The 72,089-nt window shown below is 36.6% G+C and overlaps 2 protein-coding genes across 2 annotated transcripts; one reads left to right on the forward strand and one right to left on the reverse strand.

Annotated features, from left to right (window-relative positions):
- Nucleotides 1-15,368: 15,368 nt before the first annotated feature.
- On the reverse strand, nucleotides 15,369-16,496 carry LOC149235389 (uncharacterized). The gene is made up of 3 exons (XM_089368532.1): nucleotides 16,233-16,496; nucleotides 15,904-16,154; nucleotides 15,369-15,814 (listed from the first exon to the last, which is right to left on the reverse strand). Exons 1-3 carry the CDS (start codon nucleotides 16,412-16,414, stop codon nucleotides 15,369-15,371), a joined length of 879 nt encoding a protein of 292 aa, XP_089224658.1. The 5' UTR covers nucleotides 16,415-16,496.
- A 3,963-nt stretch (nucleotides 16,497-20,459) lies between these two features.
- On the forward strand, nucleotides 20,460-22,916 carry LOC149235390 (Pmr5/Cas1p GDSL/SGNH-like acyl-esterase family protein). Its single transcript, XM_089372102.1, has one exon. The coding sequence runs from the start codon at nucleotides 20,843-20,845 to the stop codon at nucleotides 21,935-21,937; it is 1,095 nt and encodes a 364-aa protein (XP_089228228.1). The 5' UTR covers nucleotides 20,460-20,842; the 3' UTR covers nucleotides 21,938-22,916.
- The last annotated feature ends 49,173 nt before the right edge of the window (nucleotides 22,917-72,089 follow it).

The raw sequence follows: 72,089 nt of genomic DNA on the forward strand, positions 1-72,089 counted from the left end.
GAGCTCTCAAAATGGCTAAGTGTGGGACCAACATAGTAGGAGAAAGAAATGCATCCTAAGATGACTCAAACATTGATCGCACACATCACTACCATCAATACAAGCCAATGGAATGCACAAGGCTCATGGACAACAATCACACCATAAATCAATAACAAAGCGACACCTATTTCTAAGTGCGACAATTGAAACGACACATTACAACACTTAGAACATAAATTAAGATAGAAGTGACGATTGTGGACAAAATTTGTGCTAAGGTATAAGAATGTGTCTAGCGCATATTCTAATGATATGTAAGACCATCTAATGCAGAAGAGTGCACCAAAACTAACTTTGGTGATACACAAAGGTGTGACACATGCAGGAGTGAAAACAAAAAAAGCGACACTTGCGATAGGAGGAAAACATGAAGACGATACTTACAAAATGCGAACAACCTTGAAAGCGAAACATGCTAGAGAAAATATAACATGAAAAAAGGCACTTATTAAAGTGGAAACAAGCAAAAGAAATAGTTGTAAACATGAAAGCGACGCTTGTGAAGGCAAAAGTGCGCAAAAGCGACAGTTATGAAAATTCGCTGAACTAAAAGTACAATTGCAATCAAAATGAGGGAGAATGTCAATAAAAGTGTGCACCTACTATTGACATAAGTTGAACATTGAACTAGAAATGTCTTGTCGAATGGTGTTATGCTTGTTCGAGTTTGCATAAAGGAAGTGCACTCATAAACTCATCAGAGACTGAGCATGTATGCGCAAGTGACTTGACAATCTAAACTAGGATAAGACTTAAACACCCTACAAAACATCAAATGACCATGGAGTAACCATAATACGACATACCATAAGATCCTCAATAGGCTCCAAATTTCAAGTGTGAGAAAATTTTTGGAGGGTTTTGATAGCAACAATAACACCTCCTAATAAACAACATTTTCTTATAAAACTAATATGGATCTTCTCTATTAAAATATCATCATTAGTACATGAATTGAATAATTTTCCTAAAAGCAAGTATGAATGAAATAAAGTAAACAGTGACTAAGTAACCCTAAGGATTTCCTTCTTCTAATCTTGTTATGCTTTTAGAGTTCAATAATCAAAAGATGGACAAGTGGAACTATGGGGTTCTTCTTTTGCTCAAATTTCCTTGCAAACTAGTGTTCAATTCTATAATACCACGACCACTTTTGAGAGTGAATAAGCCTTAAGGTTAATTTCCCTATAAATAAGTTCAATGGGGACTACTTCAAAGGCCTCCTTAGCTTCCCTAATTCTGCATAACAATGGAGATAATGCTAGGGTGGATATTTGAGACTTGCCTTGGAACCAATCCACTTCCATTTTGGAGTCACCTGGCACCTGCAAACTCCTTAATCCCTTATCCAATGCACACTTAAGCAATATCAATAGAGAAAAAAACCCTGCTCTATTGTTTGTTCTTGTTCCTACACTGTATTTGATGTAAAAAGGGTGAGTGGAATTGATATATGAATTTAACATGTGAGAATCTTTGGTGGTGGTCCTTGGAATGGAAGTTAGCTTGTTCTCTAAAAATTCAAATCTTTACTTGGCTTGCATTGTCAAACCAAATCTTGACCTTAGACCATGTATACAAGTGAAGCTAGTAGGAACCAAACATATGCATTCTTTGTAAGTGGAAGGGGAGTTGGTGGATCATCTCTTTGTTTTGTGCTCTTTTGCATTGGTAGTGTGGCAGGAGATACTCTAATCTTTGAATTGTCTAGGTTGTTGGAATCAAGACAATTTGATGCTTTACCTTAATTCATGGTTGGAAGATCAACAATAATTCAAATAACTTCATTGCTATGTGATATGGGGACTTTGGCTCAACAAGAACCATGAAATCTTTGAACATAATGGAAAGATTCCCTTTATGGTAACACATAAATTCTAAACTGCTTTTGGAGAAAAGAAGAAAGCCATAACTCATAAGCCTACTGAGATTCTCAAAGAATCCATCTTTAACAAATTTGAAGCATGATGTTATTTTGATGGCACCCATTAGGAAGTTCCAGGTAGGTGTGGTGTTGGAGCAATCTCATATCACTCATTATGAGTTATCTTGTCATAATTACAAATTATAATAAAGGTGGCACATACCTCTACATTAATTAAATAATATTATGATATTGCAAAATACATTTTAATATTTTGAATGTTGAACATTCATCACCTATTAAAAAAAGGATGTTGTGTTGAAGTGATAACATATCACCTTTTAGCCTAAATAATTAACCCATACAAAATAAACGACGAGTATAAAACATAAGGGAATTAAAACTTAGTGAAAGCCATAACAAGAGTAAATATAAATATTGTAATATGAGAAGATAAACTTAACCATACATTAGACTTACACATACACTAAATTTTAACCATATCATCTACATTAATTTAAAAAATTATTTTATCAATACCATCTATATATATATATATATATATATATATGTAAATAAGATAGGTTATATTACTTCAAAAAAGAGATATTTACAATATGAGATGGATAGTGTGAGCTAAGTGCTCCAGCACTAGAGCCATACTTTCGTATCCCAAAGTGTACAAAACATGCATTCTTAGCCTCGACAGAACAAATTTTTACAATGGTTTTTACAAAAAGAAGTCTCCTTGATTAAGAGAAATTTTGCTTTTACAATTGGGGCATTCTGCAAAAGAGATCTTCCTTTGATGCTGAGAATAAGGAAGGAAGGAATTGTCGGATGAAAGAGAATTGCAGAAGATGGCCAAAAAGTCCCTTGAGCTACTGGGTGGAGTGTTGAGGGACATGAGAGTCTGGCGAGACTCCTTGATACCTTTATCTTGCGAGCCGCATATAGCTGACAACTTCCCGAGAGCTGGAATTAGGTTCATAGGTGACAATTAAAAAAGAGTGATGCCCAACGGTGCTAAGCAGTGATGTCCACAGGGTCATCGTCTAGGCTGATAGGTTGATCCTGAGTACTGCCAGCCTGTGCTTCAGTTGCTGCCAGATGACTTGAGGAGGCTCCAACTACTTCTTTTTTAATGCTAGGAGAGACCCCGTCGCTAACCATTTTCTTCTTAAGCAGAGCGTAGTGAGGTGAGTCTCTGGTAACGAATCGACAATGTGTATAGACTCTATGTACACAGTGAATTTGTCAGTAAGCTTGTCGATTTTGTTCTCCAGACCCTTGGAGTGTTCCGCCTATTCCTAGATAACAAGCTCCAAGATTGTTTTTAGCTGCCATGACAGATAAATATTTCGTCTGTAGAGGTTTTCCCTAGCCCTTATGGAGCTCAGGTCAGGGATCCACTTGAAATTAGATGCAACCTCCTTTGAGGAAACCCTACGCCAAAGGTTGCATGCCTGCGCTTCCAGGTTGGAGATCCTTTCTTGAGTCTCTGGGTTCACCGCAGTAGCATAATTTAAAGTTTCCCTTCTGGCCAAGGACCCAACTCTTGTAGTGGGCGACATAATGGGAGAGTTCCATCTAGAGGGATTGCGACCGTGACTGTGACCGCATTGGGGAGTCGGGTTGGCACCACACCTAAAGACCATGAAGGCGGGGGAGCTTAGAATAGGGAAATACAACAGAAGAGGGCCATGAAGAGCCAGAGCTATGGGATGCGTAAGATGGATGGGAAGAGAAGAGGGGAGGGGGTATTCATAGGGGCGGATGATCATGGAGGGGCGGGATAACAAATGGAGGAGAATAAATGCAGGTAGAAAGGGGTACGCAAGATTGATGAGGGAAGATGTAAAAATGATGGGTAAGAGGTTCGAAAGACAATGCCTAGGAGGGAATGCACATCTCCAATTCATGCTCACATCAAGTTGTGCCTTGGGATGACTACTTAGGGAAAAACTCATAATGATACACCTCTAGAAGAGTGATCGCTCTGATCATTAGCGTGAGAGGCGATTTCCTTATGGTTGAGAGGTCGTTGTGATGTTGTCCTTATCATTTATGATTTCGCAGTTCTGACGCAACGTACCTTGCTCCAGGTTTTTCCAAGTGAGTGAGTGTATTCTGAGGTTGCCAACAGTACCCTCATTTTCCAATCTGTCCACCAGGGAATTCCCTTTGCACCTAAAAGCCTGGAAGTGGAGCCCTTTGGCTTCGTCTATGTGTCGTTTGATCCGTAGAAGGATTTTATTTAGGCGCCAGTTATCAGAGACTCGCGAGGCAGCCGTGCCTTGCTGAGGTTTGCGACTGACTTGGGTGGCAAGCGTGGAGTCACCTTCAATAATCAACGACCAAAAACTTTGAACTTTGGAAATATCCAACCCATGCTCCAATGCATGTAGTTCTACAACATTGTTGGTGGTATTGCCTAAGTTTCCAGCATACATCCGGATTATTTTCCCCTGGGAATTTCTAAAGACTCCTCTTAAGCCTACCATGCTCGGATTTACCTCAGCCGCTTCATCATAATTTAATTTTAGAATTCCTTTCCCCGGAGGAGTTCATTGATTCACATCAAATTGAATACCAAGCCCCTTTGAAATGGATATATAAGAGGGGAGATGAAGGTCTAGGAGGGAAAGGATACGTTGATCAGTTTGACTTGGAGGGTCTCCAGGGATGGAGAATAGAAGATGAGACTGTTTCTATGATCATTTGCTTGATGAGGGTTAGGATGAATTCTTCCAGCCTGTGAATGCCCCTAAAGATTCTAGCATTCCTTTCTTTCCACAGAGCCCAACATAAGATGTCTGGGATTAAATTCTAAGCTTTGTTCACCATAGGATTGAGGGAGAAATAAGTTCTCCAATTCTCGATGGTGTTTAGGATAGAGGAGATATCCCTGTCCGAGTCATTGAAAACCATATTAACCAAACCCATAGATTATTAGAGTAGACACATTCATTCAACAAGTGGTTGGTAGTTTCTTCATTTTTTTCACAGAGGTTACATCTAGAGGGACTGATGAAACCTCTTTTTCTTAGGTTGTCCCATGTTAAAATTTTATTTTGCATGGTCATCCATAAGAATAGGGTGATTTTAGGCCATTGTTTTCTCTCCCATAGAGTTTTCCACTTACACTCAGGTTGGATTTGATCATGGAGAGCCATGTAACCATATGCCTCTTTGAGATTAAAGTGACCTGCTGCATTCTTTCCCCATATGATCTTGTCTACTTCTATTGCAAGTTGTATTTGTCTTTCTTGGAGTTCTCTCGATAGCTCTAGCCAATCCAATTGATTTGGTAGAGGTTCCCATTCTGATTCTTCCAGCCATTCCCTCCATTTGTCCCTGCCATTGCAAGGTTTCCAGTAGTGGGCAACTTTGTTCTTTCCCTTGTCTTTCATGGTATTATGAATTTGTCTGAACTGATCTCTATTTAAGTCTGACCTTTGCTGCCAGGCATCCTCCCAAAAAAGGGATTTTTCGCCATTGCCAATTTCCCAAAAACTGTGATTCTGGATGATTTCTCTGTTATCCCAAGCTTGGTTCCATATAGTCAAGCCTTTGATATTCCCATTGAGCCTGATGAGGTGCTCAATTGAATGGATTGGGATGCATTTCACTTTCTAGATGATTCCCTAGGGAGAGTTTTGGTTTTCAAGCCATCTCCACCAAGTCCTCCCCAGGGTTTTTCCCAAGATTTTCGGGTCCCTTAAGCCAAGTCCACCTGCATTTTTTGGTTTGCACAGCTTGTCCCAAGCCACCAGAGCCCATTTTTTCTTATTTTCGGTGCTCCCCTAGAGGAAATTTCTTTGGAGGTTCCTAATGATGTTGGAGATGGATTTGGGAGCAGTGAGAGCGGAAAACATGTACAGGGGAATTGCTTGCAAGAAAAACTTGACTAAGACCAACCGACCTGCTAAATTGAGGGCACGGAAGGTCCAGTTAGCTAGTTTTTTTCCCAGATTGGTAATAAGATCTTCCCAAATGGATCGAGCAAGGGGCTTGTCGGTTAAGGGGATTCCCAAGTATTTGGAAGGGAGGCAACATTTTTGAAATTCCATAATTCTGGCAATGTTCCTTTGAATAGCTAAGGGGGTGTTGAAGAAAAACAGTTTGGATTTTTCCACGTTTATAGAGGTACCTGAAGCTTCTGAAAAATCAGATAGGATGGCCTTGAAGGAAGAGGCTTCTTTGACCGTAGGGAGGCCCATTAACAAGGTATCATCAACAAATTGCTAATGAGTGGAGGGAGGAGCGGAGGCATGGAGCTTGAGAACTGAAAGGTTTTTTCTGAAAGAGGTGTCCGAAATCAATTTAATAAGGCCTTCAGCCATGATGACGAAAAGGAAAGGAGAAATGGGATCCCCCTGTTGAATACCTCTAGAAGGGAAGAAAGGTTGAGAAGGGGATCCATTCAGGAGAATTGAAAAGAACGCATCGGAGACCATAGCCATGATCCACTTTATACAATCCTTGTGAAAGCCAAAAGCCTCTAGGATGCCTTTCATATAATCCCAACTGATCTTGTCAAAGGCTTTTGACATGTCCAGTTGCATCATCATGCCTGGCTTTTTTTGGAATTTAAGGGAATGGATCAACTCATGGGAGAGGATGATGTTGTCCAATATTTGTCTACCTTCCACATAACCAGATTGATGTGGGGATATAAGGAGAGGCATGACAAATTTTATTCTATTGGCTAGGAATTTCGAAATGATTTTATAGATGACATTGTAGAGAGCGATTGGACGAAATCTGTCCGGAGAGTCAGCCCCTTCTTCCTTGGGAATTAAAGTTAGAAAAGTTGCATTTAGAGCCTTTAGAACAGATTTGTGGATTCTAGATTCCTCCACCAAGGCGTGAACCTCATCTTTAATCAGGGGCCAACAGGCTTTGAAGAAATCAATGGTGAAGCCATCCAGTCTCGGAGCTTTTCCACTTGGCATTGACATAACAACCTCCTCAACCTCTTGCATAGAGACTTTCCTTAGGAGCATTTTATTGTGGTCTTGGGTGAGGATGACCAAAATGTTGTTGGTAATTTTCTGTATAGCCCTTGCTCTATCTATTCTTGGTTTAGTAAGGAGATTGCTAAAGAATTGATTTAGTTCGGTAGCAATGTCCTCATGATTGTGGATTAGGTTCCCCACTCTAGTTTTTAGGCCCAGGATCTTGTTATGTCTTCTGTGTTGTATCATAGAATGGTGAAAGAAGGTTGAATTTCTTTCACCGCATTTGAGCCAGTTGATGTAGGATTTTTGCTACCATAGTTTTTCTTCTTGAGAGACCCTTTCCTCCCAGAGCTTTTGGAGATTGAGCTCTTCCTGCTTCATTTGATCATTAATGCCATTGCTAATGATTTGCTGTTGGAGAGTTTCCATTCTTTGTTCTAGATTTTATTTTATTTTTATTTTTTTATAAAAATGATGTTGCCAAATGTTTCTTTGTTCCATATTTTGATCTCATTTTTAATGAGTTTCAACCTTTGTTGGAATTGATACATCTTGTTTCCTGATTGAGGCATGGGGATTCTCCACCATTCCTTTATTTTTTCCATAAAATCTGGGTGCTCAAGCCAGAAGGATTCAAATATGAAGGACCTATTTTTCGGGCTCGAGGAAATTTGCACTTTCAAGGACATGGGCTAATGGTCGAAACCTGATTGAGGGAGGATCCTAGCCTCTATTTCCCAGGAGGTCAGATACATTTCTTCAGAAAGGAGGAAATGGTCAAGCCTAGAGGCTATTTATTGGTCTCCTCCTTGTCTATTGTTCCAGGTGAAGGTACCATTGTTCGTGGGAATGTCTATTAAACTGAGCCCATATATGGTGGATTGAAAGGCTTCAAAGTCTTTTTCAAGTTTTCAGATGCCTCCTTTTTCCCTGAGGTTCAGTACCATATTGCAGTCCCCCACTATAATTTTGAAAGGAAGGTAGATGGAGTCGAGGAGATGACTGATATTTTGAAGCATTTTGATTCTTTCTGAAGCTCTATGAGGGGCATAAATGTTTGTGATAGATACCATCGTTGTATCCAATGATTTTCAGAACTGTTATGTTGGAGTGTTTGGTAGCTATAGAGGAGGTTAATTCATATTGAGAGATTTTCCATAGAGTCAAGATTCCTCCTGCTGACCCAATAACGGAGTTCGCTATATAACTGTAGGATTTGAAGCAATTTTTTTGGAGAAGGTTGAGATTGACCATATCAAGTTTAGTTTCTTGAATAAGAAAAATATCCAGTTTATCAGTTATGAGTATGCTTTTTAAGACTCTCTTCTTCCCAGGACCATTAAGGCCTCTAATCTTCCAAGAGATGAAATTCATTGATAATGGAGAGGAGTTAGGGTGAGGGCCTTTACCTTTCCTTCATTTAGGAGTCTGGCACTGAGTTCTTGAAGGAGCTGACCGGTCGTTTTTCTTCCTCTCTTCCTACTTGGCCCTTTTGGGTTATATTTTCCTGCTGTCATATTCGCTAGTATGCCATTTGCTGCTCTGTCCCCAGGTGGATTTTGGTTTGTACTCTGTTTTAATTCCTCCTGTAGGAGATAGGCTCCTTCTATTTTCTGAATTTGGTCTTCTGGAATCGCTGCTAGACCGTTTTTCTTCCACTCTTCCGCAATCGATAAGAGGTCAACTCCCTCCAGTGCCTCCTCTATCGCATTGTCCTCCCGGGTGCGATCCAACAATGTTGGTTCCATTTCAATATCTTCCCGTGTGTTGTGTCTTCTGTATGTATGTGTTTCGAGTAGTGCTCTCCTTGCTCTTGATTTTCTGCATTCTGTAGATTTCCAGTTGCGTCCTCTTTATTTTTTCTTTTCGAGATAGGGTCTTCTTGTGTTTTGTTCAGCGCCTCATATTTGTTTGGGCTTGTTGCTTGATATTGATCTTTTTTCCTTATGTCTTCTTGTTATTCCTGTTTCTTGGACCGACTTTGGTGAAACCCTGTTCATCTTTTTTCTTGTGAGATTGTTGTTGTTTTGAGGAGCTTTGTTTTGTGGACAATCCCTAAAAAGGTGTCCATGTTCATGGCGTTTCCTACAATGGAATGGAATGTGTTCATAATCGATTCTCTGAAGTTAGACTTCGTCTCTGAATATCGGTTTTATTGCCTCAGGTAGGGCTCTCGAGATGTCGATGTAGACGCAAATTCTAGCATAGGAGACATAATGTCCATTTTTTGTGCCCTTTCACATCTTTATACATTCTCCTAGTTCATCTCCTATTCCCTTGAGAACTAAAGGCGACCAATAGTTAGTTGGTACAGAGTAAAGTCTTACCCAGACCGAGACCCTTGTGAAATCCTCTTTCTCTCAAGTGAAGTTCTCTTTCCAGAATCTCATGTAAAGTCTCACGGAGTTGAAGAAGTAGGGGCCTCCTTCAAAAATCCTATCTCTGCCTTCCAGGAGATAGAAGATGACCGTGAAGAATCCCTTTGAGCCCGGTTGAAGCTTGATTTCTCCTTTTGGTTTCCATTTGGTTTGTATCCACCAGTTTAGGGCTTTTTCTGTGGGCCAAATGCCCATGAACTTGTAGATGACTACGTGCTCCTACATATAGTCTCTATAGACTGCTACATCAAGGTCTTGTATTTCTAGCATAGGAATTTTCTTGGCTTTCATATTGCAGTTGTTTTTTATTTTTTCTCTTGCCTTTTGCGGTTGGTCTCCCTCTGTTTCCGCTGGAGCCAAAGCTTTGCAGAGGTAGTTCCTTTGGTAGATAGGGTCCTTGCCTCTTTACCTATTTCTTATCATTTTCCTTTTGCCGAAAGGCTTGTTCTCGATGAATGAAATGCGTTGTAGGTTGTTAGCTTGGTGAAGAAGGATGACTTCGGATCCTTAGAGTTGCCTATGACCATGTTGCAAAAGGAGGGGGCACCGGGACCCCCCTTTGCCTCTTCCATGGAGGTCTGAAAACCGTGGACACAATCCCTGGCGACCAAGCACCAAGGCGCGCGCAGCAACTAACCACAGGGGATATAGAGTCAGCACCTGCTATCGCTTAGACCTAGGCTCAACCGAGATTTTTCGAAGCCCATAATTTACCAATATTATATGAACAAAATTAATAATATTACATCATAAATTTAATTATTATACACAACTACATGAAACAAAACATTTTCCCAAATTAATACAGTAATATAGTACATGTATTACTTCTTTTTATAATTAAAAAAATGCTTTCACCTATCCACCAAACCCTTTCTTTTGGGAGTTAATAAATTAAGATTACTATCACACACCTATTTTTAATATTATATGACATTTTTATCCATTAATATTTCTATCTACAACATACAAAATTGAGAAACTTCCATGTACCCAAATAATTATATATTAAATTTACATCTACTTTAACTTTTCATGTTTATTTATTTATTTTCTGTGTGGTTTAATGTACTAAAAATCGATACTAGTTCATCCACGGAAAACCCCGTGTGTTCAAACATAATACTACCTACATTCACAAGCCTGTGTTTGAACATAATATTAGCTAGGCAAGCCATAAATCCCATGCTATAGGGATTTTAATGCCTTATAGTACGCCCTTTTATGTATGACCATAGCCATTTCATGCCATGGTTACGACATCTGCACATCACTGGTTTCGTGCGATGGGTTGGTACGGTATATTGGTGTATTTTCCCGTGTACAGTGGGACCCTATTACGACCCTTGTCAGATTGCAGCTTCAGGTTCCGAGGCTTATGCGCTGCCGTATTTTCGGGCGTCGGACTAACTCGACTAACTCCCAGAACCACGTTTTTAATCCCAGAACCACGTTTTTAATCGACTAACTCGGAATTCTTCGAATATAATTTCTTATAATCAAATTCAAATTGTTACTAATGTATTAATGCATAAATGCAATGTAGGTTTGTTTATTATTTACTCTGTCGTTGAAAATAAATAATAAGTTATTGGTTTAACATTCTTTTATTTAATTTTTATTGAAAATAAATAATATAATAAGGTATGTTTCTAAGATTAATTTTTTTGTTAATATTATTAATATATTAAAACAATAACGAATGTTTATATTATAATATTTATTTTAACATAAAGCGTAGAGGATAATAAAATATGATTTGTGAATTTGTAATTTGAAATAAACATCAATTTCGAAATAATTTTTATTATATATATATATATATATATAATATTTATTTTAACATAAAGCTTAGAGGATAATAAAATATGATTTGTGAATTTGTAATTTGAAATAAACATCAATTTCGAAATAATTTTTATAATATATATATATATATATATATATATATATATAATTGGTTAAAAATGTTAATAGAATAAAATAGATTAAAACAGTGATAGAATTATTTTCAATTAAATTTGAATATAAAAATAATATATTAATTTTTATTTTTTTTTATAAGGAAATTAAGTATATATATATATATATATATATATATATATATATATATATATATATATATATATATATATATATATATATATATATATATTTTTATGAGTGGTTCACAGACACCCTGATCAACGGTCAACGGGTGGCCTTACGTATGACCATAGCCATTCCATGCCATGGTAATCGGCCACAAAAAATGTGGTTACGGCATCTACACATCACTGGTTTCGTGCGATGAGATCAACCAAAACAGCAAGAACATCATACAGAAAGGCTTTTCGATACGACCATTATATTGCATTGAATGCAATAGCATTAAATATTACATTCCGATCGTATGTGTCAATTCAATCGGAATTTGGTTTTTGTTTGTATCATATTTGTTAAACTTTTATGTTTTTAAATGTTTTTAAAAATAATATGTTATAAAATATAATTTATATTTAATAAAAAATAATTATTTTTACAATTACTTAAAATATTTTAAAATACATATTTATGAATTAAAGATTATAAGTTAATTAAAATGTTATAATAATTTAAATTTTTATTTTTTTTATAAATAATAATTATTGACATATGGATATGATATAATTTTATATAAAAAAATTTATATATAATTTATAAAAAAAATTGACAAAATTCAACATAGACATCAAACTTATTATTTAAATCTCATTTATTATTATCATTTTTTTTATAAAGAAGAAATACATTGAATATAAAGAATAGATTTTAATCATGGAAATAATGGTATCTATATTAATACCAATGTTTATGTTAATGTGATTATAATAATGATAATTCATGTTCATTGAGATCAAAATTAGTTTATCTCATTTTTAAAAACCAAGATTATTTAAATTTTTTAAAAATTTTGTTTTTAAAAGGGAAAGTTTATTTAAATTCATTGAAATCTTGTTTTTATGCCTTAAAAGTTGTAAGAGAAGCATTCCAAGATTATCATAGTTTTTTAGATTTGGGAGGTTAGAAAGGTAAATGAGTTTTAATTTGAGAAATTGATTTTCATCTTCAACCATCACAAAGGTGACAAATTTTTACATCCCACGGTTTTAGGAATTTTCCCAATGACCATTGTAGTTATGTAGTTCATGGGAGTTGGTTCTTGTTTTAGTAATGTTGATTTCTTTTTTATACTAGTTAGAACTAAAAGATATTTTTGATCTTTTAGAATCCGAGTTACTCCCTCGTAATATCTTGGCTTCCTTTTAATGTCTAACTCTTTTTTGCACCACAAATCCTCTTTAAATTTAGATACAATTATATTTTTAATATTGTCCGTATGGGTAGGATGACGTCCTGCTATATTCCCTAATGATTTAACCAACACATCATCTTGATGCCATCTTTGCTTAAGGTGTTGATAGTAATGGATAGAGTTCAAATTTTTTTGGGGGATTCTCTTATCATCCATGTTGTTTATCTTGTTCATGTACATTAGGTCGTTAACCATAGTTGATCTATAAACTATCATGGATATTCCACTAGATAGTCCATCAAAACATATATGTTACTTAAATATAAATCTATACTATGAAGGGTTAATTCCTTTAGATTCTAGATCTCTTATTACCAATTTTGTTGTTTATGTATGCAATAAATTAAATGTGAAAAATAAAGAAAAGTATTCACAATCACTCACAAACCACAATGAATGCCAGTTATTTTCTGGAAAACCCTTTCAAAAGAAAATTCATTCAAAAGGTGAATCTACTATGTCCTCTTTTATCTCGAATTGAAATAATGCAAGTGCAAAGGAGAAGACATTATCTATGTAGTTACCTGAGACATGTGGTCTATGGGCTATTACAAAATGTAAACCCTCTCAATTGTGCTCTCTTTGTCTCTATCCACTCTGAGCTACCTAAACTTGACATGTGGCACATATTCTATAAGGTATTGTAAAGTTCAATAGGATACTTAATTTGATCTACCTAATGGAATTTACGTAAGACATTATGTTGCATTGAGTTGTGTACATTATGTTACAGGGCTCCAAAGATAAATAAAGGAATTGTTAATATATATATATATATATATATAAAATAAAACTTAAATAATACTACACCACTTATCAATAAAGTTTTCATCTCTGAATGTTAGTAGTTAAGTGGTAAAGGCCCAAATCATTATCTATTTTTGCAGATTTTCTTATATGGCATGTATAGTGTACTTTTCTTTTTCATAAATTCAACTTTAGTTTTCTTTTTCATAAATAAAAAATTAAAATAAATCTAAATCCATATATATGCTCTCTTCATGTACATGATACATCTATTATTATAACTAAGCAAAGTTCCTTGGTAATGATATGTTTTTTCATGCGTGCAACATTGAGTAAGATATAAATATAAAAGTAACTTAACTTGCAAACTTGATAACTTGTACATGAAACAAATAAATCCATTCTAACTACATTCCTCAAAACTAATGTAACATTGATAGAATATAACATCAAATCCACATCATGAATTTAAAAGTCAATGAAGACATTGTCATACACACAAGTTCAAATTCATGTATTTGTATTCCAAATTTGTCTAGTTATACATTTTTCTTTTCTACAAAATGGAACTTCATTCCCAACATAGATAATGGAAGTTCATGCCCATGAATGACATTATGGAAATGCCGCCTCGCGATTGATCTAGAAATTGGGTGTATAAGTCACCATCGCCACTCTTGGCACTCCCAAGTGCATTTCCAAAGTGATATTGCTGCAAAAATTCAATAACCAATTAGTTGTAAAATCCAAAATGCATATAATCAATTTCGTTAATTAATGATAAGTTTTTGATCAACTACTCATTCTCACCATGAAGATCTAAGGCAATGGAGAAGACTGCCCTTCCTGGGTAGATGGTGGAGCACTTGGTGATGGATATAGGCATGGTTCAGGGGTGATGGATAAAGGCATGGTGGGAGAAAAACTGGAAAAATGTAGTGGGTTGGGGCGATGATACATCCCCATTGGTTGTACGATAGTGGGAATAACCCTAGGGCGAGCGATCACCCTAGGGGGGGAAATTGGAATGTTAAGGGTGGATGATTGGAACAATGAGAAGGGCGGATGGTTAAAGGGGAGGGGTGGGAATTGGGAAGGGTTTGGGGAGTCGGTTATAGGCATGGGAGAATTTATGAAGGAAAAAGGTGGTGGGTGTGGCCGACAATACATCCCCATTGGTTGTACAATAGGGGGAAGCACCCTCGGGGAGGGAATTGGGATAGTACTGATTGGAGAAGTGTTCCCAATGCTATAGTTTCTTTCATCGACATGCTCATCAAATAATTGGAGTCGACAAGTTGGCCCGTCAACTGTAACAACAAAAAAGTTCATATAGTTATGCCTATGCATTGCAAATGATAGTATATCATATTTCACATGAAAAAATGCATAACATCAAATTTACCATTTTTGTGTATAATAGAATGTTGCACTAACTCAGGCATGTGGTCCACAGTTCTTTGTTGTTGAGAAGACAACTCCAGCCGTTCATTCATGCTCTTTTTTTTTGCACGAACTCGTCCAACCCTTTCAAATTGTAGTTTATCTTTCCGTGCATTTGACTTGTGACCACAACACCTTTTCTTATTGACTGGGCTCAAGAAACTATGTTTTCTCTTGGTAGTGATCTTGGATGGATTTATAGTATTGAAAAACATTTTGTTGTATTCTTGACATACTTTGTCTACCAAGTTGTTTAATGCATATGCCTGTTCCAAATTTGTAGGTGTTATGGATCTCAATTTCTCATGAGTTGATGAGTTAACACGTTTCATCTCATCATCTTCAAATAATGCACTATCTGGTCGTGCATTGGTCGTTTCAACATTATATGAGAAATTATCTAAATCATCATTGCTTGTTTCATTATGATAATTTAGAATGGGAGGAGAATCAAAGCATGGTAGAAGCTCTGTTTGGATTTCTGGGCCCAATATAGGTGACTCATTCAAATCAAATAAAATTCTAGGAATTTCTGTAGTAGGATTAGTGACATTAGGGAATACATTTTCACCCAAGCTAATGTTACTTGCCAACATCTAAACTTTCAATACATGTTTACAGATGTTTCCATTTAAGGCCCACTTGCAATTACAAAAGTGTAGAGTGGAATCTTTATATATGACATTGTACCAAATATCACGAGTATTGTTATTTTGGCTACGAACCCAATAATCGTTGTTACTCTTTTCATCAGGCACACAATCTTCATTTGGGATTTGGTTAGCTCTACACCTGGATGAATTCAACTGTTCCTCAATTTTTCTGGGTCGTACAAAACCAGCTTCTTTTAAACGTTGCATATGATTGTAATATAATACAACCTTTGTCAACAACACATAAATCAACCAATCAACCCGCCTATGGCATGCATTGTTTTTCTCACTTAGGTACCTCTGCTTGATATACCGATGGTAAGACTCAATTGCATTATTTGTATTTTGATTGGAATGTGGAAAATTTCTGTACGCTTTTGCCCACATATCTGTAGAAAGAAATTTATTGGTTATGAATTAATAACTATACATATGACATGCAAAAAAGAGTCATTAAAGCCACTTATAAGAAACTTACATATTTTGTTGTTGGCTAACCAAGTTGCTTTAAAATATTCCAAAAACTTTGTATGGTCACTGAATCCTTCAAATAAATTTTCAACTGCCTTTTTTACAGATTCATCATCTGCACATGTGTGCATGATTTCTCCTAAAGCACGGAAAATTCGGATTTGGTTTTCCCTTCCTTGGACTTTGTTTCCAACATTCTTCAACCATGCACGACGAACATGCCACACACATAATAATATTGTACAGTTGATTGAAGACCTGGAATAACATAATTTTTAGAGAGAATATACATTAAGAATATTTTTATGTCTCTTATAAAAAGAATAAACACATCACCTTAATGCTTCAATTTCAGCAGTAGCATCATCTGTAATGAAGGCTTTAACATGCCAATCTGGTTGCTCTTTCTTCCCAATGGCAAAGAGAGTTGACATCCATTTACAAATATCAACTATAGTATTGCGTGATGATATCACCCAAGCTACTGGAACCCCATTGTGATGTTTGTCGAAGACCATTAAAGTGTAAAGTTGATACTACATTACAAACAAAGTACATAATTATATTTATATAAGATACAAGCATTAAAATGGTGTTGAATAAATGAATTAGATTTAGGGTAATTTTGTACTCACCCCGTACTTATTTGTACCAAATGTTGAATCCATTGAGATCATATTGTTGTGAGAATATTTTAGCATCATTGAACGCATCCACTTTGTCTGTATGCCTATGATAAAAGGGATGTTTTCAGCAAGATCTTGTTTCTGGTAGAAGAAAAAGCTCTCAGCGTGTTCCTTATACCAACATTCTACACTGATTGGATCACTTTGATCTTTAACATACTCTAGCCTTATGGTATCATTGTAAATGTTTAATATATCTTGTCTTGTCATGTATGTATCTCGAGATGTCCCTGTGTATAACTCACCGAATCCATCCTTCACATCAGAGATGAACTTATCCCATATCATTGTAACATTAAAACCTCTTTGGATTAAATGTTGGACAATAGATCGCATATCCCTTGTTAAATGTGGTGCATAACTGAATCTCATAGGCCTACCGATTGCATCTTTTCCATGACAAACAACATTGGATTTATCAATATGCCTACATGCAGTATATATTATTACAGCATCATCTGGTCTAAGTTGAAGTCGCCGCACAATGAAGTGACATTGGCAACCAACTTTAATACTTTCATGTTGATTGTGTTTTTTGTTTTGATCTGAGGATGCACTCATAATTCTGTTGTTGCACTTCGGACCATATGCACACCAATAACTATATATAAAACATTTACAACAAATTAGATATAAAATTTATGCATATTGAAAAGAATTATACATATATTGAAAAAAGATATAAAGACTCACATCATGTACTCCAGATATGTTGAAAAATATGTTTGTCCGATATCCTCTGCTTTTTTACTTCGTTGAGAAGCAAGAAGAAATTGAGTGGGTGCCCGTTCACTCGATTCCTCTCCTCTTATAAAATCATCAAGTCGACAATATGGAATAATTGCAACTTGGTCCCCATTAATCTCTGTCCATGTTAAATCTTCTGCTGAAAATTCAATCATATCCTCTGGGTCTTCAACTTCCAACTCATTAATCCTCTCCCACTTCTTCATTCTTCAAATACCTATAAAAATTGCATCGAAAATAATTTGGTTTGAGTAGATATTATGGTCTTGATTAATGCATATCACTAAGAATAGAAATCACATTTTTAGGTAACTATTTTATACTTTTCAGGTAAACCACTTTGGTAAAGGTAATATTTGGGTCATTAATCAACTTATAGATTTCATACAAATTTAGACTAACCATGGATGACATATGATGTCTTTGTGGAGGTGGTGTCACCATGTTGGTCTCATGGTACAACTTGTGATGAGTGGTTGAGGTGGAAGGGGTCGAAGGGAAATACAATTATAGATTAGTTGGGTTTTATGTTTTTTTAAATCTTAATAAAATGAGATATACTAAAGTAGTGTCTATTGTTATTGATTATGAATTGATATCTATTATTTACTAGTCATCTAATTTATATGGTTGCAGTAGTTTCATTGAACTTTTCTAATCAAACATATTGTTTTTCAAAAACACAAGCTTTGGAAGTAATTTTTTTTACTTTGATATATATTGATATAAACTTTGCGGCTAGTTGTAAGAATTAGAATCCTACTTTTGTCAGTACATTTGATGAACTCGATAGGTTATTTATTTATTCAATATGTGTGTGCTTTTATTAAAATGTGTTAGTTGTATTTCTTTCTCCACTTATAAATAAATGTTAAGAACATTGATTTGGCTCCTAAGACATAAAACTTAATAAACCATAACCGGTTCTATATCATTTGGTAACAAATTTCAAAATCTCAATGACAAATACGTGAATTATTTCCATTTTAGTATAACAAAATTTCCATTTAGATATTAACAAGAGTATTTTCGGAACATATTTCAATTTGTACAAAATAAATTATTTTATGGCCCCTGTGGGGAAATTTAGTTTGTTCAAGTTATGATTGCTTTTAGGTGTCTTCCTTCACTTATGGTGTGAAAAAGTAAGCTCAAATAAACTATGAACAAAAGCTCTTGAAACTTGATGCCCTTTGTTCAAAGTCCCATTGCTAATGAAGTAAAAATGCTTTGGTTAGTAAAAAATATGTGTGGATTATGGACCACTTACTCCTTTACTAATTAAGTTATGTGACTTGTGAAAAATAAAAAAACAAATTAAAAACGATGTCACACTTCGTTTCTCTTAAGAGGCTAGCTATAAACTTTCATTCACAAATATGTAGTGTTCAATTAAATAAACAAAATTATATCTCATCTCACAGCTATTTTCGAAACCAAAATATGAGTAGATATGCATTTTTGAAACCAAAATCATAACAAATTCATATGTAAAATTATGCCAAATTAAATTAAATTAAATTGAAAAATCATGCAACCCAATATAGTTTTGGTAACCAATTTATTTTAACATTGCAAACTAATAAATAGTAACTAATACAAATAAACCAAATTATATAAACAAATATTATTTTGACTCAAAAGTAAATGTAATTAATTTTTTATAGAAAATAATTTATATTCGATAAAATTTAATTATATGTTAAGAAACTCGAACTAATCCATGCTATTGGGCCATTATTCCTTTCAATTAATGATTTTGACTATTTTGAAGAATGTTGAGGTAAAAAAAAAAAAGTCTTACATGATTTGAACAAAACACATGTCAACTTTTAACAACATATTTATTTAATCACGAATCAACCTTCCTTTAAAATCAATTAAAAACTAAAAAACTTCAAAAATAAGTGCACATAGTTAGTATTTTATCGAAATTCCTCAAACATTCTCTGACATATGTGGAGGCAAAAAGAGACAGTGATACCACTTTTCTGAAGAATAATAGCGTTAATAGCGTTAGTAAAGTTAATAGCGTTAATAGCGTTAGTAAAGTTAATAGCGTTAATAGCGTTAGTGATACCCATTATCATTTTATAAACTAGCGTTAATAGCGTTAGTAAAGTTCCGCCATTTCTCTCCTGTCATACAGTATCAAAGTATGAACAACTAATCACATTATTCTGAACTCTGCGGGGAATAGCAAATCCGCCCTTATATTTCGCTAATCCATGCTATTGGGCTATGCGAAATCGTAATGTTAGCAGAATAAGCGTAATGTTAGCAGAATAAACTTACCTGTCAGGGCTGAGAACGCAGCAGTAGGTCTGAGTACGCGGTCGGAGTACGCAGCTTCAGCTCTGAGAAAGACTGGTTTCAAAACGCAGAAATGGATACGTCGATTTCGCCCTTCCACTGTTATTTAAAAGGCGGAATTCATTTATCAGACGGCGGGAAAATTATAAATTGGTAGATACGAGCCGATCCGGTCGTAAATGCCAGCCGCAAATCTATTGGGGTAAGCCGGAAATCTCAGTCGGATCTATACATCAGATCCATTCGCAGCATTGCATTTACTGCCGGAGGATGCCATGGGGGCGGGGTATGGTGCTGCATACGATGGCAAGCCATGAATCCCATGCTATAGGCATAAGATGGGGGTAAGCATTAATGGCCCAATAGCATGGGATCTATTGGTTGCCATATTAGCTACATCCATGAAAAACTCATCCATGTGTAGACAAACCAATTATCTTTTATATATAAATGACTCCCAAGAAAACAAGCATATCAATCTCCATAAGACTAGAATCTAAATAAAGAAAATAATAGTGACTCCTCCCTACCACACAAATTACACTTACTTCACAAATACATTAACCTTTAATAATATCAACTACATTAATTAAATAAATGACTTATTACAACTTTATATTATTATATTATTATACATAACCGCATGAAACATAACATTTTAATATATTAATAGAATAATATTATACAACTTTGTTTTATAATTAAAAAAAGTACATTCAACCACTCACCAAACTCTTATTTTTTAAACATAAAATTTATTAAGATTACTATAGCACACCTATTTAATATTACAGGAAATCCTTGCCAATGAATACTTCCATGATCCATCCATCGGCTATAGCACACAAAATTGAGAAACCTACATTTACCCAATTTACCCGGGTATTCATCCCACATGATCCCCGTACTGAAAGCGGTCATGTCTGGATTGGACTCCAAGTCACTGCCGTTTAAGGATCAAATCAAGCGTTACATTTCAGTAAATTGATGCACTTCTTATCGTTTTGGTCTGAAAGTGGAGTACCAGACGCTTCTCATTCTTCGGATCATCGCATTCGGTGCCAGTACATCTCGGGATCGAGTCATTCATCGATGCAAGTCCTAGTACCGACCAACATCTCTGAGCACACGAAGGATTTTGGTTTGGAGCCCTTGAAGATGTGTCCGGATCCAGAAATTCAATCGGATTGAAGAGCAACCATGGTTGGTGGCGTCCAGGCGGGCATATTGGCAGCCTGCATTGTTCTGTTCCTTCCAATGGGGATGGCGGGGTGGCACCTCAGCCGGAACAGAGTGCTCTTCTTCAGCGCGGCTCTCTTCATAACCTTAGCGGTAGGGGTTCATCTCATGCCCTATTTTCCAAGTATTTCCGATATTTTTTCTTCGTTTACATCATCTCCTAGCGTAGATAAGTCAAATTCCCCAATGCCCTGCGAGTCAGTCCTCCATGAAGTAGACTGGGAGGAGAACAAGGGTTTTGATGATAATAATAGTTCATCGTTCAATGGATCCAGAACATGGCACTGGAATGCTCAGGCTATTGAATCTGGATGTGGGTTTCAAAGATTGAACAGGACCGATACTCTGGATCTCCTCAATGGCTCATGGATTGCCGTTGCCGGGGATTCAGAGGCTCGGTACCTGGTTCTCTCACTGTTAGAACTGATACTGGAATCCACTGAATCCATCTCAAAGAATCTTTTCAAACGACATAGTGATTATGAATTTGTGTTGGAGGAAAGAGGGTTAAAGGTAGATTTTATTTGGGCACCTTTTGCAGTGAATTTAACCAGATTTTTGGGGAATGTTCACCATGGCGGTAGGTATCCTGATGTTCTGGTCATGGGAACAGGACTTTGGCATATGCTTCACGTCACCAATGCTAGTCATTATGGTGAAGCACTGCGGAGACTGCAGAATTCTGTTGTCTCCATCCTGCCTCTGTCTCCACATTTTGGTACCGAAGGGTTTGATGCTGATCATGTTGTGGTTCAGGCATCCCATATGTTCTGGCTTGGCATTCCGACTCTGATTAATGGTATGTTGAACACAGAGGTAAAGAGGCAGAAGATGACCAGAGAGATGTGTGCTGCTTATGCCGAAGAACTCCATAAGAGCAAGCTTTTGCGGTCCACGGGAGGGCCTCTCATGCTGCTTGACATCGAGAGCTTGAGCAGAGGTTGTGGACCCGATTGCACAGATGATGGGATGCATTACAAGGGTGCTGTATATGAAGCTGCTGTGCAGATAATGTTGAATGCTCTTCTGGTCGAGTCCCAACAAGTGAACTTTTGACCTTGTTTGGATGGGGAGTGTGCTTGCCAAATCAGTTTGTTGCAAATTAAAAATTTTGTGCCAATTCAGCGACATTGGATGGCCAAAGTAAATTACTAATTGTCTAACATTCCTTCCGGTCCAGAGATAACCGATTCCTTCTGATTCTTGAAAGAAGGCTTACCCTCTTCACTAGAATAATGTTACCCGCCCTTCACTTTGTTGAACCATTCAATTTTGTTTTATTGATCTCCTCTTAATCAAATCATCGATCATTGTTATCTTTAACGTTCAGCTCCATACGTTTTGATTCCATTTTTATCAGAGCTGCATAGATTCTTTGACCCCTCCATCGACTGCACCTGTGATGTATCATGTGACAACACCCTCCTTCACAATGGAAAATTACCACATCATTGAAGTTGAATTTAGAAGGATTTTCATCCATGTTATACCTACTCTTGTACCCACACCTGCACACAGCAACACATGCAGAACTGATTTTTATTATTTTCTGCTATGTTGTAGTTGATTTCTATGACCATTCAATTCGATGTATTCAACCTCCATTTTATTAAGTGCTAATCTGCCCGTTTTATGCTTCTGCCCATTTTGTTAACTTAAAAGCCCTTGAAATTTGTGTTTCATCAGAAGATATTGTGCATTAAATGTAAGAATAATGATCCATCTATAGTTGGAAAATGACCAAATATCCTAAGCTTGTTATTGAAATCTTCACTGATGTAATGGCTGATGTTAACACATGCTAGTTGGCAGTCTGTTCTGTTTCACGGGGTAGAAAATGATGCCTCAGCAGGCCTTGATCTTGGACTGCCACTTGTGCACATGCTAGCTTATTGCCTGCTAGCTGAAAAACATCTGCTTTGTATATGTTTGTAAGACATAAAGAGAACTGTTGTGGGCTACTGAAAATTGTTTATATTCTCTGTTTGTAACTCATAATTGAAGAGAATGGGAGAAGTGCTTATATTAAACTTGAGGGCCTGAATTTAGTAGCTTCATGATTGAAATGTTGAAGTCGAGCTTAAAAATAATCAGATAGAACAGATTGAATATGAGCAGCGGCAGAAACTGCAGATTAAACCCCTGAAAGACCTAGGATTATGATGGCGTGTACATGTTGCTAGGACAAACAGCAAAGTTCCTATCATGGTGGGTCCATTCTTTGAGTTATCATAAGTTTTTAGGATTTCATTAGTTTTATGGTGATTCGCTTTAGTTTCTTCTCATTTTTTCCGTATGCACATGCTATTGCTTTGGAGTAATGGCCATTTTGTGCATGCCAATGATGTGAAAACATTTTTTCCCATTGATTTTGTCAATTAAACTTCTGTCAAGTTGCTGACAATCCTGCTTGTTGAGATATGAGAATAATTAAAAGTTACAAACATGTCAGGTTGACATGATATAAACTGCTTATGAGGATGCTTTATATATAATACCAAATGAAAATACAGGGAGGGGATTCTTTGTACAAGAATTTATAGGATAAACCAGGTAGGTTCTTTACATAACATGGAGGTCAGTCTGAGTTCAGTTTGTAACTACGAATGACTGTTGGCTTCCAAGGTTGCTCGTTTTCCTCTGAAGGATGTCTAACCAATTAATGCAGTTAAATTATTGCTTTCTGAAAACATGTTTGCTGCTGACATTTTATAAAATACAAATTTTAGCATTGGTGTTCTAGGAAGATTTGTGCTTGGGCAGAAACAGTAGCTGAATCACTCCATATATTTGTTGCACTCTTGGTGTAATGTTTGCAGATCAATCACTGCAAGTGTTTCATGCATCTAGAGGATAAGATGAGTTGACAGTGACCTGATACCCCATTAAGTTCATGTTTTCAGCTACTGGCTTAAAGGTTTTCTTTTGATTAGAGATACAATGAAAGCTGACGTTTTATCTTACACGGATCTGATTTCATTCCTATTAGCACTGATAAAAGCCCCTTTTCATTGTACTTTTTCTTGTACATATTATTGTTATACTTTATATCTTTTCACTGTATAATACCAGCATATATCCATATTAAACCCAGATCTATCAAGTATCAGGTTAAACCCAGATCTATCAAGTATGAGGAGGGATCAAATTTTTTGAGGCATAAAATTTTTAATCATTTAATACGAAGATAATACATGATAGGGAATTAAATGCTAAATAATTTCTATATCTCAAGAAATTTGATCCCTCTTAGTGCTAGATATATTTGTGTTTAAAATGGATTTACATTGGTTATTTTTTTTAGATGTTGTACATACGCAACATCTATGTCATACTGAGCTGTAGAGCACCTGCCTACTCTCGCTGCAATAAAGTCATATTTACTTCAAAAAAAGGTTAGTAGTTTCAAATTTACCATTTGCCCACGGGATGCGATAGGTGGAAGATGATCCTGTATTACACTGCACACCAGATGATAAGATTGAATTATATGAGTGAATTGGCAGTTGGGTAAATTCTTAGGGCATCTGACCCTCACTGACGCTTATGTTGTGATACTCTTCAATTGGAGTTTACTGCTTGTTTTTGTTCTTGGGGCCTAATTCAAAAGCTTGAAAGGCTGGAGAATATCTTGTTCAATTTGAAAGTGGGTCAGATTGGTTTCAATCAGGAGATGCGTGTAGTACTGGCAACTATTTTCTCGTCAAACAACAGAAAATGTTGCTCCATAAAAAACTCTACTGATTTTCGAAGATGTATTTTGGTGGTACGCTTACCCTTAGGTGTACATGCTGACAACAGTGTGTTCTGTGTGATCTATTTTCGAAGTATATTACTCAATTTATTTCCATCTCAGTAATTAGATCAGATGATTGTTTTATTTCTAATCATTTATGATAAATGCAAATTTTGATATACAAAATACCTGTGCTATTTTTCAAATTGTGAGATTATGGTAATGATGAGGGATTGAAGCGTGTCTTAAACTTAATTTGTAGATGGGATTATTCTTTTCTTCAGCCTCTTCTAAAACATATGCAATGGAATGGTGTAAATCTAATTTATACCCTACCATTCAAGCAGCTATGCTGGTTATGCAACTCTTCAACGTAATGCTTTCTTCCTCTTGGCATTGCTTTGTGCAGATTTAAGATACCCGTGAACTTTAAGGTGGTTGTTGATTCATCTTTGCTTTTAATTTTATGTCATAAGCCGAGCTGCTCTGAATTTCTGAATTACATTCCCAAACTTCAAGTGCACATGATACAATCTTTGCTCGCCGTAATGCCGACTTTGCCCAGTAAATCTCACCATCCATTTCTTTGGGCGGGCTGAGGACAGACATCTTCTACGGTACAATGAGGCAATGCAAAATTTACCTGATGCTCGGACCCGGTACTCACGAAGAGAGGATCGAACCTATGTATGGATGGGTTTATAATGCTGACATCAATTGCTAATGCTATTTGTGCAATACTGCTGACATTATGGTACCCAGACGGGGTGTCGTACTGCCTGCCGCAGAAAAAGCAGTCTGGTTCTTTTTTTTCAGGGGAAAAAAATCCTAGATAGTCTGCTTCGTTTTTTCAGAGGAAAAAGCAGTCTGCTTCATGTACTTCATCATTCTCCATTCCTTTGTTGCGTGGGTTATCTAGCATTCAAATTGCCTTGCTTTAATTATGGTCAAATTTTGTTGGAAGTTTAAGTTCCAATCGAGGAGAGAGGAGAGTTTTGTTCATGAAACTCGATTCTTAGGTTTTTGGCCAATTTTAAGATGATTTAGATAGTCTGTTTTCCAAAACATAATCAGAATACATGAAATTTGAGCTCGCCGAAAAAACGTGACTCACCAGAAATGAGGTGATCTGGCCTCATATCAAACATCTGCATTTCATTAATAGTTCAATATTTTCATACTCTTGTAAATTATATAGAATATATGCTTAAAAACAAATATGCAAATGGTTGATTCACATTTATTATAGTTTTTGTTTATAATGTTAGATTTGATTAGAATACAAATTATTACATTGTCTTTTATTATTGTGGTAGTATTTAGTCTCGTTAATGGGACTAGGGTTAGATGTTATTAGAAAATACACGATGTTGTAGGAGATAGCCCCATATGGGATATTGATTCTTCTGTAAATATTACTTACGCTGAAATGATCATTTTGGTCTCGTTTATGGGATTAGGCTTAGATGCTATTAGTAAATTCATGATATTGTAGGAGATAGCTTCACTAATGACCACAAGGGATATTGATTCCCTTCCAAATATTATTTACGTTGAAATGATCATTTTGGTCTTGTAGCAAGGCTTAAAACTACTTTTGATGGGCTGAGTTTATCTTCCCCTTAAGGCTACCCAATATAAAGCACTAACATCTTATTTTAGGAGGTGGTGTAGTTCTCCATGAATAATGATGAGTCTGCCTACATTCATGGATAGTAGAGAGTGACGTTTAACTGATTTATGATAGATATTATCACCTTTGGAATTTTTTTATTATTATGGTAGTGAAATATAATTTTGCCATATACAAAGATGTGTTATGTGGAGGACAACTCCAATTTCAAGGGAGTTTAGAGATATAAAATAATCTTGGATATGTTAAAAATTAACAGCGTGTAAGATTATATGCATTTAGAATTTAGAAGCGATATAGAAATATAACATAGGAAACTCTTTTGTTAAAATGAGAAGAAACATAATGGTATTGCTAGCCATGATTGATTGATTGAGAAACCTTTATATGGAAATTTTGAGAAGAACTAGGAGTTTGAATCCTAGATGCTAGATAATTAAAGGATCTAGGAAAGCTAACATAGTGTATATGAAAGTGTTTATACAAATTCTAAAGATTTGGTTGTGAATGTGGTTTCCCTACCATGATATTGTATCACTACTAACATCCTTATGATATTTGGTATTTTTAGTGTTAGAAAATCAAAAAGGTAGAAAGATTCTCTTATATTGATAATTACTTGTGATATTCTTGTAGTCTTATTATCCTTTTTTTTTATGTTCTTTTATCTTTGTTTCATCAAACAATTATAAAATCAAAATATGAAGATCAACGACACTAGATGTAGGCACTTAGCCAGGGCTAAAACCCCTCTCTAGGGGAAAACCCAATCAAACTCTTCCAATAATCAAATTGAGATAGAACAAGACCTTAGACCTGATGAAAAGGCCTTCCTCCACTAAGTTAGTCTTCCAATATGATTCAAAAAATTTGAGTAGTCTCTTCTTGTCCAGCAACTACAACCCAAAATTTCGGCCCATCTCCAGTATTGCAATTTTGGCTCTTCTAGCGACCTAACAACTTCACACATGTGAGATAGAGAGAGAAAATTTGACTTCTTATGGTAGACAATGACTTCCTTCTCCTTCGCTAGGGTTTCCTTCCTTTTCCTTGGATTTTACAGCGTTTTCTCTCTCCAACAACTGTAGATTGAACTTGTTGAAGATGTGTTGCAAATGAGTCAAGTTGCTGCCCTTTTATAGTGAATCTATGAGGTCAAATTCCCTTGATGAGTTTGACTTGGTGGGGGAGACCTAAAAGATCTATTTTACATTAAAATACATTTCTTTCTTGATAGATGAAGCCCAAGAAGGGCTTTTTTACATGATGACAAGGACTAGGACTCTTGACATAAACCCTAGAAGCCTACAATGGAGGCTCTGACCTAAAAACCGTTGACCCAAGCATGAAACCCATGCTTTAATAAGTTAATTTCTTTTATAATAAAATTTATTTTTTCTCTTTTGACAAATACATTATATCATGACTCAAATATAAATATGGGGATCGACACTACTTACATTTTTCAACACTTAGTTGTAAGCATGTGAACACAATGTTGATGAGCACATGTGTAGGGCCATTTAGGTGTGCTTGCATAAGCCAATGAGATGTGCATGTGCATTAGAATATGGCATGCTTAGTGGAAACTTGATGCACCAAATGTTGTAGAGGCATTATGGTTGGGAAGGGTTGTTGCTCGCCATCCTTGAGGGGCTTTGCCCCTTGGACCTCACAACGGGGCTTGCAAGTCATCGGCCTAGGTTGGTGTACTTAGTTTGCAAGTGTGGATGCTACTAATATGCTTTGCACGAAATCGCTTGTGTTTGTGCTTAAATCAAATGTAATATAAAGTATTTTGTTAGACATTGTCATTATGTTTTTTGGTGAAGATAGTGGTATTTTACGTAGCCTACCAAGGTTCAATTCCCTTGTGAGACATAAATAAACAATTAGGGACATTTACAAGTCCTATGTGATTTTGATGAAAGAGTATCCATCTATTATACCATCTTAATCAAATGCGAGTGCTTACGATGATTATGTTCAATGTTTAATATCTCTTAAGAGTTATTTGCTTGTGCAAAACACATTGGTTGTAATGGATCCAACCTTTTTAGGTCAATTTTAATACACATATATAACATAATTAAGAAATTGAGTGCAAGTTCTTTGTGATTTTGACAAAAGAGTATCCATTTATCTAACGTTAGATTGAGAACATTTGTTTAATGGTTCATCTCTCAAGGGTTGTTTTCTCCTTGCAAATGATATAAATAAGCAATTAGGGGACAAGGACAAGTCTTATGTGATTTTGAAGAGTACCCATCTATTATAACATCGTAATGAAATGGTAGTGCTTATGATGATTATGTTCAATGTTTCATATCTCTAAGAGTTATTTGCTTTTGAAAAGCACATTGGTTGTAATGGATCCACCCTTTTTAGGTCAAATTTAATACACATATATAACATAATTAAGCAAATGAGTGTAAGTTCTTTGTGATTTTGACAAAAGAGTATCCATTTATCTAACGTAAGATTGAGAATGTTTGTTTAATGGTTCATTTCTCAAGGGTTGTTTCCTTGCAATTGACATAAAGAAACAATTAGGGACAAGTACGAGTCCTATGTGATTTTGATGAAAGAGTACCCATATATTATACCGTCTTAACCAAATGGCAGTGCTTATGATGATTATGTTCAATGTTTCATATCTTTAAGAGTTATTTGCTTGTGGAAAGCACATTGGTTGTAATGGATCCACCCTTTTTAGGTCAATTTTAATACACATATAACATAATTAAGCAAATGAGTGCAAGTTCTTTGTGATTTTGACAAAAGAGTATCCATTTATCTAATGTAAGATTGAGAATGTTTGTCTAATGGTTCATTTCTCAAGGGTTTTTTCCTCTTACAAATGTCCAAGCTCTTTAGGCTCATTTAAATAGTTTAAAGAAGTGCTTGATAAAAATATAACATTATATATTTGGATCTTTCTCGTCTCAGGGTTTTTTCACTTTTTTGAAAGTTCTTTGCTAATTTGGATAATGATAAAACTACATCTAATTTTTTTAATAAAATCTATAACCTCAATGATAATGCTTTCTTAAAAATTTGTTATTGTTTGTTTATTGCATGCACATTCTTTGAAGAAGATTTTGGTAGCATTTGTAAATTATAGTCCAATTAGAGTCTATCATTGGGATTGAACTCTATAAACCACACACTTGATGCAATTATCTACAAGTCCTTGTTTCAACAATAATTAAGACAATCACATTTGGTCAATGGAATGCAATTTTGAGTTTAATGTGTTATTATTAAACAAATTGTTTAACCTTCTCCCAGCTCATTGTTCTCGAGCCTGTACAACAGGAAGCCTAACCTTTATAGGTTGAATGTTGATATCAATTTTGTAATGTCTTTATCATTACAAATTGGATTATCACAATTGGCTTAGTAGTGTCATTTTCACAAGTTAAGGCTAAACCACCTATTCTCCCATCTCAAGAATTATTGATACATGATTTCAATGCAATCTTAAGTCTCTACAACCACAAGCCTAACCATTATAGGTTGAATGTTGATGTAAACTTTGTAATGTCTTTATAATCACAAAACCAATTATCACAATTGGCTCATCAAACTGATGTATTGGCATCATCACAAACTAAGGCTAAACCACCCATCTACTCATCTCATGAATTATTGGTACATGATTTGAATGCAATTGTGGTGCAAAGTACAACATTTAATGGGATATATATCAACAATGAAATCCCAACACATGCTTAAACTTGATTGTGGGATTTTCATGTGCCATTAAAGTTTCTTTGCATAGAGGGAAGGCAACCAATTGTAAATTCCAGTGATGGAAGTGTAACCAATGATAGGAATGTGAGTATGTAATTAAGTAGTAGTTTGTAGGATTAAGGCATGTAGAATTGGAGGGAACCAGAAAGAATAACACAGGTGCAATTCTTTGCTCACAATATTTGGCCTTGAGAGTGATCCTCGTGTCCTAGTCAATAATATTCATAGTTTCAATGTGTAATGATAGTATAGTTATGTGTTGGGCATTTTCAGTTATAGATTGGAGTGTGTGCCGCCTTAAGAAGCCATGTAGAATGTTTATGAAGAGATTCATTATTAGTGGATAAATGTTGTGTTGAATTTTATCTCTATATTATTTGTTTGTAATTGTTGAGAGTATTTCTATGAGTTGTTTATCCTCCTTAGTGTGATTCTGGTTTGGCCTTGTTTTTTACTTCATCATTTCATTGTTAGAGCAACCAAAGATATTGGGAGTAGTATCATGTGGAGAGCTCACATGCTGAAGTGAAGACTTGGTTCAAGGAGGAGAACCATTTTCTTGCTTGAAGGAGCATTAGAAAGCACTATTGTGTTTGTGAATGTTTGAGGACATCCAATTGGCCAAAGGAAGCCATAATGAGAGGAAGGATTGTAGGTACAATAACCTTAGGAGATGGTTTGTAGCAAATGGGCTATTTGAAAGCCAAAACTGGGATGGCTATTAGGGTGAAGAAAGGATAACAATTGAGCCAAGATGAAATATAATGAAATATAGTAAGTGACAAGGGAAGAGATGCATGCAATGAGGATAATCACCAAGGAGTAGAAGAACAAAGGAATGTAGAGGTCTAAGCCATAAGCAGAATAATAAAATAATTAGAGGAAAAATAAAGATGTGAAAAGAAGAAAAACATAGAAGAGGTCCTAATTGTGGATGTAGCTCCAACTAAAGGAGTACCATTGGACAAAAGTGGATATGGATATATGTTATCTAAAAGAAGTCCTAGGGGAAGAGGAAAATTCATTTGAAGAAGATGAAACTACCATAGAGAGGTTGATGTTTAGAATTGCAATATGAAAAAGATATCCATGTTTAATGTCATGACATAGATGGAGCATGAAGATTAAATTGCTAAAGAGGATATGGCCAATATGAATAATAGCATAGATGACAGAGAGGAGTTGACATGATACAATGTAGTTGTAGTAGGAAGAAGAAGGTGAATGTGAGAAGGAGAAAAAAGACATTGTAATTTATTGTAGACTCGAAGAAGAGAAAAACAAATTGAGAAATGTTAAGAAATTGCTCTAATGACCTTTGAAGTTGAAGTGAAGAAGGATGAAGAAGATTATTATTGAATTGTTACCTAGAAGTAACATTGTTGACTTAGTGCTGGTGGTGATCAAATCAAATGTGGCTAATTTTATCCTCACAAATGAAGGGACCAATTCTAATTGGTCTAGTCAAGAGTCCAATATCTTTGAGATGCTACTTGCTTCCAAATTGTTGAAAATATTTGATTATATTTTTTATTTGAATTAATTTGAAGACAAACTTATTAATATGGAAGAGTGGAGTTGAAATGGAAGGTTTAGGTTTATCCAACTTAAGTAGGGCATTCCAAGTTCATAATTATACACAACGAAAATAATAGATGCAAAAAATGTGAAATATGGATATCGTGGAATGTGGGCATTCAACATTTTGCACCCAATGAATTTGAATAAAGATTTTTAAAATTGTTTTAGCAAGAGGAGAATGATGCATTGAAAATATCAATAACTAAGGAACCATTGCTTATCTATGTTTAAAAGTTGGGAGACATAAGATTTGGATGCAACATTGGTGTGAAGAGTAACATTTATTGATATAGCATATCAACAAAGAAATGTAAGGCGCCTTTTTCTTTTGCGAGATCCGAGTAGCATTAAGCTTATTTTGTATGGTGGGAAGGTGACCAATAGTTAGTTCTAATGAAAACATAGTAATGAACCCTATGTAGTCAAATGAATGTATGTATTTAAGTATCCTACATGATTCAAGCTATGATAGAATTGGACCATGTTACTAGGAATTGCATAGAGTTGCCTTGAGACTATATACAATGGTTTTGCACACACTTTCATTAGCATTACAAGTTTCATTGTGTAAGTATAGTTTAGTTACATATTGGATATTGCTAGTTATAAAATGAAGTGTTAGTTGGCTTGAGAAGCAATGCAAAATTTTATTAAGGGTTTTATTATTATTGGGAAAATGTTGTATTACTCAAATTCTGGCTCCATATTCTATATTTGTAATTGATCAATATATTTCTATATTTTATTTATTCTCCTTAGTGTGATTTTGGACCTCCTAGTTGAGTCTTAACAACTAGCTGTGTGAATAAGGAAATACTTTAATTTTTTTTGTTCTCTGTAGCCTCAAATGATATCGATTAAGATGTTTTCATAAGACAAGTTCTTTTGCAACTTGAGTTACTGCATAAATTATAAGTCTGGAAACTACATTGTCACAAATAATATGATCTCAATTAAGTTTATGCAAAATAAAGGCTCTAATGAGGTTTCCCATCCAATGCCAAGCCTATATAGTTCTTGTAACAATTGGGCAAACTCAATCTAGTCACATATTTATTATTATAACTATTTTCAAAACTTTTTTTAAAGTGGGAGGAATTTAAGGTTTAAAATGGTTTGTGTAATGTACCCATCCACTTAGGAGACATAAGGAAGGGGATTCGATAGCCCTAATAAGGTTCCTGTAGGACGGGACAAGAAAAATTAATCAAGGGAACACGATTCACATATGATAAAATATTACAAAAGCTAAAGTGGTGAAAAGTGGGACATGGGTCCTAGGCTAATGAAAAATAAATTTTAAACTATAAAGTGAAGAAACCTACTAAAGTGAATTTATTAAATAAAAGGGTAAAAATGTGGCAAAAGTGGGGAATGAGTTATAAAAAGGGGAAAATGAGGAGTTTATACTCTTTCTTGCATTTGATCACTTCATAAAAATAAATGTGGAGAGCTCTTGAAGAAAATTCTAGGGTTTTTGGAAACGCTCTTTGTTGGTTTCTAGTTTCAGTGTTGACACTATACACCTTAGTTTTGGGAGCGAGATTACTCAAACTTCGCCACTGTGCTTCAGTGAAGAAAGATATAATAACAAAGGAAATGAGTTTGAGGTGTTATTAGTTGATTTTAAGTTTTGACTTGTGTTATTTCATATTCTCTTCATATAGGCCTTATCTTGAGCTATTTTGGGGCATGAGTTTGCACTCTAAAGAGGTTGAGTCTATTGTCAAAGGAAGGTCGAGTTACCTTCATTTTCTTTGCTGGCCAAGTAATGTTACAGAGGGTTCATTTGTTGGTCGAAGTCCTAAGAAAAGGGCGCCAAATTCACCTTAGTTGTTTGCTGAGATTTTGGGGTGAGTGGCTGGGCATTACCATTACTAAGGGAGGTTGAATCTATCACTGAAAGTGATGCCACGTAACTGACATCCTTTAAAAATCCCATGTGGACCTATGAGTTAGTGTAGATAATATTGGCAATATATCGCCGAATATCGGAAATATCGCGATATTTTCGGCAAGCCGAAATATCGCCGAGAAAATATCGCGATATTTTCAGCTCCTAAAAATATCGCAATATTTCCGAAATATCGGCGATATTTCGGAAAATATCGCGCGACGATATAAAATATCGCCGGGCGTGTTTTTCCGCGGCTACAAAAAGGGAAAATTGGTTTTTTTTCTTCATTTCTGTTTCTGAGTGTTGGAGAAGGAAGGGAAAGAGTTTTGTGGTGCTTGTCAAGGAGGGTTTGAAGATCAAACAACGATTATCACCACCAATTAAGATTTTTTTGTGGATCAAAGATTGAAGAATAGTGAGACAAACTTCATTTCTTCCATTAATATGTATGTTCTTAAAAACCCCTATGCTAATGATTTTTTCATAGATTTAGGGTTATGCTTGCTTGCCTCTTTGCCTACCAACATTTTGTTTCTTTGTTTTTTTCCATTTGCTATGATTTTCATGCCCATGAACCAATGCAAGGGTTTTCAACTTTCTTATGCAACCTCTTATTGCCATTTTTCATTCACATTGCAAAATGCAAATAATATAGTAATTTTTTTTAATGAGGTTGTTATTACTTATTATTTTTTCATTTTGTGTTGGGGGGGTTTAATGCCAATTTTTTGTTTTTTTGGTGCCTTAGGTTTGAATTAGTTCACTACAAATGTCAAATATGCCAAAAGCCTTGGACCCATTTTGGGAGTATGGGGACGCTGTTGGTGGGGCAAATCAGGCATATATATCATGCAACTTGTGTGGGACCAAGATGTCAGGAGGGATTACACGATTGAAATACCATCTGGCTAGACTCTTTGCATATGATGCAAATGTGATGCTTTGTATGGTTTCTAGTGCAGAGGTTATACAAAAAGCTCATGAAGCAATTGCTGAACAAGACAGAAAGGAAGCTGCTAGGGAGAGGCCAATGGTCTCAGGTAGATAGCTACTAGTTTTATTTGTTTTGCAACTTTTGCTACATATAAGTTTATAACTCATGATGATGAAATACTTTTAAAGTTTTATATATGTGATGTTGTTTTGTTCGAGTCCTTGATTGGACAATTATCACTATCAGGGATCAGTAGGATTTGGTATCGCCTTTGAAGTTTGATATATCATTTCTATTTGACATCATATATATCAATGCCTTCTTCATATTTATGTGCCAATGTGTTTAGTTCATGTTGTTATTGTTTTATATGTTTAGAAATCTGAAAAAAATAAATATATTATGCGTTTTTTTATGCTTGCCGATCTTTGCCGATATTTTGCCGATATTTTTGCCAATATTGCCGATAAGATATTTTATGGACCCTCGCCGATATTTTCCCGATACCGATATTATCAACACTGCTATGAGTTATGCCCACATAACCTCCAAAGTGAAGCAAGGTTACACCCTTTCATAAATTCGGAATTAAAACTAATTAAATCCCTGTTCACTTAACTTAACAAAACCCCATCAAATTATTGGAACTCAAAACAATAGAAAACCCGACTATACACGCGATCAATGAAAAACAAAGATATAACCTGTCAATGAGCCCGGTCCCACTTCGACCGCATCTGATCAGATCTCAAAGAGATTTAACCCACGTTGATAACATATCGGGTCCAACTTTTCACCCACTTTGTCCACTTTTACGGAGCCGATAAGGAATATAAATCCTTGATGTATAGATTTTTGGGTCTGTTTTGAAATTAAAGTTCTATCACTTTATGGCGCGATATCCGTTGGATATAAGAAGTCATCAAATCTACGGTTTGCGGGACTTCAACTAGCACACGGTTTAAAAACGAGCTTAACCCCCGCAATCGACTGTGATCTAAGAGTCTGAATATGAGATCGACGGCTAGGAGCGAGTGCGGGGCTTCAACAAAGATCAAGAAATCCGTACTCTCCTACCCCCGCAGTCGCTGTTCACCGTCGGATCTGCCAGCGAACAGACGGTTCTAACGTATTTTGGGGTTTCTTCACAAATTATCAATCAACTCAGTCTTTTGATGTTTCGAGTCCATTTCCTGTATTAAATCGCATGCACATTCACTATAGAACACTTACGATCTTCTCACAAACAGATCATCATTGATCAAACCTGTGATCAATGATGATTCATTCCTTCATTCAATCTCTGTCTGCTAATCTAGTAGGGATAATCCACATCAACCAGTTTTCTGCGTTATATACAAAACACACACTCTTATCCTATATTTTGAGTATCAACAAACACAATAATTCTTAGATCCTCAATCCAGAGACTAAAAGTTATAAACGCACTCAACACTAAATTACACAATCCATACTGTATTCATATTGATAAATATTTATAGAAGAAACAGTTACACTCGACTGTTTCAGTTCTTTCCTCTCTCATCCATCCTATCTTTCCATTTGAATCTAACCCCTTCACTCATTCCAAAAGATTACAATTTACACAAAATGCAGATTCATAAACCCATTTAGTTCAGATCCATAAATATCTCATTCTTACCTAAAGAATCTCTTTACTCCACTCTTATCTCAAACAAATGCTAATTTAAGCTTTCAAATCCCTCATAGCCTATTCAAACCAAATAATCTAACTGCTTGTCTTGATCTCCATGCAGGGAGGATCAATCAACTACTTATACCCTTTTCTGCTCAGATTTTGACAACAAATAAAACACTCTCATACATTTAAATTAATAAAATTAATTAATCGCATCTTCCAACCCTTTGTTAGCCACAACATGTGATCATACCATCACATTTCTGACTAGGTCTAAATGCTCTTGCATCAGACTCCCAAAGTTGAAAGTTTTCATGATCTCCTGGTCATGTGTTTCTTCTGCTGATCATCCAGTATCCCAAACTTTACTTTGTAACTGGTCATCACTTTTATCATGCTGCTGATTCAATTCTTCTGCCACTCTCACTTCTGTTCTTCCAGGATTCCAAATCTTATGTTGTTGCTGTCCACTTTCCTTGTTGATACAAATTTCTTTTGTTAATTTCTCTTCCTTGCTGTCCCTCTTCTTAACTGACTTCATCTTCCACACTTTCTCAACTTCCTCTTTACAATTTGTTCTTAGCTGAACTCCACTGACATCTGTCTGCTGTACATTCTCTCTTACCATAGAAATTATGAAATTTCTGTCCAATTCTTCTTCACCTCTTTAATTTACAAATTGTTGCTTGTACTCTACAACTTCCCTTTCATTATCATTAAAGATAATCTTTCCCTTTATTTTATCAGGTCCATTTAATAACTTTTCCAGTGATTTGAATCTTCCCTCATCTCTAATAAGCATATCATTTGCATATGACTTGCTTTTCCTGTATAAAACCGAATTTCTGCCACAATTATCAAATTTAAAGTTACTATGGATTTCTGTCTCCACAGATAACTCTGCCTTCAAGTCCTTATACCGATCCTCTGCAAATTTATAAAACTGTCGATAAATTTCATTTGAGCACTTTCCTATTCATTACAAAATATTCCATGTTTTGACACAAAAATGTCATTCAACAATTCAAGAATCAAAATCCCCTGAAATATATCATTATGAAGTATTTTTTCACCTTTTTTACAACTAATTAATGTTGTTTCATCTTCACCTACAACAAAAACAAAATTCTGATTTCCTAAAGCTTTTTCATGGTTTACAGATTCATAAAAATAATCCACTTTAAAATCAAAGAATTCTTGAACTTTTGTATTTGTCAACATCATCATACATTCCTTCACATGTTCCACACTTTTGGATTTTCTATTGAGGATACTTCATTCTAGTTATCATCACAAATTTCCATTTGTTTGTCTTCAGCTTCCTTAATCATGACAATTTCCCTGTCAATACCATCATTCTCAAAAGTATTCAATACATGCTCAAAATATCCTTCTATTTCAACTATTTTCTCAAACAGTTTCATTTCTTCATCAACAGGCATGAGCACATTGTCCAATTGCTGTTCATCACCTGTCAAGCCTGAAAATATACACGCAATGTCAGTTTCAAAAATACAAGGCTCTTCATCTGAACTCTCATTGACCAGACCTTCATGTTCCTTTGAAATATTCAAATAGTTCACTAAGTTGTTGAGAAATTCTTCCTCAACATCTCTGATTTCCTTTTCATCAAAGAAAACTTCTGGGACTGCAACTTCTTGAATTTGCTTGACAATTTCATCATAAGTCTGCATAACATCCCCCTGTCCTTCACAATTTTCTCCAGCACTCAGTTTATCCAAATAAGACAACAATGTCTCCTTCTCTTCTATGATAAGACTTTGATCTTTCAAAGATTTCCTTGACTTAACTTCTTCAGCTGAGTTCTCTGTGTAAGCTTCGCTTCTCTTCTCTTCTCTTCACAACCCTGCAATGCATTAGCTTCTCTCCCTCTGTCCATTTTCCACTGGTTTTCTATCTATGTTAATATTTTTTCCAACATGATCCAATAAGTTTTCACTAAGAGAAGACACAACCATTTACTCATACCTTTTAATTTTCTCCACCAATCGAAGTCTTGAAAATCTTCCTGCACCTCCTTGTCTGTTTTTCTTGTCTCCGCCTTTTTCACCGAGTCAATTTCATTTGGCTACATACCTACAACTTTACATTGACACAAATAATTAATCCCAAAATTATGAGATTCTCTTGCCTGTGAAGATGCTACCAACACCTTTCTCTCATGTTGATCTGTATAGATCATCTCTCGTCATTATCATCACTGTCATCACTGTCTCCTTCCCCAAGGAGAGATCCTTTCTCTGGTTCACAAATGTATTCTACTCCTTAATCCTCAACTTTTCGAAGCATTAATTTCTTAGCAAACAATTCTCTGACATGCCACATAACTCTTTTCCCCACATAAATTCCTTGTTCCAAATCTTCTCTGGTTCTTTTCTGTACCAACTTCAAATGAGTGAGTTTTGCCTTCATCTCAACCAACTATATGTCCATTTATTCTTTACTCATTCTTTTGAGTCACACTACTTTGGCACTCTTTTTCCTCTGTCTATGACTTTCCTTTGTACCCTTGTTATGACTATCAATAGTCAATTCCATTTCTTCCTCTGGTGAAATTTCCTTGTTCACTGATGAGCTGCAACTAGCCCTTTCTTTCATCTGTAACAGGTCTCTTTCATGCCTCACCAAACTTTTCTGAGTTTAGCCTTTTGGCATTTATTGGTTATTTCCTTAAACCTTTCACTAACTAGCAATTCTACCCAGCACTCTTCTTGCTGGAATTGTTATCTTTAAGACAACTCTACCCACATTCACAATTGTGGAGATGCCTCAACAACTTCTACCCAACCGCAATTGGAAGTTGTTCTCAAATTCTCTTGAACACTCCTTGCTCTAGGCTGCTGCATCTTCAATTGCTCACTTCCTTCTTTCATTCACTAATTTCATTTACTGTTGGGCACTATCAACTTTACTAATCTGAGAGTTCTTCTTGCTTCATCTTCTTTAACATAACTCATGTGCTATGATGCTGATACAATTCATTATTCCTTCCAACAATTTCGCTGCTTCCATTGACCTGTACAATCTTATCTCAAGATACATCAAAGCACCTTTCAAACCTGCAAATTTTTCTTCAAAGATGTCTTAAAACTAATTCCCATTCCATCAGTTAAATCTTTGCCAAATGATTCATCTGTTCACTATTTCATTTAAACTTCTCCATTCAAAAGACTCCATACATTCAACAACTATTCTTCATCTTACGATTAAGATTCAATTTGAAATTCACCTATATTTACAAATTCATGACACACTACAAATTCCTTCTGATAATCTGTTGTAAGCAAATCCTGTCTTGCTTCTACAAATTCCAAAATTCATTTTTTATAGTGGTTCTTCTTTCAGTCGTATTAAACCCAATATCTGTTCTTTCAACCATCAATATCATTGTTTTCAACAATACTTTAAGCAATCCTTAATCATTAAAATTCCTCAAATCATTTAAATGATTTCAGCCATAGGAATCCACTCTTCTATTTGACTTTACATTCAAAACCTTCTATTTCAACTTTTCTTTCAAATCAAACCAATCATTCAATCAATTTACATGGAAATTTCATTTGTCTGAAAGGAAATATTCACTCCCTTGTTGTTTTCCAAACATCCAAACAAATCTCTCTGCTGACAGAGGATTCACCTTTTCCCTGTTCTGATCTCAGTGTATTTTGTATTAAATTCTTTTGAGCTCTGATTTTACTTTGATTGTTCTAACATGCAGATATCTCCAATATTTAACATTATTGTAATTCTATGCAAAATCCTTTTGTGCTCTGATACCAAAAATGATGCCACGTAACTGACATCCTTTAAAAATCCCATGTGGACCTATGAGTTATGCCCACATAACCTCCAAAATGAAGCAAGGTTACACCCTTTCATAAATTCGGAATTAAAACTAATTAAATCCCTGTTCACTTAACTTAACAAAAACCCATCAAATTATCAGAACCCAAAACAATAGAAAACCCAACTATACACTCGATCAATGAAAAACAAAGATATACCCTGTCAATGAGCCTGGTCCCACTTCGACCGCATCCGACCAGTTCTCAAATATATTTAACCTGCATTGATAACATATCGGGTCTGACTTTTCTACCGACTTTGACCACTCTTATGGAGCCGATAAAGAATATAAATCTTTGATGTATAGATTTTCAGGTCCGTTTTTTAAATTAAAGTTCGATCATTTTATGACGCAATATTCGTTGGATATAAGAGGCCATCAAATCTACAGTTTGCAGGACTTCAACTAGCATACAGTTTAAAAATGGGCTTAACCCCCACAATCCACTATGATCTAAGAGTTCGTATATGAGATTGATGACTAGGAACGAGTGCGGGGCTTCAGCCACGATCAAGATATCCGTACTGTCCTACCCCCGCAGTTGTTTTTCACCGTTGGATCTGCCAGCGGACGGACGGTCCTGACTTATTTTGGGGTTTCTTCACAAATTATTAATCAACTCAGTCTTTTGATGTTTCGGGTCTGTTTCCTGTATTAAACCACATGCACATTCATTATAAAACACTTACGATCTTCTTACAAACAGATCATCATTGATCAAACCTTTGATCAATGATGATTCATTCCTTCATTCAATCTTTGTCTGCTAATCTGGTAGGGATAATCCACATCAACCAGTTTTCTGCGTTATATACAGAACACACACTCTTATCCTATATTCCGAGTATCAACAAACACAGTAATTCTGAGATCCTCAATTCAGAGACTAAAAGTTATAAAGACACTCAATACTAAATTACACAAAGAAATACACAATCCACACTGTATTCATATTGATAAATATTTACAGAAGAAATAATTACACTCGACTATTTCAGTTCTACCCTCGCTCATCCATTCTATCTTTCCATCTGAATCTAACCCCTTCACTCATTCCAAAAGATTACAATTTTTACAAAATGCGGATTCATGAATCCATTTAGTTCAGATCCAGAAATCTCTCATTCTTCCCTAAAGAATCTCTTTACTCCACTCTTTTCTCAAACAAATGCTAATTTAAGCTTTCAAATCCCTCATATCCTATTCAAGCCAGATAATCTAACTGCTTGGCCTGATCTCCACGCAGGGAGGATCAATCAACTACTTATACCCTTTTTTGCTCAAATTTTGACAACAAATAAAACACTCTCATAAATTTAAATTAATAAAATTAATTGATCTATTGTCTTCCAACCCTTTGTTAGCCACAACATGTGATCATACCATCACATTGCTGACTAGGTCTAAATGCTTCTGCATAAGAAAGAGGGTCGAGTCTTATCATTTCAGTGGGGGGAGTTTGTTGAAAGATGAAGTGGGTTGAAGGTTGGGTTTTCACTCACAAAAAGGGATCGAGATATATCTCTATTATTGGCCCAGTTTGCACAAAAAATTGAGACCATTATTGAAGTGGTCGTGTTGATACTAGAGGATGAGTTTAACAATCCATTCGTGGGCTAAATATCTTCATTTGTACTGGTCGAGTTAGCATTAAATCAGAGGGTTGAGCGTCATTTTGTTGATTTAATGTATGCATAATATTTGAGGATATGTGTCACTGCTCCTAATAAAGAAAATATAACATTGCTAGTGTTTTTATGGTTAGTAACAACCACCAACAACCACATATATTGATCTACAGACCACTGATATTTATCATTATATTTACCTATTATTGCTAGAGCATGTTTTATTAATGGAATGTATTATTTCTGAGTGTAATAAAATTTACATTTTTCGAAGTTGGAGTGATTTCATGGTGTTACTAATGATGATGTGTTCATTTTATTTGAATATATGATGAAAAACACACCTACAACCATATGTACATAAACAATTCGATAAAACACATCAAAGACAAACTCAAAATTTTATTGGTGAAAATTGAGAGGGTATCTTTTAGTGGTATTAGAGCATGGTCTTGGACAACTGTGTGGTTTGAAGCGAAACCTATATCAACATTTTGATGAGTTCCGAAGACCACTCCTACATAGGTGCCACTTATAGGAGAAGTTATCAAGTCAAAGAACCCACCCCACTATGCGAAGAAGAAGAAGAAACTATGGGAAAGGGGAAAAAAGAAGTACCATCTAAAGAGGAAGAGATAGTCACAGGGGATCATAAAAGTCCCTTATGAAATTGCTTAGAGTTTCACCGAGTTTTCTGAGCTATATCTAAAATTTCCAATGCAACATTTCATCAAACAATTTGAATGTCTTTGGTTGTAGGTGCAATTTTACTTCTTTTAATTCAAAATGACTACACACAGTCTAAAACCAAAGCTCCATAACACTAATAAATAACAATGCAACGTTTGAATAAATCTTAGCTAGAAGCCCATCGCTAATATACACTTAGAAACAATAATATGAACATTTATCATTACTCAAATTAAATCATATCACTACAAAAATAAGTTCTGGAAATACACAATCATTGAATTTATTGACAGTTGAGTTTACAACGAGAATAGGACAAGGGAACTTGATTTATAACTCAACCAAACAACTTTACTGTATCAATCAACTCCTTTTCCAAGTTCAACAATGACACCTTCAACAATATGTCCTTGAGACTATCCTTCACTTGGTAGGTAGCTCTAGTTATGTATTTCGACAACACAATTTTACACAATGAGGAACTTGTCCCTTTTACAACGTTTGATTCAGGGAATAAAAAATATGTTCAAAAATAAAAGTGCTCAAAATTTCTCCAAACTAGTGCCAAATCGTAGTGTTCGTTGTTTTGATTCCAACTCTGCTTGAATTGCTTGAATTGGAGAAAGAGGTCTAACTTGGTCATTCTTTAGCCTTTTTGAACCCAAGAAGAGCATAGACAAGGGTTTTTGGGTGTTCTAAACTCAATGGTAGTACCATTTTTGTAATTTGAGCTATGTAAAAAGATGTAATTTGAGATTTGAGCATATAATTTAAAGGCCCAACCTGGGAGGCTGGACCTAAAGACATAGTGTAGGAGGGGTGAACTTCGTCATCAAATTGTTGTTTGTGTGATGTTCATGGTCTATTTTTTTCAGTTTTATTTATGCAAAACTTAACTAAAAACACCAACTTTATGTCCTTTTGCAAATTGATCCATTTCCTACAAGACATAAACTTGCTTACAAACTTTTTATGAAACCTTTAAGTTTTTAAATTTAGATCAGTTTGGTATCAGAGCATGGTTGTTTTGAATATTTGACTATGTTTGCAAGTGTTTTCTTGATGCTTACAAGGTTAAAGTTGAAAAGAGGATAATGAGCGCTTGAAGAACCAAATCCTCAAATTGGTTCAAGGAGGTCACAAACTCCTCAAACTCCACCAGTGATGGCACATGAAGAAGGAAATGAGATGATGTTTTAGGATGAGAGAGCTTTCAAAAAGGATTTCTAAGATATGTCTAAAATGGTGCAAGTTTTGTATGAAAAGAGTACAACAAGGTTGCAAGGAGAGAGTTCAAATCATCCAAAAGGTAATGGTGATGATGGGAGCAAGCCTCCACCACCACCTCCTCCTTCACCTCCTCTTCACCTCCATCTTCACCTCCTTCTTCACCTCCTTCAACACCTACACATACTCCTCCTAGATCTCCAAAAGGAAATGCTAAGCCTCCTTTGTTAAAGCTTGATGTCAAGTTTGAATTGCCTATGTATAATGGGGAAGTAAATGCTGAAAAGTTTGATAATTGGGTTCGTCAAATTGAAGTCTATTGCAGGATTCAAAGGATTAAGGATGATTTGACCAAGATCCAACTTGCTTCTCTTCATTTGGAAGGTGAAACCCTCATCTGGTGGGATTCCAGAACTCAAGAAGATGTGAAGAAAAGTGGTAAAATTATCTCTTCTTGGAATGATTTTATAATTGCATTAAGAAGACAATTTTATCCATTAGCTTACATGCAAAAAGAAATTATGGATTGGAAAAATTTTAGACAAGCTAAAGGTCAGAGTGTTCAAAGTTACACACAAGAATTTAAAAGAAGATCTTTAATCTTGGGCATAGATTTGTCATCACAAGACACTCTCCTTAAATACGTAGGTGGATTACATAGTTATTTGAGACATAAAATTCTTATGTTTTATCCCACCAATCTAGATGAAGTATGTGTTCAAGCAACTCATTTAGAAGCAATAGGAAAGAATGTTTATCAAGAGACTAGCAAGAAACTATCCAAATCTGGAAACAAAGGAAAGGGGAAGTTTAAAGGAAAATGCAAAAAGAATGTTGCAGTCAAGAAAGAGGGAGAGAAACTTACCTGTAAACATTTCTCTAAAGAAGGCCATGATATAGACCATTGTTGGAAACTACATCCAGAAATGAGACCAAATAAGTTTAATAACAAGGGGAAACAAAAGACAGTTGCAACAATTCAACAAGATCTAGGATCTGATTCAAGCAATGAAACCAAAATCACAGCCATGCGAATGAAAGGTAAAACTTATATTGTAAGTACTACTTCTTCTAGTAAGACTATTGAGTCTCAAAATGATAAAGAAAGAATTGATATTTTCCATATTGGGGTCATTACAAAACATACCAATGTTAATACCTTGTCTAATAATCGATCCCAAGTTAACCTTATTTCTGAAGCTATTGTCAAGAAACTAAACTTAGAAACTACACCTCATTCTAAAACTTACTCTTTGGGTTGGGCATGTGAAAATGGCAAATTTCAAGTGACAAGAAAGTGTAAACTAAAATTGGCCATCACTGCAAACTTTATAGATGAGGCAGAGGTTGATGTTATACCACTTGACATATGTGAGATTGTTTTAGAGAGTCCATACTTATATGAACGAAAAACCATATTATATCGTCATGAGAACACATATCATATTTTTAAATATGGTGTTGAGTATATTGTTAGAGCACATCGCAAGAAGATGAATTTATCTCTCGTGAGTGCTGGTCAGATGAAAAGGCTTGTTAATGCTAGTAAGAATTTTGTATTGTTAATGATTAAACCCAAAGATACTACTGAATCTAAAGCTTTCCAAGGATGTGATTCAAAGCTCAAGTATGATTTGGTTGAATTTGTTAACACATATGATAAGATGTTTTAGGAACCTAAAGGGTTGCTTCATAAAAGAGGAATACAACATGAGATTCATTTACAGTAGGATACACCTCTTCCAAACATTGGCATGTACAAAATGTCAGTTTTGGAGAATGCAGAGATCAAGAAGCAAATAGGGGCCATTAGGCCTAGAACAACTCCTTATGGGTCTCCTATAGTCTTGGTTCCAAAAAATGATGGTACATGGTGCATGTGTGTGGATTTTAGAGCTTTGAACAAAATTACGGTAAATAATCGTTATCCTCTTCCTCATATTGATGATTTGCTAGATTAGTTAAAGGATGTTGTTTATTTCACCTAGTTGGATTTGAGAAGAGGTTATCACCATATAAGGATTGATGAAGGTGATATTTGGAAGACTTCTTTCAAGACAAAACAAGGTTTGTTTGAATGGTTAATTATGTCGTTTGGGCTTTGTAGTGCACCTGCAATATTCATGAGAGTTATGGATGATGTGTTGAGACCATTCCTGGATGATTTTGTCATTGTCTATTTAGATGATATTTTGATTTTCGGTAAGACTTGAGAAGAGCATGTCAAACATGTGAAACAAGTTATAGATGTTTTAAAGAAAGAGAAATTGTATTTGAAGATGTCTAAGTGTGAATTTGGGAAAACCTCTTTGGTTTAATTGGGTCATATTGTAGGAGGGGTGAATTGAAAATTGATCCCTCAAAAGTTGAAGTCATTGTGAATTGGCCTAAACCCAATAATGTAACAGAAGTTAGGAGCTTTTTGGGAGAAGCCCAATATTGGAGAAGGTTTATAGCTAACTTCTCCATCACTGCAAGACCATTACATGCATTGACAAGTGTGAAACATATATTTTAGTGGGGAGGAAAGTAGCAGAAAGCCTTCGATACATTAAAAGAGAAAATTGGTACAACACCAGTTCTTACACTTCGAGATCTTAAGAAACTATTTTCGATTCAAGCCAATGCAAGTGATTATGCCATGGGAGCAGTTTTGATGCAACATGGTAAACCTATTTGTTATCATTCTAAAACCTTTACCAATGCAATAATTAACTGTCCAAATTATGATAAAGAGTTGTATGCTTTGGTACAAAGCAGGAAGAAATGGAAGCACTATTTGGTGGGTAAGGAAACAATTATTCATACTAACCATCAAACTTTTCAATATTTACAATCGCAAACCAAGCTACAAGAAGCTAGACATTTCAGGTGGATCAGATTCCTATATCAATTTCATTTGGTAATCAGGTACAAGAAAGGTATATACAACAAAGTTGTTGATATGCTATCAAGGCCTATTGTTAATGCATTTGTCATTTTTAAGCATAACTCAATCATACATGAAAGTTATATTGAACAATATGCTCAAGATGATGTTTTAAAATATATTTATGCAACTTTGATTCAAGGCAATCATGTAGAAAAGTTGGATTATCATGTTCATAACAAGTTGTTGTATCATCTTGGAAAGTTATGTGTTCAACAGGGTGAAAGATTCTATGTCATAAGGGAAGCCCACACTTCTCTTATTGCTTGGTGTAGGCAAAACAATCGCACAAATTCAAAGGTATTGTTATTGGCCTCGTATGAATGAAAGTGTTTCAAGATATGCAAGAGGATGTTCCATGTGTGCTACTAGCAATCTTGTTGGAAATATTGTCATTGATGGCAAATGAGTAGAAAGCAAAGGAGAAACACAAGGAGAAGCAAGTGATGCAGGAGCAACAACAAGCATGCATGGTTGCAATCAATGCTAAAGAAGGAGAGGAAGACATATGTTGTTATAGTTGCAAATCAGCAAGAAAAGGAGCAACAAACACGAAGCAAAAAGAAAAGAATCAACTTGCACAAGGAGCAACAAGCAAAGGAGAAGCATAAGGAACAACAAGCAAAGGAACAACAAAAGGAATAGTAAGCAAATGAGTAGCAATACAAGGAGCAACAACAATGCAAGGAGCAACAAGTAGCAAAAGAAGGCAAAGGAGCAGAAGGAGGAGGAAGAGTTGTGATACATTAAAATAGTTTTATAATGTTGCATAGGTTACTATATTGAAGAATTTGTTGTGATGTAATATTGCTAATTGAGCTGAATTGTTGTGATGCAAAGGCAAGCCTCCAAGGCAAAGGCAAATATGTTGCAAAGTCTATTGTTGTGATGCATTAATGATAAATATTTTCATTTGATGTTGGCATTAGGTTGATGCATTTAATCATTACATGTGGCTTAAATTGATATTGGATGGATTATTTATTTTTGTGTTCCAATATTCAAGACCTGATGAGTTTGGAAACGAATGAGTGGAAGACAAAGAGTCAAGCCTATTCACTTCATATTCCTATGTGGGATACAAACAACCATAAAACTATCTCTATAAAAGATGTGATTTTGGAAGGCATGACAGGTTAGAGAATGGGAGAATGTGAGAGAATTGATAGAACCATTATGCATTAGTCACCTAACACATATGGAGCTGATGTGATGCAAATTTGAAGGGAAGAACATGGATAAATGAAGAGGGAGACATGCAAAATTTATGACCAAGTACACCAACACCGTTGTTTCTTGTTTGCATCAGGTGATGGTAGTTTCCTTTCAAGTTGAAGCTTGATAAATATCCAGTTGGAGCTGGTTGAGGTAGGAGCCTCTTGTGGGTTGTAGCCTACATAAATCATACAGGAGTTGGAGCTTCCTTGTATGTTGCAGCTGGTAGAAAATTGAGGTAGTAGTGTCTTGTAGGTTGGGGCCTACAGAAAATAAGAGGTAATAAGGAGCATGATCTTTCCTTTGCATCCCAACAATAATAAAACCATGATTTTCTCCCTTTATGGGTTTCCACATATATCTAGTGTCAATATGTGTTGTTATTATGTGTTCATGAGATGGTTTGATTTGCTTATTAATTGTTGTTCACATATTCAATATGCTAGTCATTATTTGTTAAGTTGCTCATGTAATGTTTCAATTAATGAGTTTGAAGAAAATAATATTAATGTCCATGGGTATACTCAACTGATTCACCCCCAGCCCCCCCCACCCCTCAATTCAGTCAAGTGTTCATCAATTGGTATTAGAGTCGTTTCCTTCTGTATAAGCCTAACAACTTGAAGGTAGATCTGGTTGAGTCATGGACTATCAAAGTGTACCTGTGTTGAGTCCAACAAACTTTCATGAGTGGAGAGATACTCAACAAAATTTCATGAGTGGAGAGATAAGGTTAAAACTGAATTGATAGCTTATGGACCTGGTGTATGGAAACTAGTATGTGATGGCTACTGTAAAGACTCTCCCTTTGCATAAGAACAACAATGGAATTCTAAGGTGAAATGTGTTATGTTTAACAATATTCATAATAAGTATCTTGATACAGTAATAGACTTAAAATATTCAAAATAAATTTGGGATATATTGCATCTCATGCATGAAGGAGACACTAGTGGCTACACTGTCAAGAAGGAGAATATAAAGAGAAAATAAAAATTCCCGTCAAAAGGAAAGCATTTAGTCAAATGAGCTCTCCACTAGTGTGAATGGATATGATTTCCATGATGAAATGATAGTTGAAGAACAAGCCAATCTTGACATAGCCTTGACTGAAATAGATAGATTGAGAAATGAAAACAAAGATATAAAGAAACTGATGCAAATATATGATGAGAGAGAGAATAAGTACAAGGAAGAAATTGTGAGTTTGAAGACACAGCTTGAAGAAGCAAGGAGAAGAGAAGGGGTGATGAATAACCATCTAAAGGAGAAAAATGTACAATGTGAAAGATTAGAGTCTGAGATTATTACAACTAGAAGTGATTTGGATGAAAAGAAAACTCTTTGTTGAAAGCTTGAAGAGGAGATTGAATCCATGGAGGACTCAGAATATGAGAGAAGTAGCTCAAAGGAAACCTTAAAGGATAATGAAGTTCTAAAAATACTTATAGGAGAAGAATCCAACAACAACATAATTGGAAAAGAAATAAACAAATACAAGCAACAAAATCAAAATGAAAAGTATGAAGTGAAGAAAATGCAATCCGCTCCTAGATATGAGGTTAGCCTGCAAGAATTCAAAGAAGAGAACATATCTTATGCTTCCATTGCCATGAACTTGGGCACATAACAACATATTGTAAGAACAAGAAGGTCAAGACTATTCAACAAAACATGCAACAAACAAGAAGGTGTTATCTAGCAAGCAATCAAAGGAGAACATCAACCACCAGGTACATAAACTCTTTCTATGGTTATTTTTATATGTGTCATGAATTTGGACATAAGGCGTTTGAATGCAAAGTGTATATGAAGAAAAACATGAAAGCAAAAAGAAACACATCATTTTCTCTATTTCTTGGCCACACAAGATGTTTTGTGTGTAATAATATTGGCCACAAATCAAAGGATTGTAAGCTTCCATATATTCTAATGAGCACTAAACAAAGGATGGAAGTAATTCCAAGCAGATCAAACAATGAAATAAATGAAAATAAGAGAATATAACCTACTAAAGTGTGGAAGAGAAAGAATAAAGAACAACTAGTGACCTAGCTTGGTCTCAGGGGGAGTTACTCAAGAAAGAAAAGAAGAATTTATCAATGTTGAACCAGTAGCACCTGAGGGGGAGAGAAACTCCATTATTGACAATGAAGCTTTGAATATGTAGGTGTGAAATACATCTATACTGAGGAAAATATATTGAATAAAATATTGGAAAGAAGCAAGTTACAAAAGGGAATATGTCACCTCTTTGAGAACCTGAAATAGTAAGAGATATGTGAAGCAATCCGAAGAAAAACTGAAAGATAACAAGAGCTTTTTTTGAATGCTTCTGCAAAATCTGCAAAAGAAAATGGGGCATCTACAAAATCAATTCATTCAACTATTGAATAAATGCATACATGCCAAATGCTGACATTGAGTATCCTCCACAAGCGAAACTAAATGTAAAAGAAAGTCACCAAAAGGCCATGTCTTCATGTAGGACTGCTATAAGAAGAGATATTAAGAAGCCTTCAATGAGAGGAAGCCAATCTACAATCAATGGGGCTAACTAGAAGGGGGCTAACCAGATGGTTGTAGCAAAGAAATAGTGCAAGGGCTTTGCTCTTGAAGATAAGAAAATTGCACATGTAGAAGACACTACCAAGTCAGTGTGATTAATATGAAAATAAGACTGAAAAACCTGTTGAGGATGATGTTTATGTGACAGATGGTCGTCATATGAATGAGAGAACAAATAGAGAGGATGAAGAGAAAGCATATGCAACTACCAGTGAGGAACTATTTCAGTACCCATGGATGAGGAGACAATTTTCAAGAAATCCACAATTGAAATAAAAGAAATGAAAATTCATGAGGAGTAACTGATCACCAAGCAGGTAGCACCCACAAATGAATGCACATATGAAAGTCAGCTCATAGATCCAAAATATATGGAAAAAGACTCAGAATTGTCAATTGAAGGTGGGAATTACTTTAAACAACACCAGTATGTGATTGAAATGGTCTCAAACATTCAAGCTAAAGACAAGCTTGACAATTTATCATTGACACAACAAACAGAAAATGCAGAAACTCAACAAGTTTGAGATTTTATCACATGTTAAATACCCAAGCGATGGAAAAAAAAAAATCCTCTATTGGGTTCGAATAAGGAAGCCCAGTTAGGGAGATCTATTGAACAAATGAAGGAAAAAGAAACAGAGAATCAACAAGACAAGAAACCGAAATACGAAACTGAATTCTGGATCGGACTTTTTCATTCAACAATGAGTTTCTCTGCCTTACATTTCATAGGCAAAATGATAATTTTATAGTTACATAACTAATTATTCGTTACAAACTTATTCGTTGCAAAACTGTCTATACCTAAATTTACTAAATCGTTGTCAAACTAACAAACTCCACCTTGACAACAATTTTCCCATTCATCATCTTTCCTGCAAGCCAAGAGAAGCTAAACACCACCGCAGCTTCTCTACTGTAACTGGCTTTGTGAATATGTCTGCACAATTTTCTCGTGTATGGACCTTTTTAAGAGCTACTTTTCCGCCATCGATCACATGTCTCAGAAAATGATACCTTACATCAATGTGCTTGGTTCTGCTATGATAGGCAGGGTTTGTAGCCAAGTGAATAGCGCTTTGACTGTCACAAAGTACATTCACTTTCTCTTGCGTCCTTCCAATCTCATCGAGCAAACCCTTTAACCAGATTGCTTCTTTACTGGCGTCTGAAGCAGCTATATATTCAGCTTCGGTAGTGGAAAACGCAACTGTTTCTTGAAGCTTTGACATCCAACTAATTGCTCCACCTGAAAGAGTAAAGACATAACCTGTAGTAGATCTTCTTTTGTCCAAATCACCTGCATAGTCAGCATCTACATATCCGCAAACTGATCCTTCACTACCATTAAAGATGATGCAATGGTCACTTGTGCCTCTTAGATATCGAAGCACCCATTTCACTGCTTGCCAATGTTCTTTACCTGGATTTGCCATGAACCTGCTGACAACTCCAACTGCATGTGAAATGTTAGGTCTTGTAGATACCATCGCATACATTAAGTTGCTTACAGCGTTTGCATATGGTACATGAGACATATACTACTTTTCTTCATCAGCTCTAGGACTCAAAACCGAAGAAAGCTTAAAATGGGAAGCTAAAGGAACATTAACAGGTTTCACATTATTCATAGAGAAATTTTCAAGTACCTTCTCCACATACTTCTGCTGTGACAACCAAAGCTTACCATTTTTCCTGTCTCTGTGTATCTCCATGCCCAAGATATGTTTTGATACTCCAAGATCCTTCATATCAAACGTCCTAGAGAGTTGAGCCTTTAACCTGTTGATCTCTTCCATGCTTTTGCTTGCAATAAGCATATCGTCAACATACAAAGCTAAGATAATGAACATGTCATTGAAACTTTTGAAGTACACACAATGATCATACTCACTTCTTATAACGTTCTGGCTCACCATGAAGGAATCAAACTTCTTGTACCATTGTCTGGGAGACTGCCTCAGACCATACAATGATTTCCTGAGCTTGCAAACTAATCTTCTGCTGCGACCTCGTACAAAACCTTCTGGTTGTTCCATATATATCTCTTCATTCAAATCACCATGTAGAAAAGCTGTTTTAACATCTAACTGTTCTAACTCAAGATTAAGCAACGCAGTTAGTGCCAACACAGTACGTATAGAAACAAGTTTTACAACTGGAGAAAAAATCTCATGAAAGTCTATACCTTCACCCTGAGAATACCCTTTCGCTACCAGTTGTGCCTTATACCTTCCAATACTACCATCAACTTTCTGTTTCAGCTTGAAGACCCATTTACATCCAACAACACTTCTTCCTTCAGGAAGCTCTACAAGATCCCAGGTATAGTTCTTGGCTAAGGAGTTCATTTCTTCTTCCATAGCCATTTTCCATTTCTCGCTATCAGTATCATCTACTGCTTCCTGATAACACGAAGGTTCTCCATCTTCAGTAACCAAAGCAACAGATGAAGCAGAATCTTCATACCTTTTGGGAGTTTTCCTTTCCCTTGTAGACCTTCTCAGAGCGACTGGTTGCTGAACTGGTTCAGAAACTTGCACTGGTTCAGAAGCTTCAACGGCTTCCTTTGTGTCTTCAACACCTTTGTCTCCAGAAGTCTCTCCTTCCTTTCGACTGTCACCGAAAGATCTAGCCTCCAACTGAACTCGTTGACTCGGCAATACCTGTTCCTGTTCAATTCTTTCAACATTTGATTTTAACAAAGAGGATTCATCAAATGTTACATCTCTACTAATGACTATCTTTCGCAATGTAGGATCCCACAACCTATATCCTTTCACTGCATAGTCATACCCAACAAAGACATAACATTTCGACTTTGGATCTAATTTTGAACGCTGACTTTCGGAATAAGAGAATAAGCATCACAACCAAATACCCTCAAATGAGAATAGTCACAAGACTGACCTGTCCAAACTTCTTCAGGAATTTTACAATCAATTGCTACTGAAGGTGATCTGTTAACTAAATAACAAGCAGTAGATACTGCTTCTGCCCGCAACTCCTTTTGCAAGTTAGCATTGCTGATCATGCTTCTGGCTCTTTCCATAAGAGTCTGATTCATACGCTCAGCAACACCATTTTGCTGAGGAGTATAGACAGCAGTTTTGTGTCTAACAATGCCCTCATCCTTACAGTATTGTTCAAATTCAACAGAAGTGAACTCACCACCATTGTCAGTTCTTAGACATTTAATAGATTTGCCTGTTCTTTTCTCTACCATTACTTTAAATTGTTTAAAGACATTGAATACATCACCTTTCCTTTTTAGCAAATAGACCCAAACTCTACGAGAGTAATCATCAATGAACGTTAAAAAATACAATGCACCTCCATATGACATAACAGGGGAAGGCCCCCACAGATCAGAATGAATGTAGTCTAAAACATCTTTACTATTATGATTGCCAACTTTAAATCTCTGTTTACACTGTTTTCCATACACACAATGTTTACAGAAATCTAAATTCAAGGATTTCAGACCGGGAAGAGATTTACGTTTCATCAGTATGTGAAGACCTTTCTCGCTCATATGACCCAAACGCTGATGCCACAGACGAGTACTTGCTTCTTCCTTTTCTGACGCAACCGCTGCTTCACCGACCTGAGTACTTCCTTTTAACCTGTAAAGATTTCCGACCTTTTCTGCCTTCATAACCACAAGGGCAGCCTTGAAGACTTTCAAGACGCCATCCTGACCTGTAAACTTATAACCATCTGAATCCAACACTGCCAAAGAGATTAAATTTTTCTTCAAATCAGGTACATGTCTAACACTAGTTAATGTTCTAACTGTGTTATCATACATCTTAATCCTGATATCTCCCATCCCAACAGTCTGACATGACATATTGTTACCCATAAACACAGAACTACCGTTTACATTTTCATACGAAGTAAACCAATTTCTATGTGGGCACATGTGATGCGAAGCACCAGAGTCTAACAGCCAGCTATCAAAACTCTGAGAGACATTACATTCAGGTGAAGTTTCATCTATCATACACAATTCTTCAGCAGCTAATACTTCGTCTACCATACCTGAATCAGCCTGATTCGCTTCGTTCTTCGGGTTTTCAGATTCCTTCCGTTTCCAACAGTCCTTCTTCAAGTGTCCAACTTTACCGCAGTTCCAACATTTTGCCTTACACTTCTTGCCCTTCGATTTCGACCTGGAAGACCCCCTTGGTTTTTCTCCTCTTTCCTTTGAGCGTCCTCTAGCGACCATGGCTTCTGATGCAGCTGTTTCAGTGCTGGATTTCCTTCGTACTTCTTCAGACAGAAGAGCTCCCACGACTGATTCAAACTTCAAAGAATCAGCAGAGCTGAAGCTGATTGAAGTTACGAAGTGATCCCATGATTCAGGCAGAGAACACAGCAAGGTTATGGCTTTATCTTCTTCCTGTATCTTGACTTCCATATCTGTTAATTGACAAATTAGTGTATTAAAAACATTCAAATGTTCTGCAACGTTTGAACCTTCTTTCATTCGAAGACTGTATAACTGTCGTTTCAGATAAATTCTGTTGGTTAATGATTTTGTCATATAGAGATTTTCAAGTTTTTCCCACAATCCTGACGCCGTAGTCTCTTCAACAATGTTGAAGAGAACTTCATCCGCTAGGCATAACCGGATGGTACTAAGAGCACGGGCATCCAAGTCCTCCCAGTCTGAAGTAGTCATGGTTGTAGGTTTCTTAGTTACCCCATCCAATGCCTTGTGCAACCCTTGTTGCACAAGCAGATCCTTAACCTTCAGTTTCCAAAGAGCAAAATTGCTCTTTCCGGTGAATTTCTCCACCTCGAATCTTGCATTTGACATCTTGGCCATTTTTCCTCCTTCCTAGGGTTTCAATCTTTCTAGGGTTTTTGCTTATTAAAAAAAAATAATATTAGCCTCTGGTGATTTAAACACACAATAAAACCCTTCCTGAACCCTTTCTTTTCCTCCAACTTGTATAAAAAACCACCAATTTTTAAAAAAAAAACTTGATCTGAGTTCAATATTTCAATCTGCTGTTTTGTTTCAAAACAAAAAATCTGCTGAAAATAAAAAACCGTTCTGGAAATTTCGGGTTCAACAGGCAGCAGCAGCTTGATGGGGTTGCACACAGGCAAGTCACTCTTGCATGCGCAGATCTGGCAGCACTTCTGGCTGCAACTGTGGCAGCAAACACGCCTCCTCCTCGACCAACGAACACTCACCACTCATATAGCAAATACACGCAGGTCTAGCGCTGGTTTAGACAACACGCAGAACTGGTTCAGGCAACATGCAGAACAACCCTTCACGCAGAGAAATCTACCACGCTCCACGCTTACAAAGCTCAGCAATATCGATTTCACCAGCAAGGTCTTTCACTTCTGCATTCTAGCGCAGCGAGGTCTTTCACTTCTCCAGGCAGCACCTACGTTAGGCTCCAGGGGTTCGACCACACACATCCACCGCAAATTACATCCACCGCAGATTTGATCTCAGGCTCCCACCGCAGATTTGATTACACACGCTGGCTCTGATACCACTTATTGAACAAATGAAGGAAAAAGAAACAGAGAATCAACAAGACAAGAAACCGAAATACGAAACTGAATTCTGGATCGGACTTTTTCATTCAACAATGAGTTTCTCTGCCTTACATTTCATGGGCAAATGATAGTTTTATAGTTACATAACTAATTATTCGTTACAAACTTATTATACCTAAATTTACTAAATCGTTGTCAAACTAACAAGATCTTGGAATATTCTCGTGCTGAATCTGAATTAGGTGCTCTAGAAATTCATGACCTAAAAGCTCATCTTCAAGCAACAAATATTGCATCTCTAAATGTTGAGAATTTGGTTCATGTTGAGCATACTAAATAGGAAAGCCCAGTTGATGTGAGCCACAAAGAAGGACATGTGGTTGAAGAGAGATTTGAAGTCCTGCAAGTTAATTCTCCATTTATATACAACCAATAAAGATGACTGAAAGAGATCAATTCAGAGAGAAAATGAATCACGTGGTTTGGACATTGCTGAAGAAACTACTCAGGAAGAGAAGATCGTAGATTCGATTGCAGAGACAAACAATGAAGGTCTAAATGAAGAAGCAAAAGACAAGACCGTGATAAGGGTTCATTTGAGTAGAGATGGACAATTCATAAGAGGTACACACAAAGGACATGTAGAATGGTTATGACAGACAAAGGGAGAGAAATGACAGGTAACGATAGCACCAGAAAGACAGAGGTCCCGAGAATGACAAAGGTATTTTATCAAGCCCGAAATGAATTATTATATATGTTACACATGATGATTCACTGCCAATAAATACATTCAATTAGTGTGTTATGTGTTCAATAAATGCATTACCCAAAATGCCGGGGAACGATAATTATGGCACATGCGATAGCATTATACCTAATTATGATGGTTTGCCAACACTGACCAAGTTATGCATCATATAGTATTTGGCATGCCTTCCTTAAAAATGAAACGTTACCTTAGAAATGGAACGATGACTCAAATATATTGGTTGCATTGATATTAGCATTGATACATTATGACAGTCTATTGTTCAAAACATTATGCTTCAGAGCCATAAATTCTGTCAGCACCAGACCTATTCTGCCAACACTAGACCTACCAATTCAGAACGAAGATATATATTCTTGGTACATCATAATTATGGTGTCACATATATTCCCCGCGGTCTTCCCTCCAATAATTTTATTCCATATAATATTTCTATCGCTCAGGAGGTCAATATATTGTAGGCATTGTTACACTACAGTATATATGTAACGCCGTCCAGACACAATGCTCTAGATCCGCGCATTCAGATTTGAACATTTGTTTTCCATGCAACCCAATGGCCTTTTCTCTCATCGACCTGGAAACACCGTCACAAGCTACATCAAGGGATGGTGTTATTATGATAATAATCTAGTTTGGATATATATATATATATCTATATCTATATATATCTATCTATATCTGTTACATGGGAATCGCTCCTTAGAGGTGGGAAATTCGTTCTAGTGGTTCCCCCACTCCCTGAAGCTTTGGAACTGTATGGGAACGTTCCCTTTTCTGTGGGAGCTGCAATGGGAGCTTGGGAAAGTTCCCGGAGCTTTGAAGACTGTTTTTTTGGAGTTCCCTTGTTCCTGGGGTTGGGGAATACAAAGCATGTAGACAAGTATGTTGATTTGCCCACAAAACATGAGGCTTTGTTGAAACCTTCGCAAGAAGAAAGGCCAAAGACATCCTTAACACCGATATCCTTAATTGAGAAACTGGAGCAATCTCTTGATGGGTTAAGGAAGCGTGTGACACCTCAATGTAAGGGCGATATCTGGGATGTCATGCTGATGAGTATTTATTTTTTTGTTTATGTATATGTATCGCAGAAGATTGTGTGCATATTGTATGTGGCAGTCAATGCTTAACCATTAGAGTCGCTTTACTTTTTCTCATAAGAATAACTAGAGAAACATAGGTAAAATTGTTCCTTTGTATTTTTAAGGCAGATTGTTTCAAACACTGGTCATGTGTCAGAGAACTGATAATGAACTTGACATTTTAATATTTTATATATATAAAAGGGAGAGACTCAGGAAGAGAGACACCGAGAGAATATATTTATATATAAGAGAGATTATATATTTAAATTGATTTTAATATTTTAATGTTTTGATTTAATATTAATTTTGATTCTTATATAATTATATATTTTTAATTTTTTATATTATATAATATTATCTTTCCGGATTAGCTGAGCTGCTTCCTGTAAATTTTGGGGAAATCTTTAGTCCAGTACCCAAGTTCCCAAAGTTCCCACATTCCAAAAACTCATGCAACATATATATATAGGCATGAAGGACTAGCTCCGCAATTATTCTAACTCTAAATTTAAAGTAATAGAAATAAAGATAGAAACGACATTCTTCTCCCGCTACAAATCACTCTCACCGTGGTATAAATAACACCGAAACACAAACCGACAGAACCCTTGATGACAATCTTTATATCATATGTCAAATGAATCTTGGAGAATGTGTTTGAAATCATGGAACCATTGATATATTACACGGTTGATATTATGGAGCAGATGCGTTATACTATGGCTTGGTGTGGGATGGAAAGCATTATTTTTATGAAAAAATTCATTTCTTTATACGACACCCACTATCGCAACGTAGATACTCCAAAGGAGCATTACAACTGAAGTTTTCGTCAATTGTGTATATATGGTTATCCAAAGCAGCGTATTTCCAACAATAGCTGCTTTACCGCTAAGCGTTATGGTATCGATTGCAGAACAATATCAGAAATGATACTTGACAGGGGTGAATAGAATGCACCATGCATAGCGCTGACATATTGATAGCACATGAATAATGACTAGTCTTCCCGCTGAATATGAGTGGAAGGACAAGCAACACATATTTTCGTTACCTAATGACCTAATGCATCTCAATGGATTTGCTCCAACGTTTATGGTCCAAGGTATTATTGTTTATTCTCCAACATGTATTTCTTGAACGAATATTGCTCAGCGTTATATCGTTTCAATGTATATGCTCAAAAGAAACGATATCCAATGTATTTTCTCCAACGATATCCAACGTACTTTCTCCAACGATATCCAATGTATTTTCTCCAATGATATCCAACGTCCAATGCTCAGCCTCAACGTATTTGCAGTTGGAATGATCGATATCCAACACATTTTCTCCAACAATATGCAAATTGCATCTACTCAACGTATTTGCAGCTCCAACATCCAATGCTCAGTCTTAATGTATTTTCAGTTGGAATGATGTTGCTCAACATATCACAATCAAGGGATTTAAATTATTTTCCTCTAATGTTATTTTACCAATGCAGCATATTAAATTATCAGCGGCATGCCTGTTTCTCCCGCTAATTATCAGCGTGGTAAGCGAATCGAGGAACAAGATTGGTTCGGGTCCGACACACCTATTAATATCATTCAATAGATTATGCAGAGGGATGTTCTTGCTCTATACCTTGTACGTCTGGGGCAGGGTGAACAAGAATTGGTAACAGATATTGAATTTAGTAGACAGGATCGAAGAAACTATATCTAAATCTCTAGAAGAGTTGCATATGGAAAAATATTTGCAGGAGAAATGGCTGGATATGTCAAAGCATACTTTACAGTCGTCCTTAAGAAATGAAGAGATGAAGGATTATGGAAAAAATCTTCTTTCTAGGTATCAGTCAATGGTTTTTGCAGTTCTCCACACCACTCTTCCTCGACACTAATTTCCAGAGGTGTTTCATTTGTAGTTCAAGGCACGTTTAGAAGAGTTCAGAGCAGCAGTGGAGAATAAGAAGAAAGAAAGAAATCTAGGAGATTGTATCGATGACAATGAAACAAAAACTGTCAAAAGTGGATCTTCTGGTTTGATTGATGACATGGAGGTTGATGATTTAAATGCACTGGAGGCAGATAGTGAATATTTTGAAGTCATTGATAACACATGGATTTATAAGGTTGGCCATGTTGTCCATAATCTCAAGGAGCTTAGATTCACATCGATGACGAAGATGTTTATGCTTTTGCTATCTTCTCTCTCTTTTGAATGCAAAGGTTCATTTTTTAGCAGGAGAGGATCATCTAACATATGTATTGCAACCTATGGACAAGAGATTGATGCAGACCATCAATAATTATTACAAAATATCTTGTCACTTTTCATTCTTGTTTCTAACATTATTTGAAGATGTTCGGTGTTACAATTTAAGCCAGATATGTTTGGTTGTATCACTGGTTGGCTTCACATTAAACGCGAAAGTTGTTAGGCATTGAGCACTGAGCACAATCAGTGTGAAAACAAACAATTGGATGCCATAATGAAAGCTATCAGTAAGATACGGTGGCCGCTTGATAGGTAAAGAGTACTGATCAAGTTTCCTTATATGTCACACTTTCCAATGAGGTGAAGCGTTACACTTTCCAAAATTTATTTGTTTGAGTAACCGCACGTTGCACATATATTACAATTTTCCAAAGTGTAATGTTTAGTTTCAAGCTCATAGATCAATAAGAGAAAGTTCTGGAGAATGCATTGAGAAATAAAGTCCTTATATGTGGAATTCAAAATAAAAATTGTAACACAGTTAAGATGTAGACCAGTTGTGGTGGCCATACATAGAAAGAGGAAGAGTAAAGGTGACGAAGAAGATTTCTAGAGGGAATTGAATTGTATAGACAATTTTATGAATAGTGATGAACGATCATGATAAAGATTAAAAGAAATGAAAACATGAAGAGGATATTGAAGCTTTCTATTTAGTGAATGAAGGAATTTAGTGATAAATTCTCTTAAATGGTTAATGGACTAGACATTTTTGTGTAACACGGAGTACGTGCCTTTGAATTCAAAGAGCTGCACATGCGAGATAAGTAGAAGCACATGATTTATAAGTTTTAACACAATGAGTGTGAGCGTGTGACAACCTGCACCTTTAATTTGTTTTTGCGGTTTCAAAGATTAAAACGATCTACAAATCTTTTGGGTTCTCGTGGATAGTTGACTGCCAACGACGTTTTTCCAGCACCAAGGGTTCTCTCAAGCTTATCTAAAACAACTCATTACACTAGCGGAGTGAAAGTATAAGATTTTGTGGTATCCGAATATGAACTGATATTAACCGTCTTTGAAGCAGTGTTCATATATCAGATAGAACAACATTCATTTTGGAGCAATTTTCAATATGGAGGAGTCCTAATAAGCCATTTCGAGTGGCATTCATTCAATGATAGTGTCAACATTGTTTATGAATAATAAGACATTGAAGGGACACTTTTACAGGCTACAAGACATCTATAACCCCTTTTCATTGATGTCAAAGGGGGAGGTAAGAAGGGGTTATGGCTAGAAAGGAGGAATATCTTTCAGAACAAAAGGGGCGAATCAGTGTGTTGCCATCAATGCCAAAGGGGGAGATTTTTGGCAATATTGTCATTGATGGAAAATGAGCAGCAAGCAAAGAAGCACCACAAAGAGCAGCAACAGGCAAGGAGCAACAACAAGCATGCATGGTCGCGATCAATGCTAAAGAAACAACACAAAGAGCAGCAAGGGATGCAGGAGCAGCAACAGGCAAGGAGCAACAACAAGCATGCATGGTTGTGATCAATGCTAAAGAAGAAGATGAACACATATGTTGTTATAGCTACATATCAGCAAGCAAAGGAGCAACAAGCAAAGGATCAACTTGCAAAAGGAGAAACAAGAAAAGGAACAACACAAGGAACATCAATCAAACGAACATCAAAAAGAACAACAAGAAAATCAGCAACAATACAAGGAGCAACAACAATGCAAGGAGAAGCAAGCAGTAAAAGTAGGCAAAGGAGTAGAAGAAGGAGGAAGAGTTGTGATACATTAAAATGGTTTTATAATGTTGCAGAGGTTACTATATTGAAGAATTTGTTCTGATGTAATATTGTTGATTGAGCTGAATTGTTGTGATGCAAAGGCAAGACTCCAAGGAAAAGGAAAATATGTTGCAAAGACTGTTGTGATGCATTAATGATAAATATTTTCATTTGATGTTGGCATTAGGTTGATACATTTAATCATTACATGTGGCTGAAATTAATATTGAATGGATTATTTATTTTTGCATTCCAATATTCAAGATCTGATTAGTTTAGAAACAAATGAGTGGAAGACAAAGAGTCAAGCCTATTCACTTCATATTCCTATGTGGGATACAAACAACCAGAAAACTATCTCTATAAAATATGTGATTTTGGAAGGCACGAGACGTTAGAGAATGGGAGAATGTGAGAGAACTGATAGAACCGTTATGCATTAGTTACCTGTCACATATGGAGTTGATGTGATGCAATTTGAAGGGAAGAACAAGAATAAATAAAGAGGGAGTGTGATGTAGGAAATGTTCCCTCTGTAGACACAGGCAACCCCTCTAGCCCTAGAGTGGGTCTAGTCACAGCAAGACAAAACAACAACTAATTTCCTTAAACAGTCATTGTTGAAAGAGCCTACCTCAAACCGGTGTTCGATGGAGCTTTCGTTGCACCGCTTCAGCTATTGTTTCCTTCTCCTCAATGAGGAATTCTACCTGAAACAACACAAGAGAACAACAGAACACGTAACAAAATACAACAATATCTATTTACTTACAGAGTCAAGGAACCATAAGCTATCAAGTATATTTTTCACAAGACATAGGAAATCACCATTGATTGTATTAAAATGAATAAAAGCAAAGCTTACAACCAAGCCTTGACGTCGCAAGCCTTCTCGAAGGGTTCAGTCGGTATGTTTTTTCAAGCATTCACTCTCAAAAGGATCTCCCAAATGGATGATAACTATCTCTCTCACTCACAAGCTCTAATACAAAGCTAAGGCAATCCACAACCAGTTGCTAAACTATCATAAATTCACACTGCAAACTCACACCACAGCTAGCTAATTTGCTCAAATCCAAAAACTAAGAACTAGCTGATCATAGCAATGGTGAATGCTTTTATAAGAGGAGGAGCCTCCATAAATGAGGGAGAGGGAGCTTATCTTCAAGGGATGTTTCTCAAAAGGCGGAACCACCATCCCAAAGGAGGAAAGGCGAACCTCCTTGACCCAACAACCAATTCCAGAACCACCCAAAAGCCTTCTGTTCAAACTAATTCGCCATATATGGGTCGTCGCAAGTCAAACACTGGGACTCAGAGACAACGTCGCAGGGCAACAGTGTATTCAGAGCTATCATCGCAAGAAAAATATTGAGGACTTGCGACGAGCCCTAAAAACCGACCGTTGCAGAGAACAAATGTACCCCTACGATGATGTCGTGATGTTCTAGTTCATTACGGAGAATCGTCGCAGGCAGAATGAGGTTTACTTGCGATGATGTAGAAACATGGGTAAAAGGGTCAATCTTCAGGATTAGAGAACACTTGTTTAATATTATTGAATGAATGGGAAGATGTGGACATATTTATTTGATGTATGAAACAGTGGAGATGTCGCTCAGATACTGACTCTATCTCAGATCAAGGGATATGAGGCTAGTGACAAATTACTGTGTAACAGATTCCCCCTAAAGCATGAAGCCTGAGAGAGTGGGAGGGGTGAAATGCTTTACGAAATCATAATCAAACCGGAACACCATCGTTGAAAACCTACAGGTGCAAGTACAACTGATATCTCTGACAGTGATATATAGGTAGTCTAGGCATGGGCACAACCATCCAAAAGACATATGAAACTTGGTCTGTGGTATGGATGCAGCCACCCAGTCGACAAGACCATATATAAAGATAGAGGTATGGTCGCAACCATCTAGAAAGGCTCAGGTATGGTTGCAACCATCCAATCAACGAGTCATGTATGTAATCACGAACCAATACACGCAACCCGAACTTATGTAATCTTAGTCCAGGGTCTTGAATCCAAACCGATCATAGTACAATTTCTAATATGCGAATAGATGTATTGAAGTCGAGCATCCTAGAAAATCGTTTGATTACCGCCCAATGATGTAAAGCGTTAACAAGCGCGAGAGAGACCACTAGTAATGTTAATGGTTCTCAACGTACTGCCAGTACAATCCACGAAGTGTGAAGAATGATCTAGAGTCAAACACTCGTGGAATCACCCGATTGAAGACCAATGATGCAAGTCTGTCGTCGAGCGTGAAGAACTTGCCATTGAGGCATGCAAGCTCCAAGGTACCGAAAGGAATCTCTAGATCAACTCCCTGGATAATGAGTTGGTGTCGACAGGAAGCGATCCGTCGCAGGAGGGCCATAATGTTTCCCTCATCAACGACACGAGATAAGGAACAAGATGAAGATGGATGAAACTGAGAATCAGAGGAGGAGGTAAGGGTGCGAACTGTAGAAGGATTAAACTCTTGAACATATCGGCGACACGACTCCAGAAGGTGGCAACATTTTGGTACCAAGGGATCGGAGGTCTGACGAAGACAACAAGGATCAAATGGAATGAGGAAAAATGACAAACCCAAACCCCGAAAGGCCAATGACGATGTGAGGATGTCCCAAACCCAGCGAGAAGCAAAAGTGTCGATGTTCAAGAGTGACTAGCTGCCGTAAGTAACCAATGAAGATTTCCAAATTTTCCCCCACCATTGCTGGCGAGTACCCCAATTATTTTTGAAAAACAAGCTTGAAGGGGATAGCATATGCTTGCGGTATAAGTTCGTCCTTCAGACAAATCCAACCTAGTAAAATTTTAACAAGCCCTAGGAAGGAGAAGCTCGGGTCTCATCATGGCGATGAGTCCAATGTTGTCAGGGTTTAACGAGTCCAACATAGGTAAAACTCAGAGTCTTTTTCATGTTTAGAGAGTTTGAAAAAGATACGGAAAAGAAAACTCCAGGGGGGGCCCTTTTCATAAGTTTGTGTCCCTCAAGCCCGAAAAGGTAGAAAACAATACTTGAGAGAACCGCTTGACCATTTCGATCAAGGAGTACTTTTCGTAACTAGTGTTCCCAATCCGAAAAAGTAGAAAACTGATCGGAGACACGACGTTTCATAACCAAAAACAAGCTCGAAAAGACAAAACAACAACTAATTTCCTTAAACATTCATTGTTGAAAGAGCCTACCTCAAACTGGTATTCAATGGAGCTTTCGTTGCACCACTTCAGCTATCGTTTCCTTCTCCTCAATGAGAAATTCTACATGAAACAACACAAGAGAACAATAGAACACGTAATAGAATACAACAATGAGCTATTTACTTACAGAGTCAAGGAAACATAAGCTATCAAGTATATTTTACACAAGACATAGGAAATCACCATTGATTGTATTAAAATGAATAAAAGCAAAGCTTACAACCAAGCCTTGACGTCGCAAGCCTTCTCGAAGGGTCCAGTCGGCATGTTTCTTCAAGCATTCACTCTCAAAAGGATCTCCCAAATGGATGATAACTCTCTCTCTCACTCACAAGCTCTAATAAAAAGCTAAGGAAATCCACAACCAATTGTTAAACTATCATAAATTCACACTGCAAACTCACACCAAAGCTAGCTAATTTGCTCAAATTCAAAAACTAAGAACTAGCTAATCATAGCAATGGGGAATGCTTTTATAAGAGGAGGAGCCTCCATAAATGAGGGAGAGGGAGCTTATCTTCAAGGGAGGTTTCTCAAAAGGTGGAACCACCATCCCAAAGGACGAAAGGCGAACCTCCTTGACCCAACAACCAGTTCCAGAACCACCCAGAAGCCTTCTGTTCAAACTAATTCGCCATATCTGGGTCGTCGCAAGTCAAACACTGGGACTCAGAGACGACGTTGCGGGGAAATAGTGTATTCATATCTATCATCGCAAGAAAGATATTGAGGACTTGCGATGAGCCTTAAAACCAGCTGTCGTAGAGAATAGATGTACCCCTGCGACAATGTCGCGACATTCTAGTTCATTACAGAGAATCGTCACAGGCAGAATAAGGTTTACTTGTGACAATGCAAAAACATGGGTAAAAGGGTCAATCTTTAGGATTAGAGAACACTTGTTTAATATTCTTGAATGAATGGGAAGATGTGGACATATTTATTTTATGTATGACACAGCGAAGATGTTGCTCAGGGACTGACTCTATTTCAGATCAGGGGATATGAGGCCAGTGACAAATTAATGTGTAACAGTGAGACATGCATAATTTATGACCATATACACCAACACATTGTTGTTTCTTGTTTGCATCAGGTTATGGTAGTTTCCTTGCAAGTTGAGCTTCCTTCCAAGTTGGAGCTTCCTTGCATGTTGCAGTTTGCAGAAAATTGAGGTAGCAACCTCCTGTAGGTTAGGGCCTACAAAAAATCAGATGTAATAAGGAGTAGGAGCTTGCCTTTGCATCACAACAATAATAAAACCATGGTTTTATCCCTTTATGGGTTTCCACATATATCTGGTGTCAATGTGTGTTGTTATTATGTGCTCATGAGATGGTTTGATTTTCTTATTACTTGTTGTTCACATATTCAATATGATGGTCATTATTTGTTAAGTTGTTCATGTAATGTTTCAATTAATGAGTTTGAAGAAAAGAATATGAATGTCCCTGGGTATACTAAACTGATTCAGCCCCCCCTATCAATTTAGTCAAGTGTTCATCAAAGCTTAGCAATAGGAAATTGGGTTTGTACACTCCACTTCATATTCCTTCTCGTCCTTGGGAAAATATTTCTATGGGTTTTGTAGGAGGACTACCAATGTTAAAGAAATATCATGATTATATTTATGTTTTATAGATGAGGAATGACCTGTTATAGAGTTTTGTGAACCCAACGTTTCGGACTACCAAGTGAGTCCATCATCAGGGGATGCGTCAATAGATATTCACTAGATTTTAATGATTTATCCAAGAGCTCTATTTAGGGTATATATAGGTTTTTAAAGGAAAGATATATGAAATTTAGTCGGCCATTATCTTATTAATTTTTCATTTATTATTATTATTATTATTATTATTATTATAATTAATTTATTAATTGGTTTAATTAAGTAGTTAATTAATAAGATTAAAGGGATAAATTAATTAATTAATTTTATTCTCTATCAAATTAATTATTATGTTTATTAATTTTATATAAAATTAATTATTTAAATAATTTGTTTAGTTAATTCATTAATTTGTTTATATGATTAATTAATTTATCTGATTAATTAGTTAAAAGAATAGATTAATTAATTAATTTTATTATTTATTATTTATTAATATGTTTATTAATTAAACATAAAGCTCATCTTGTTGCTAAGGGTTTTTCACAAGTTATATGTTTTAGCTCTGAGAACCCTAGCGCGCGCGTAGGCCAGCCGCCATCAGCCTCCTGGTTCGCGTTCCTCTTCATTCAGATGGCCCCTCCGGAGGTTCCGCCGGAGGAGGTCGCTCAGCAGCGGGCTTTTTCAGCCCTTGTTAACTCTTTGCCACCACAACGAACGCGACCTGCTATGACCAAATTCGTTAAAAAAATAGAAGGATTACAAGAGGTTTCCCTTCCTCCTGCTCTGCCTAGAATGGCTGCTCTTGCTTTGGCCGAAAAGGGTTTGATAGGGCAATTCACTGGTCTTTGGCCCTCACCTAAAACTATTCAGAGGTGGGTGGAAAGAAACTGGGCGGACAAAATTAAGGGGAAAATTGCTATTAGATTCTGTGGGAAGGGTTACTTCACCTTCCACTTCGAGACGAAGAATGACAAGGATCTGATTTTTCGCAATGGGCCATATTTTATGGACTCCAGAGGTCTATACTTAAATAAGTGGACGCCAGACTTTGATCCAGAGCTTGATATCCCTAATGCGGTCCCTGTTTGGTTGCATCTCCCCCATCTTCCATTACACTGTTTGGGAGATGAATCTGTGCAAGCCATAGGAAATGCAGTCGGAAAGTATATTGACAGAAGCGAGCTGAAAGACAACATGCAGGCATGCGCCCGTATCTGTGTCGAGGTCGACCTGGGCAGAGGACTTCCAGAAGCCATCAAGATCAAAGTTGATGAATGGTCGCACATACAACAGCTTGATTACGAGCAGATCCCCTTCAAATGCAAGGTATGTCACGAGTATGGTCACTTTGCTAATCGCTGCACTAAGATCATTAATGTGGATAATAATTCTCAAGAACAGCAATGGGAAGTAGTTAAAAAGAAAAAATCAGCCCCCAGCTCCTCTTTACCTAATGAACCCGGGCCATCCTCTCTAAAAACCTCTGCCCCAATTCCATCTCCTCCTCCATCTCCTCTGCCTTCGCCTTCCCATCATTCGCCTCCCCCTCCTCATGGTGGAAAACCTCTTCATTCGCCTCCATCCTCCAACCCCTTCCATGTTCTGTCCCTCCCTGAAGATGACCCCTCTCCTTCAAACCCTCCTGAACAACCCTCTTCCCCTCACTCTATGGCAGCCCTTCCTCCCCTCTTAATTGAACCCATTCCCCCTTGAATCACCCGAAGTAATTCCAAATATCAAGGATCTTCCCTTGATGGCCAGAAGAAGCCGGGGAGAAAGACATCAAAACAACATAGGGATGAAAATGCTCAGAAAGACATAGCCCTTGGTCTGCAGAATCCAATAGAGTCTTATATACAGGGCATAAAAGATCAAGAAGTAGCAAGCAGAGACAAGGGAGGCAGAGCACCTCCTCGAACCACAGGTCTGAAATGATTAAAATTCTTTCTTGGAACAGCAGGGGACTTGGGCACCCCTCCAAAATCAATGCTCTAAAAGATCTTATAGCGCAAGAGAAACCATCCATTGTTCTACTTCAGGAAACAAAACAAAGAGAATCAGAAATCAATAAAATCATTGGGAAGTATAAAGATTATAAAGGAAGCATATGCGAAGCCATAGGAGCTTCGGGAGGAATAACCACCATCTGGAATCAAAATGATTGGCGCAGGGAAGCTGAGACAATCGACCAGCATTGGATAAAAATTGTTCTGCATAATAATATTAGCAACCAACAGATAATCATCTTCAATGTATATGTACCCAACCATTACAGGGACAAAGAAGCCTGTTGGGAAACTCTTAGCAACCACATCTTGGAAGAAGAGAATAGCAACATCATAGTAGGCGGCGACTTCAACTTAATTTTGCATGCTAATGAAAAGCGTGGAGGGAATTTTCAGCCAGATCCTTTCAGGAGCCAAATGGAAAACATAATGCATTCTGGTGATTTAATAGATATAGCTCCAAAAAACCGCAAGTTTACATGGAGCAATCGAAGGCTGGGCGGCCATAATATTATGGAGAGATTGGATCGATTCTTGGTCAATATCTCCTTCCTATCAACCTTCTCATCAGTCAACTCTGTTGTTTTACCCTTTGCTGTATCAGACCATTATCCGATCACTCTCGCATTGGATAATAGTTGCGCCCTTGGTCCGCTTCCTTTTAAATTCAATCATATATGGAGCGATCAGCAAGATGCCCGAAATATCATCCAGCAAACCTGGAGACAACATATTGAAGGTTCCCCAGGCTACATATGGGAGAACAAATTAAAGAATGTGCAAAAAGCGCTTAGACATTGGGCCAAATCGTATTATAAGGAGCCTGAAAAAGAAAAGCATGAGCTAAAACTTCAAATTGCTGAACTTCAGCGTACAATAGAGCAAAAGGAGTACTGTCAGAACGAAAAAACCCAAGAAGAAGAGATGTACAACAAATTGAGTAAAATCAAAAGGCAGGAGGAAGAAAAGTGGCGCATCAAATCAAGGCAAATATGGCTAGAAAGTGGAGACAAGAATACCTCCTTCTTCCACAAACAAGCCACTGCAAGACAAGTCAGAAACACAATAACTACCATCATGGACAACGCAGGGAATCAACATATGGAGCAAACAGATATCAAAGAAGCAGCCACAGAACATTTTAAGGATCTCTTATCTGAGGTACAGGAGGAAGAATCCTATGATGATTTGCTTCAGCATTTGCATCCCAAAGTCACAGAGGATCTGAACAAAAACCTGACAGCAGAAATAAAAGAGGAAGAAATAGTTGAAGCAATCTGGAGTCTCCAGCCCAACAAGGCTCCTGGGCCGGATGGATTCCCAATCTGTTTTTACAGGGACTACTGGGAACTGATAAAGAAGGACCTCATCAAGTACATCAAGTGGATCCAAAAAAAAGGCAAAATTGGTGGATACACAAATTCTACCCACTTGGCTCTTATTCCCAAGGAGAACCGCCCATCCAATTTCTCTCGTTTCAGACCTATATCTTTGTGCAATTCATCTTACAAAATATTCACTAAAATCATAGCCTCTCGGCTCAAACCCCTTCTCCCGATGCTTATCTCAGAAAACCAAGGAGGTTTTATGGCTAATAGACAAATTGCAGATTCTATTCTCTTAGTTCAAGAGGCCATACATTCTAGCCATGCAAGGAACGAGAAAGGCTTCATCCTCAAACTAGATTTGGCCAATGCCTTTGACAGGGTAAGGCATTCTTTTTTATTTTCTGTACTTCAAAAGATGGGCTTCTCACCTCTCCTCATCAATGTCATAAGAGCCTGCATCTCTGGACCTTGGATCGCTCCCCTCATCAACGGAAGACCCGGTCCCTCCTTCCAGTCTTCAAGGGGATTAAGACAAGGCTGCCCCTTATCCCCTTATCTCTTTATTCTTATGGCAGAATCATTCAGCAGTGCACTTGATCAAAAGAGGCAATTAGGACTCATTACGGGCATCAAGTTTGAAGAAGGCATCAAAAATATAAACCATTCCCAATTTGCCGATGACACCCTTCTGTTGGGGGGGCGACCACCATTATTGCAAGAAGATTCAAGTCGTTGCTCGACAAATTTATGAGATACTCCGGAGGTCAAATAAATCATCTTAAAAGTTGTATTTATGGATGGAATGCTTCATCCCAAACAATACATAGTATTGCCAACATTTTTGGTGTCCCCTGCAAGTTAAATTGGGACTGGTTCAGCTACCTGGGAATGCCAGTAACCATAGGGAAAGCAAAGACTGAAGTCTGGGATTTAACACTTGACAAAATGAAAAGGAAAGTTCAAAGATGGGGAACCTTATGGCTCAACCCAGCTGGACGACAGGTACTTTTAAAATCAGGTCTCTCCTCCCTACCCTTATATCAATTCTCTTTGGGCCAAGCTCCAGCATCATTCCACCGAAAAATGGACAGCATCCTCAGATCCTTTCTATGGCAAGGGGGCAAGAATGAAAAGAAAAAGTACAATCTAGTAAATTGGAAACAGGTCATCCAAAGTCCAGAGAATGGAGGTCTCGGCATTAGGTCCCCATCTCTTATGAACTTAGCATTTGGTGGGAAATTGATTTGGAGACTTATGGACAGTCAAACTGCATGGTGGAAAAAAGTCCTAGAAACAAAATATCTAAATCAATCAAGACTGCATATTCTTACATCAGAGATACCCAACAGACACTGTACAAAGATATGGAAACTGTGTAAAAAAGCCATTGCATTCATGGCGCCAAATGTTTCTAAAGTGCCAAAAGGAGGTGAAACGGTGAACCTTGGCTCGGACAAAATCATGGGGAACCCTTCCATAAGCAGCCTTCCAGGTATGGGACCTATTATTCATTATCTGCAAAGTAAAGGCATATATAACCTGAGTCAAATCTCTCATTGGAATGTTTCATCGAATACCTGGGCTCGATGGGAATTTCCTCCTATACCCCACCATCTCAAAGAAAGCTTTGATTCCCTTTGCAATTATCTGCACAGTATTGCTCCCACCATTAAAGGTGAAAAAGATGAGTTTCGTTGGGATCCTTCGGGAGCAAATTATTCCATCAAAGCAGGATACAGCTATCTGAATAACATGGAACATCCCACTGCTGTCTGGGCTCACTGGAAGATCTTAAAAAGAGCTGAAGTAATTCCAAAAATTAAATTTTTCATGTGGACACTTCTGCATGGTAAGCTTCTAACTGCAGAGAACCTCAGGAAAAGAGGCATCGCCGGACCTTCTAGGTGTCCCAACTGTCAAACTGCGGAGGAATCCATACAGCACTTATTTATTTCTTGTCCCTTCGCAGCCTCATGCTGGAACAGCATCGTTCCCTCTGCTCCCCCAACTTGGAATCCCCAGCACTCTATTGAAGAAGCCTTAAATAACTGGAGGAAAAATTATCCTTGGCAACCAACGAAGCAAAACCCAGCTAGAAGAGTCTGGAATGCCACTCCTTTTTCTCTTCTGTGGCGCATATGGATAGCTCGAAATAATAGGATCTTCCGAGACAAAACAACAACCATCAGGCACATTCTCATCAAAACTTCAAGCCTTGCTTCGGAAACTATAGCTTCTAAAATAACAAAGAAAATCGATCCAGTCAGCCTTTGGGCAGAGGAGCGAAATTTTATTGGGAACCT

The sequence above is a fragment of the Pinus tabuliformis genome, chromosome 8 (assembly GCF_031772625.1).
Source record: "Pinus tabuliformis cultivar Carrire ecotype Pingquan chromosome 8, CPIR1, whole genome shotgun sequence".
Taxonomy (NCBI): Eukaryota; Viridiplantae; Streptophyta; class Pinopsida; order Pinales; family Pinaceae; genus Pinus; species Pinus tabuliformis.

Excerpts from the sequence above, each read along its gene's own strand:
- LOC149235390 (XM_089372102.1), top strand. The coding sequence starts at position 20,843 with ATGGTTGGTGGCGTCCAGGCGGGCATATTGGCAGCCTGCATTGTTCTG.
- LOC149235389 (XM_089368532.1), bottom strand. The coding sequence starts at position 16,414 with ATGGTCTTCGACAAACATCACAATGGGGTTCCAGTAGCTTGGGTGATA. Across the intron at positions 16,155-16,232 it reads GCTGAAATTGAAGCATTAAG|GTCTTCAATCAACTGTACAA; the intron begins GTGATGTGTTTA and ends ATGTTATTCCAG. Across the intron at positions 15,815-15,903 it reads GTTAGCCAACAACAAAATAT|ATATGTGGGCAAAAGCGTAC; the intron begins GTAAGTTTCTTA and ends TTCTTTCTACAG.